At 41.4% G+C, this 72,089-nt stretch overlaps 1 pseudogene; it reads left to right on the forward strand.

Annotated features, from left to right (window-relative positions):
* Positions 1-4,220: 4,220 nt before the first annotated feature.
* Positions 4,221-55,995, forward strand: LOC147426802 (uncharacterized; annotated as a pseudogene).
* Positions 55,996-72,089: the final 16,094 nt, after the last annotated feature.

A 72,089-nucleotide genomic window follows, 5' to 3' on the forward strand; every position in this document is an offset into this window, starting at 1 on the left:
TCATTTGCAATGGTGAATTCAACATATGATCATCAATTCACTGAATTCAACTACATGGTTAGTGGCTCCCCTCCTTTAAACTCTAGTAATAGTGAAGGTATGATCAAGAGGAGGATTATCTCAGAAGAGTCTTTGGTTAGAGGAATTGAAGGGAAGAAGTTAGGCTTGATGATCACTTGCCACCATGGTGCAAGAGAACGCACACTCATTTATAAAGTGGTAGAAGAGAGGTCACTTAGAAGAAAGGAGAAATTAGTGCCGGGGATGAAAGAGGATCAAGTGATAATTGAGAAAGGCATCAACTCTCAAGCACAAGAGCCTTGCTTTACTAAGAAAGATTTGGATCAGCGAGAGCTAATTGACAACGTCAATATCAAGATGATGATGATTAAGATGATGATAATGATTGGATTTTACATGTGCTTAGCTCAAAGTTAAATACAATAATGGGAGTTTGGAGGGTCTGTTTCAGTCTACACGGTCGGAGGCTTGGCTACATGCTGGCCTATCTCATGCCTTCTTGTACAATCCTGTTTTCCTATTGATGGATCTTGAATACGGATAGGGCACACTGGACATGTTGCCAAATACTATACATGCTTTTGAGTATCACCCCTACGAGCTGCTTTTTGCTACTATACTTACATTCAACTTGTGAATGATTTTGAAGGCTAGGTGTTTGAATGTTATCGATGGCTAGCCCCAAATCATTTGCGGTTCCACCGTCAAAGGATGTCTTGGCACAATTGGATCACTTTGAGAACATGACCAGCTCTTAAAATTGGATGACAATTGGAATTTCATGGAAGCTCACGCGTTGTTGGAGAAAAATCTCCATGAACCAATAGCTCCATTTTAGGTAAACTCTAGCGACTATTATTCAGAGTTGAACCCACCATCTGCGGAAGATATGAAGCTCTAATTTATATGGCCTTGGATGAGTCTGACCATGGAGGATCTTGCAAAGCGGGTGTTGTTCACAAGCATGATGCAGATCATGGTTTTAGACATTGCCTGCTTTTAGCTGCAGACTAATTTGAGGAAAGCAGAGGTCTCATACATGCGTGCGACAAAACTGAGAAGTCTTGCTTAGCCGCTCTCCAAGATGTGGAGCAGACTGAAGATTTGGTTAATCGTTTTGTATATAACAGTGATCGCAATGAAGTAAGCTCCAATGTTTCTTTCATGGATGGACCTAGCGATGAGAACCTAATTGATAGTGGATTTTGGTCCACTAGTCCATCTTGCCAAATCAATCTTGCGAACCTCAACAATGCTTGAGCAGAAGAAGGTCATCCAAACTTTGAAGAGCTCTGCATTGGTGCACAATGCACATGTATTGCATGCAAGGCCTTCCGCCTGCTCTTGATGAGATGGAAAGATCCGATGTAGAGCTCATCAACGAATTACAAGCTTGTTGCTTGCTAACTGAAGCACGGTCCTTCTATAGTATAGCTTTCTGTTACGCGCGAATTCATTCGTCGCTTCTGCTCCTCATTACGTATCTCTTGCCCATGCACTTTTTGGTTCTATAATCCTTCATTATATAAAGGGAAAATTACCAAAATACCCCTCTAATTTGTGGAAATTCCTAAAATACCACTCAAATTTCAAAAAATTACCAAAATACCCTTGCATCTATTTTGGTTGGACTATTTAGGATTTTCTAATCTTTCTTCCTTTTTGACAATTTAGATCTGTTTTTGAGTGCTTAGAATGTAATTTGTCACAAATTACATCGCAAAAAGGGAAATTATGTTTAAAAATAATGAAGAAATTCATCTCCAAAGCCTATGTAACATACCCAAATTCTAGTTTTCGCATCTTGTATTGATAGACAATCAGTCTTCTTATGAAAATCTACAAATTTTTTTGTCTTTCAAGAAATTTAATCTCATGACCAGGGGTACTTTGGGAATTTTGGAAAAATTGAAGGGCATTTTGGGAATTTGTGACAAAAAATCGGGGGTGTTTTGGGAATTTTTGAAATTTGAGGGGTATTTTGAGAATTTCCTCAAATTAGAGGGCTATTCAGGTAATTTTCCCTTATATAAACAAGACCATCATTAACTTGCCGATGGCAGCATTGCCTGACTCCGACTCACTGGCAGGGCCTAAAATTGACAGGCACAATGTAAATTTCTTTTGACAGGCAATTTTCCAAGCCCCTTTCATATGATTTGTGTTGTTCAATCAACTTACATAATCTGCCATATATAGCGTAACTTTAAGGGTATAAACACGAAAAATGATAGGCAATTTCGAGATTCTAGCATGTCAAATGACAGGAGGTTTTGTTTTGAAGCACCTATTTTGACAGGCAAACTAATTTGACTCGAGGTTTTTTTTAAAGCATCTATTTTGATAGGCAAAATAGCCCTTGATCGGAAAAACAGGTGTCAATTTTAGGCCCTGTGCCTGAGAGAGAGAGAGAGAGAGAGAGAGAGAGAGAGAGAGAGAGAGAGAGAGAGAGAGAGAGAGAGAGAGAGAGAGAGAGAGAGAGAGAGAGAGAGAGAGAGAGAGAGAGAGAGAGAGAGAGAGAGAGAGAGAGAGAGAGAGAGAGATGCGGGGCTTGGTTGGCTAAGGGAATGGAGGGATGATCTATGTTTTGATGAAGTGAGTTGTTGTCCACCTTCCCACTGTGCACTTGATTAGCCCTCATGTGATTGTACTTGTTTTGAGTGACGTATTATGTAATGAGCATGTTGATATTGATGATGATGATAATGTTGGATAGGCTTACCTACCTACCCACTCTAGGTACTCTCATTTATTTTTATCTTTATGTTCCCCTAAAATTGTACTAGAGTCACACATGGATGTAACCTTTTGGTCTCATAGGTCATTTTGGCCTTTTGAAGACGTTAATATAACTATTCACACACACACACACACACACACACACACACACACACACACACACACACACACACACACACACACACACACACACACACACACACACACACACACACACACACGTAGTGAACTACAGTTATCGGTATCAAGCTTCTAAAAAGGATACCATCAAGAACTCTTCATGCTTTCATAAGGGCAGATCCTCATTTGCAATGATGAATTCAACATCTGATCATCAATTCACTGAAGTCAACTACATGGTTAGTGGCTCGCATCCTTTAAACTCTAGTACTAGTGGAGGTATGATCAAGAAGAGGACTATCTCAGAAGAGTCTTTGGTTAGAGGAATTGAAGGGAATAAGTAAGGCTTGATGATCAGCTGCCACCACGGCGCAGGAGGACACACACTCATTTATAATGTGGTAGAAGAGAGGTCACTTAAAAGAAAGGAGCAATTAGTGCAGGGGATGAAAGAGGATCAAGTGATAATTCAGAAAGGCATCAACTCTCAAGCATAAGAGCCTTGCTTTACTAGGAAAGATTTGGATCAGCGAGAGCTAATTAACAACGTCGATATCAATGACGATGATGATTAAGATAATGATAATGATAATGATGGGAGTTTACATGTGCTTAGCTCAAAGTTAAATACAATAATGGGAGTTTTGAGGGTCAGTTTTAGTCTACACGGTTGAAGGCTTGGCTACATGCTGCCCTATCTCATGCCTTAAACTCAAAATCAAATATAATAATGGGATTTTGGAGGGTCAGTTTCAATATACACAATTGGAGGCTTGGCTACATGCTGTCCTATCTCATGCCTTATCGTACAATCTTGTTTTCCTATTGATGGATCTTGAATACAAAGAGGGCACATTGGACATGTTGCCAAATACTATGCATGCTTTTGAGTCTCACCCTTGCGAGCTACTTTTTACATTCAAATTGTGGATGATTTTGAAGGCTATGTACTTGAATGTTATTGGTGGTCAGCCCCACATCATTTGCAGTCCACCGTCAGAAGATGTCTTGGCACAACTAGATCACTTTGAGAACATGAATAGCTATCAAAATTGGATGACAATTGGAAGTCCATGGAAGCTCGAGCGTTGTTGGATCAAAATCTTCACGAACCAATAGCTCCATTTAAGTAAACTCTAGCGACGATTATTCAGAGCTGAACCCACCATGTGCGGAAGATATGAAGCTCTAATTTATATGGCATTGGATGAGGTTGACCATCGAGGCTCTTGCAAAGAGCGTGTCGTTGATGAAACAAGCATGAATGTAGATAATGTTTTTGGACATTTTATGATTTTAGCTCCAAATTGGTTTGAGGAGAGCAAAGGTCTCACACGTTCATGCGACAAAAACACAAGAAAGTGAAGGTCAGAATAGCCTCTAGTGGAAAATTGGTGATTCGTTATAAAAGATGGCCTTCTTTTAGTAGTCATGAAGCAGAAATCTACTTCATGATGAGCTCCAAAGGAACAAAAAATTTGACAAGCTACAGACATGAGTTCGATCCCACTTTATGTGATTACACTAGTATGGATGAGAGCAAGGCATTTGAAGATCAACCGGATTTGTCAAAGAACAGCCAAAGCAGTTGTCGCGCATCCGAGCAAATTACTTTAGATGCATTACTAATACGTATGACTACGATACATCCTGTGATTTTGGTTTGACTCCAATATTGACTTTCTCCCAAACCTCCCTACGGGTCCTGTTGCCATGTAGAGCATTCAAAGCCTATTGGAAGTCAAAACTAAGAACTCTTGCTCATGGTCAGCCGCTCTCCAAGATGTGGAACAGAGTGAAGATTTGGTTTAGCTGTTAATGAATCGTTTGGTATATAATAGTGATCGCAATGAAGTAAGCTCCAATGTTTCTTTCATGGATGGACCTGGTATTGAGAACCTTATTGACAGTGGATTCTGGTCTAGTAGTCCATCTTGCCAAATCAATCTTATGAACCTCAACAATGCTCAAGCAGAAGAAGGTCAGCCAAATATGGAGAGCTCTGCATTGCATGCAAGGCCTTCCGTCTACTCTTGACGAGATGGAAAGTTCTGATGTAGAGCTCATCGACCTTCCACCTCTACTTTGCTTTGAAAATGCAAACACACTCTCCTGGCTGGCAAAAAGAATATTTGCAGCGATACAAGCTTCCTCACAACAACAAAGTTGCACCAAGCAGCTGAAATTTCGACATGATGGAAGAAAATGCAAAACCATTTGGTGGGAGCACTTTACAACATCTTGACGAGCTTTATATTGCATTGATTTTTGGCTAATGCTATATGCATGCATGTTTAGTATACACTGTGGTTTGGATTCGGACTCCACCGATAGCAATGGGATAGAGTGGGTATCTGATTCAAATTTGATCATCTAAGTTGCATTTATATGCCCGTATAATAAATTTCATACATATAAAATGGGATTAAACATTGTATTTTCGTATAACATGCATTTAATGAGTAATTGTTTTATTGACATATAGTTCAATCGAACAATATTTTGATCAAAAATATTTCGATTGAGCTGCTAATTTATATAAAAAAGAAAAAGGCGTGGATAGTTCGAATGAATTGTCAAATTTTAGCTTCTATTGACTAGTCAGAGCACTTGGAGAGTATCTGCAGAGCACTTAGAGAGCTACTTAAGGTAATCATTCTACCATTTCTTACTTATTTTTTTTATTTTTAATTAACTTTTTATTTTATGCTAATCATATTGTTGTAGAGCATAATCTCACACTTTGGGGTTGGTCTCCAGGTCAGTACATTGTTCTTGACTGTTTAGACCAAAGCATCACACTGCATGAACGGTTTATCTTAGGCACTTTTCCTAGTTGTGTAGACCTTCGCGTCACACTACAGAAGAGTTAGGAAAATTCACACGTTTTTCCTAACTGTGCAGACCATTGCGTTGCACTGCAAGAAAAATACACAGAAGGTTAGATTCCACATCTCTAGTTGTGTAGACTATCATGTCGCACTATAGAGAGGGTTTAGGGCTCAGTAATCAATCTATCTCTAGCTGTGTAGACCACCATGTCACATTGTAGAGATGGCACAAAAATTGATACACTTATTTGCAATGAAGTAATTGATCACTTCTTCAGTACAGGGCATTACAAATTCAATGAGAAATAAAACGTTGCATTGTCATCACATCTATCATATTTACGCACACACAGATTCTTAAATACTTGTTTTAAGCATGTATGATTGTGTTTAAATATGACATGTGTCACTTGTGCACTTTCCTGTTCCCTATTGAATATTTAGCTGCTCATTCTGAACAAGTGCCTTTACTATAGAGTTCAGATAACAAAACTCTTTGTCTCTAACCGTGTCGCACTGCAAGGAAACGCTATGTCTCTGGCTATGCAAACCATTATGTCGCATTGCAAAGAGGGCTTAACTAGTGATTGGCGTACAATGAAGTAAATAATCTTATTCAAAACCATTCATTACAACATCGTCTAGGAATAAAAGTTTATTTGTGCACATCTTCTATTTCTAACTTAGCTATAATCGATGGTTTTGGACAAGATTACATGCTTTACTTTATAGTCCAAATAAGTGTATGTTTGCCTTATCTTTGATTATGTAGACCATCGCATCGCACTGTAGGGAGGATTGTGGTTTAAATATACATGTTGTCCTTGACTATGCAGACCTCTATATCGCAGTGTAGGGATTTGAATTATTTACATCGATTAAGGTCCTTTTATGTTTATGTTTGATGTCATTTATTTTTATGAAATTTTCATGCATTAGCATTTAGATCTACTTATCTGATGTGCTTTTTAGAATTCTAGCCATGGTAGAAACAAAGCTGTCACGTGCTCATCGTAAAGTCGTAATTAATGATCTTATACTCTATATATATCATGTTTCAGAGGATCATCTATGACGAGCATTTAATCCACTTGCATCAAAGTTTGAGGATTTCATTACCAAGCTTGTGAGACACTGTTTCATTGAGCTTGAATTTTCAGTTTCTTTGATGCAATTTGACACAATCATGCTAACAAAGGGAGTCATGCATGTAACAATCAAGAAACTTTGGGACAAATCATCAGGACTTTCGAGAGCATCCAACATCTGAGACCAAGACTCTCCCAAGGCTTTTAGATCAAATCCAACTAATTTCACACCTGCATTTAGAGTTTGAGGGCAAAAGTAGACAAGAAGACTCCTTCAATTGTCCAAGGACTGAAGAGGAAGGTCCAGTTGCTCATGGAGCAATTTGAACCTGTCACCCAAAATCCAGGAGGAGTCACATCTTCTACATGTCCCTCTATTACAGAGGAAATTTCTTTGGATGAAAGTCCCCCCCCCCCCCCTCACTTGCTTGGCGAATTTCTTGTTTTTAACCTACAAGCTCCCCAACTCGGTGAAGGTCGCGTTGCTGTGGTGAAGGTAACGCATAAAAAGTTCAAGGATGCAGTGTACGCAGCCAAGATTTACAATCTCATGCCGCATGAAAAATCTCCCATACAGATGGCACTAGAAGAGGGCACTGCCATGACTATTTAGAATCATGGTACGATCCTTGCAAAAGCTCTTATGTTTCATAGCATTAAGCCGATGATTATCTTGAGACTGTGGAATTCTAGTCACCTAGAGCAGTGGATACAAGCATGCCACCACGATGGGAGCAAACAAGTCATAAGAGAGTTCCAATACACCTCTGGTAACTTGGAGTTGTTTATTCAGAACATCTTACCAATCACGAAGCCCTCTTGTAGATGCTAAAATTTTTGCACATCCATGACTTTCTACACAATGATCTGCATGCTCGTAAGATAATGATACACTTTGGCATCAAAGGTGTGTATGTCGGCATTGCTGATTTTGGATCAAGCAATGTCGCAAACACTAAAGAGACATTTCATGGCATATTGCACCTAAGCCCAGAAGCAAGAGCAAAGCAAGAAAAAGATTATCCATGGGTAGCTCCTGAAAATATTAGCACAAACCCCCCTCCTTTCACTAAATCCTCTGATGTGTATAGCTTATGTTGGGAAGTGAATGGGGTATAGGAGGGCCTCTTTATTTGGCGGTTTAAGGAAATGCTTAAAGCTTGAGCCAAGTTTGACCAAGCCTAAAAGACAGGGCTAAAAGGCCTATGCTGAGATTTTTAAAAATACCATTTGTATATTTTGTGTTTTGAAAATAGGCTATTTTAACCCAAAAGAGAGGTGGGTAACTGAATTTTAAAATGTCTTTTTCCCATCTCTCTCCTCTCTCTCTAGCATATATAACACACTCTCTCACTTAGTTCTCATCAAAAGAAGCACTTTTCAGCTCCCCTGCCAAAAAAGAAGATTTTGCATATTCTCTCATTGCATTCTCTCTCTAAAACGTGAGCCAACTCTTTCTCTTTCCCCCCCCCTTTTCTCTCTTGCCACTTCCACCTCCCAATCATCAAGAGGACATTCTATGCTGCCTACATCTGACAAAAAGTGCATATCCTCCAAGGTTGCAAATCTACTCTCTCTCCCACTCTCTTCCTTTAATGTCTCTCTCTCTCTCTCTCTCTCTCTCTCTCTCTCTCTCTCTCTCCCTCCCTCTCATGCTTCTCCCACCCTAGCTCCAGGTGAGAGCAATGGAGAACTCCATTAGCTCTGTGTGCAACAACATTTCTCTCTCTAAAGATCTCATGATTAACAATTAGAATTCAAAGTAGATTGAGCTACACTCCCTCTCTTTCTCCCCTCCACAATATAATCCTTTTCTACTATCTCTGAGTAGTCTCCACTTTTCTCCTCCATAGCCAGCTTTCCCTGCTTGCAGCAGTCACCATTACACATTCTCTCTTTATTTTGCTTGATTAGCTAATAAACATGTCATTCAATCACCCTCCACTGCAAGAAATTACTAATAGGCCAAAACGATATCGATTAAACGCTGATTTGGAGCAGGAGTACACTTATGTGTGACTTGGCACATCGAATCCCAATGCTGCAAATCAACTACGAAGCATTGGGTGCAAGGCAATCAACTTATGGGTTGATGGCCACATTTACCTTGGTGATCCAATGACTAATGCACCACTACCCTTTCGTAATGTCACTGAGCTTCTACGTTTTATTGGAGATAGAAGATGCGGATTGTTTGGCTACTATTAGAGATTGTATTCAGCTTTTGTCAATGAAAGGGAAGCAAGTAAATATCTCTTGGCTACCTATTCATTAGTGCAAGAGAAGTCTGCGAAAGATCTACAACAAGTTAGAGAGGAATCCAACAAGAAGATGAAGCAACTAAAGGATGAGATGTCAAATCTCAATGAAAAAGTCCAGCAACAAAAAAAAGGGTAGGAGCATTGACTAGACAATTATGTTCAACTACAACACACTTCACGCAATATGTGTCGGCAAATCGATCATCTCACACACATTCCCCTCGGCTACCACATCCGTAAGCGCAAGAGACAAGCAATGTCCTTAATATCCTCAAGTTGTGGAGCTCGAAAGAAACGTGTCCGTCAAACTCGGTAAGAATACGGATGCAAGATTCTGATTTCCTACATGTTTAGCAGGTTGGTGTAACTGTAATTCAATATGCAGAAACTTGGCTCAAATGATGATGGGAATCGATCCCAATGCTCAAACAAACGGATATGATCTGCTGCAACATATCATCAAGCCAAAGGAGTTGGTTGAGCTACTAGATGATCCATCCAATGCTGGCATTGTTAATGTTTTGAGGTAGAAGTATTTGAGCATTGTGTCGCCTCAAGAGATGATGGAGTTGTGTGACAATGCAGGAATAAGTTTCAAGGCCTATGAAGCTTTGTATAGAAGTGTCACACTCGATCATCGAACAAAAGGTTTGTTTCAGTTTCTACCAACGCCTTAAAGTGTCAGTGTTGCAAAAAAGTGGGCCAATAATGATGTTGCAAGCTTGTTGGGCGGATTTCAGTATGTGGAGGATGCAATGATAAGATTTTATGGGTTGACACAAGAAGAGTGTGATGGGAAAGTGATATTTGTTATGAAGCTTGATGAGTGCCAAGTTGTTAAGGTCAACAGATCGAAAGGGTAAGCGTTACATTGATGAGCAGGGCCTTGGTGGGTGTTGATGTGGAGCTAAATGCCAATGACAAGGGAAAGACTTGTTTAGGTGCTCAGTCTGAGAAAAATATTTGGTGGCTATCAACTTTTCATCTCCCACATGAGACACATGAGACTCTGAAATGGTATTTCAATCACACCGCAATCGTTGATGTCATTCGGCAATAGCAAGAAGGATATAGATTGCATGTTTTAGGTCTTGGAATGTTCCAAGTTGAGTGGCATTTGGTAGGAGACTTGAAAACACTCAAGTGTATGTTAGGGTGCAAGAAAGGTGCAATGACCCTCTTTCCATGCATTTATTACTGCCATAGTAAAGTCTCAATGGGAACTGAGAGCAAGGGTGCAAAGGCCAGCAAGTCGAAAGGTGGTAAGGGTAAGGAAGGCAAAGTTACAGTCAACTTTGCAAAAGGTGTACCCACTACACAAGCAGTGGGTAAAGCACTACAACAATGGTTTCAAGGTATCCTCAGTTGTGACCAGCAAGTACCCCCTAATTGAAACATGGATGATCCAAATTGGGATCCTATTCTTTCAATACCACTGATAAATGTGCATGTGTGCACCCTTCATGCATGTCTATGAATTCTTGACAAGTTGCTTATGCTCCATATTAATTACGCTTAGAATATGGAGCCTACAGAAAGAAGAGAAGAGTGTATACGATAACTCGAATATATTCTATCGAGCGTTGGTCTACATGGGGGTGCAATTGAGCTATCAAAGGACAAGAAGGCATCTGGAAGCACACAAGGTCACCCTAATAAAGTATGTATGGGTGGTAGTAAAGCTAGGCATTTGCTTTCAAACTATTCTGACTCCCAAAGTCCCAATGAGTGTCAGTTGTGAAAAAAGGTGTGTGACATTATCACCTACAAAGGTAATGAAGTAGCCCTAGGAATTAAGTGTGCTCGTGTGTGGTAATCTACTGATGATATTTTTTGTCTTCTTAAGCGTGCTCGTGTTCACAACATGGACGATACACAAGAGCATACCACCATGCACAACCATGGCACCACCGCCACTAACAACACTGAAAATCCGCAACTAGCACCTCATACAGAATCCACTGCTTAAAAAATTCATATCCTCAACCACAAGTAAATAACCCAACACAAAAACCAGCTCCCAACAACCTTCGACTACAGAGGATCAGAACACCATGCGAAAGATTTTTGGTGATCTCCAGCCACTACATCATGCGAATCGCACACCTCTCCCAGATCTCGGACCATTCGCAGCTCTAAACAGACCAACACAAGAAACAAGACATGGAGCTCAAGCAACGGCAACGCCTGACGCTCAAGCAATGGTTGCACCTGAAGCTCAAGCAACTACTACTATGCCACGAAAATTCCCCTCGCGGGTCAAACAAAGTTTGATCTCAAAGTAATACCAGGTGATCCTATTTCAATAGCACGAGATGCTATTGAGAAGGAAGAGAATGAGAGAGTTAGAAAAGAAAGAGGCAGCTAATAGAGAAGCACAGAGATTCAAGGCAGAGAGAGGAAGAAGAATGGCAGAGAGCCGAGGCTGAAAGAGCCACTTGGCTAATTTACAACCACGAGCAAAGGTAGAGAGGAGAGCGGAAGAGGATAGAGCTGAGACCGCCCAACAAGCAAAGACTGGGGGCTTGGACCTTCAAAAATTCCTCAGAGAGCAAAACAATGTGCGAAAAAGAAAAAAGACAATCTCACACCTAAAGAGCAAGAAGCCCAAGCAAAGAGGAGGAAAAAGTACAAAAATGACCCTCCTCAATGGGCCAGACAAGCGGCTCCTCCACCACTGCCAATAGCGCAGAAGAAACGGCGATGAAAGCTTGGCACAGTTGCTCTACGTGAGATCCAAAAATATCAAAAGAGCACCGGCCAATAATACCAAAGGCAGCTTTCTCTTGGGTGGTCAGAGAAATAACGGACGAATATTCAGATTCTGTTACATGTATCCAACGTTGGTGCAACCAAAGTTGGTCCGTGCTAGGAAGTGTGCAATGCAATGATTTGTATGCTGACAGGTGCATGGTAGAGGGCTAAAGCCAGTGTGAAAGACCTTAGGAGGATAGTGGTAACGGAAATGCATGCTTAAAGTTTTTTTTAGGCCAGGGGGGGGCCTCCAAAGTGAGATAATGATGACGACAGGGCAAGGTGTTTGAAATGCAAGAAATGTGTCCCGAAATGTGGTATTCAAGATGCTCTAGAAGCTCGTCCAGACGGCTCGTCAAACTGGGCTTCGGTGTGAAAGATATGTCAGTTCCAAGTTAGAAGGCTTTGTAGATTTCTTACGGACAGGGCAGGTATATACATGTGGCCATAACTGGGATCAGTGGATACATGTGAAGTGTTTGAACTGTGGAGCACATCGGTCTTTTTGGATTGCCATTCGGAGCTCAGACGGGCAAGTTATGGCCTATGGAATATTTTTCGAGGGTCGAGTATGTGCTCATCGGGCCACGTTGATAAGCATGCCGACAGAATTTTTTTTGAGCTCGCTAGAGTTCTGAAAAATCACATGCAAGGTGGGGAGTCAACCATAAAAGTTGTGGGTTGCCAATCGGAGTCATGGACATCGAAATACATCCAATCCCAATCGGCAATCGGTTACGGCAAGAAGGGATCGGATGTCTTTTTTTCGTTTCTTGAATGGGTTTTCCGAAGCCATGGTGCAGAGTTGTGGAGAAGTGCGAGGATTTCGGGGCCGGTATGTAGAGATCTTATGTGGTGTGATCGGAAAAATTATACGGCAGGGACAACCATGCACAAGCACCGACAATGTGGAGAGCCCATGTCTCAAAGCCTCCTTGGCTATAAGTGCAAAAGAAAAAGGTTGGCCCTTAACTTTGGTGGAATGAGCTTCAAAAGCAAAAAGAGGAAAAGTGAGAAACAAAACAAAAGATACCTCAAAGAGGCGGTGGCACCTGGCTTTATGGCTAAAAAAAGAAAGCTTTTTTTAACCTTGTGAAAGCTAGAAGGTGAGGTGGAAAAAAGAGGAGGGACAACATTTTCGAGCAGGAGCCTTTTTCTTGGGGAAGAAGGAGGAGGAGAATTAAGAAAAGAGAGAGACTTCATGCGCTCGGTGCTGGCACATGTTGTCCATGAAGGGGCTCGAAAGAGCGAGGGCCTTGCAGAAGAAGGAGCCAGCGAGGGCTGCCAAGAGAAAACGTTGCTATCGAAGGGAAGCCAGAGGTGAATTTTTCCATCGAGGTTTGTGGGGACGGATTCGTTTTGTCGAGGGAGGTGTGTACCCCTCTGTATGAAGCGACGATGGCCATGGTGTAGCCTTGAGCACGGTTCATGGAGTTTGTACACATTGTTTCCTTTTGAAGGAGAAGCTTTCACGTTTTGGCGTCGTCTCTCCCCCTTCCCCCCTTTTTTTCTTTGGTCGTCTCGAGGGTGTGTGGTGCCGGTGTGAGTGAGCGTGTGCATCCCCTTGGGCCCCCTGTGTGTGTGAGAGAGAAAGAGAGAGAGGTGTTTAGTTGTCGAAGAGCTGGAAGCGGGCAAGATTGGTGTGATCACTGTTTAGCAACTCTGTAGGTCGTGTGTGCGTTGGGCGAAGTGCAGGCGAGGCCCTGCTAGTGTGAGCTTGTTTTTTTGAAGGTGTTTTTGAGAGGATAGGGGTGCTGTGAATACCCTGAGCTATATAGGGTCCATTGCGTGTGTGTCCGGTGTGTTCCCCATTCCCCCTCTCCATCTTCTGGTGCCCCCACGGAGGAGCACATTGATGCTCCTGTTTGAAGACAAAGCGATGACTTTGGTGATGCCAAAGGTGCGGCCTTTGAAGAGCAGGTGCTGTTAGAGAGATAATGGCTTGGACGGGATTTCCCATTTTTACTGGGGTTGAAGATGTGAAAACCTGGCTCCAAGACTATGGGTTGTTCGTGCTGGAAAGCGGTTTGTCGAGAGAAGATGGTGCGGTACAGGTGTTCCCACTCCTGGTTCGTGTTAAAGCTAGGCTATGGTTTGATGGCCTATGCAATGAAGAAAAGGCAGATTGTGAAGCCCTAGAGGCGAATTTTTGAAGAAGATATGTTGCGGATGCGCAGCTAGACAAAGTAAAGAGAAAGCTAGACGGTTTGAAGCAAAGCTTGGAAGGTGATTTTCAAGCGTTCGAGTAGGAGTTCGAAGCCCTTTGGGGAAAATTGATCAAGGTAACTGCTGCAAAAAATGCCAGTTTTTTAAAGTTGAGGAAATTCATGGATTGCCTGCATGAGGAAGTGCTTGATAAGGTGGAGATAGATGGACCGGTGTCATACGAAGAGACCGTAGCTCTAGCAAAAGGGTGGACCAAGAAGATTCTCAAGAAGCGTGAAGCTAGACAGGGTTTGCTAGGCGTTGTGATGCCAAGACAGTGTGATGCGGTGGTAGCTAAGCCAAAGGTAGTACAAAGAGAAGTGCATGTGCGAGAAGAACCAAGGGTTCTTTGGCTACAGAGAGACAGGGTGGCTCCTATGCCGAACATGCCGGCAAGAGAGACTCCAGTTGTGGAGGATGTGCAGGTGGCTCCAAAATGGACAAAGGAGGTGCTTCCAAGTCAAGGTGCGATTGTAGAAGCTCCATTGACGTGTGGTAAGTGCCAAAGAGTGCGGTTTGCAGACAAGGTTGAAGCGATGAAGCTAGAGGAGATTCCTGAGCTCGAGACAGAGGAAGAGAATAGGCCAAGTGAAAGTAGCTCTATGGATGCTGACACGAGTTGGGAGATCGAGTCCTCTCAGTCAAGGTATGATGAGTTTGACCTCTTGCATGTAAGCGAAGAAGCAGTGAATGTGTGCGAGGAGCAGCATAGAGTGCAAACCATTATGTTCGATGGAGACCAAGTGGAGGAGCCCGAGCCTACACGTGATGATATGGAGGTTAAGGTGATTTGCAGTGCCATGTTAATGGTCATGCTGATGAAAGTGGCAGTGGAGTGTGCCATGTTGGTGCAACAGGTACAGGGTTTTGCCAAGATTGACGAGGTGACCTTGTGGTAACTCTCTCATAGGACATCTTTCTATGTATTGTTTGAAGCAAAGCAGAGCTTCCTTCACTCTTTCTTTCGCTTTTTGTTTAAATGCGTAGATTTGGGACACTGTGTTGTGTTTGATTCCCCTTTTTGAGAGCTCACCTACAAATTCCTGTAAGAGTTGTGCTATGTTCGGAAAATCATCTCTATTTAGTGTTTGGAACCAAGTCAAGGCTGTTCCTTCCCATGTCAACCCAAATCCCTCATATTGAGTATGGAATTTGCAATCTGTTCAGCTCTCAAAACTTGTTTGAAGAGTGAGACATGAGCATATGGATCCCCTGACCCACTGTACTTTGTCTTGGCACATTGAGCCACTTGATATGATCTTAAGCGTTGTGGTTCAGTCACTAGTCTAACCAATTTGTGGTCTCTTGGAAAGACGTCTCTTGTTCTCTCCTCTTGTCTTGGAGAAAATCCCAGTGGAATCCTCTCTATTGTGTACTCTGGCATCATTTTTGGATGAAAGTAAGTAGAAATTGGAGTACCCTTGTACATATATGTCTATAGGTCATTTGGATCAACAAGTTTGTACTCACATCCATACTTATCTACCATAAAAACTTGCACTCCATAAGCATTTGTATACGTGAATGCATAAAGATTCTTATGAGTGGTCAACTCTCTAGCATTGGGCTCTACACACTTGTAGAAGATATATGGATCTCCATTTGTGAACCTATACAGGCCCTCATGAGCGTAATTCGTAAAAACTCGCATGGCTTCATTGGCTTTGATGAATCTCACATTCGGTTTGTTGATTAGAGGATGCCTCTCCTCTAGGTATTCTCCCAATCCCTCTGTTGTTGATATTGCAGCAATTTTCATGTCTTTGAGTGGAGTAAAGGACCCTAGTGGTGGATGATTTGTCATGATTAAGGCTCACTCAAGATTCTCAAGATAGTCCTTGGCAAGCTCACTTTGTCTTAGTGCAACTTATCCTTTTTTACCCTTGATTAGGTTTTCCAAAAGTCAAGTACTTGGACTTTTTGGTCTCTCAAAATAGGTTTTGGGGTACCCTAAAAGTTTGGGTTTAGGAAACCTAGAAAAATTCATCCCTAAAAGTTAAATTCTATTGCCTGCAAGATTTCTTCCTGGCTTTACGTGACTCAATTTGGAGTTGTCTATCAAAAGTTAGAGCACTTTTAGAAAACTACACTTGAAACAACACTCAAAACAGTTTCAGGACCAGAACACAGGAGCTTTGTCTTGTATCTTGGCCTCTCAAAGGTATTTTTAGCTCAAACTTGAGATTTGGGAAGTTCTCAAGTATGTCTACAAGTTCACCAAGTCAAATACCCCCACTATGCTGAGGTACATGGATCGGGATCCATGTTCCCCTGTCATAGTTTTTTCTCCAAATTTTGACTGTGTGTAGACAAAATCATATGTAAGTTGTATACCAATTTTCATCAAATTTTGAGGTTAAGGTACATGGATCACAATCCATGTTCAACCACATTTGGACTTGATCTCTTGGCAGCTTGTTGCACATGGATCTGGACTTGGTTTGATAGGTCAAATTGCCAACACTAGGTCTGCACTGCGGTTTTCAGTCTATCACATGTTTTGCTCCCTTTAGACCCAAATTTGCTGATTTTTTCCAAAACTGGAGTTGGGGATATGTTTCTTGTGTTTGCACTACTGATCTGGAAAGTTCCAAATCAAGCTATCACTATGGGTACATGGATCGCGATCCATGTTTGGAGCCCAAATTGACTTCTCTTGGTACCACCATATTCGACATGATTAGTAGGTCCTATGGTATCAAATTTTGAAAATGGACCTCTAGATTGAAAGTTAGGTCAATTTTGACACTTTGTCAGAGTACTTGGCAGTTCTAGGCTTTTGGTTTGGTTTTTGATATCCAAATTTAGTTTTGAAAAGACCACTAGACTCCTTGTGATGTACTCTAGCTATGGGTCAAATTTAGTATCAGTTTGTGACAAAGGAACATGATTCGACTTGTTTAGGCTACGCAAAGGGCAATCCCCCTAAGTCTGTTTTAGTTATTTTACCTTAAGCCGTTTTTGGCACTTTTCACCCAATTTTTGAACTTTTTTGACAAAAATTCTTCAGAGACTTTTGTTCACAATGGTCTCTACTACACATTGGAAAAGTTTCTGTCCAAAAATTTCTCAGGGATACATGGATTGCGATCCATGTTCCACCACTTTTGGATCTGAATTTTTGGTGTGATGATAACTTGTAATGTTTGTAGCCTGATCCACAAAAACTTTTGAATTTGGATGAGTTTTGCCCTACCAAAACTGATTTCTACAGTTTGCTGTGACAATGTTGAGAATGAACTGTTTTTGGCTCTTTTGACCACTTTTTGCAACTTTTTTGCATTTGGTTCTTTTGGGAAAAGTGTTTGTCTATGTCTCCGCTACCTACTGCTCAAATCTCAGCCAAAAAAAATTTCAAATTTTTTTCATGAGGTACATGGATCGCGATCCATGTTCGACCTCATTTTTTACATGAAACTTGGTCAACTTGTAGTCCATGTTATGTTGACACTCTTCCTCAAATCTTTTTGAATTTGGCCAACTTTTTCCTAGTCAAAAGTGAGTTTTTTTTGTCTGCCCTGTGGTTTTTTATTAGTTTCTGTATTTGGTTATTTTGACCAACTTTTTTCAAATTTTTGATATGGTCCCATTTGGCAAAGTTGTTCCACTAGTTATCAGGGATGTACTTGTCAAATATGAGTCTCAAATGTCAAAAGGTACATGGATCTCGATCCTTGTTTGACAACATTTTTTCATGAATTTTGTTGTGCTGGTTCTGTATTCCCTGTAGAAGACAAATCTCACCCCTTTTTAAATTTGGATCCCAAAAAGTTGAAAAATCCCAAAATTTGTGTGTGAAATGTCTATTTTGTTGTTTTTGGCCCTAATAATCAATTTGGATGTGATTTTTGAGTTTTTCTTTCAAGCAAACTTGATCAAAGATATCCCATTGATGCACAACGTCACTAATCACTTTTTTTCCAGAAATGGTCTTTGGGGGGTACATGGATCGCAATCCATGTTCCTCCACAGAATCTAGCCAGACTTTCCAGATTGCTCCTAGACAATTTGCTAATACCCTTGATCCACAAATGTTTGAATTTGGATCGCTTTTGAGGTCTCTACCATCAAATTTTTAGAATTTTTCAGTTATGGTCATTTGGGCCAAAATATGGTTTTCACCCTTTTTTCCCTCAATCTTTTAGTCCAATTTTGATGGTGGTAGTTTCTACTTACCCTACTCCTAAGTACTGAAATGAAACATGAAACAAAAACAAACAAAATGGTACAAAGTAAAGTTGAAATGAAATACGGAAAAACACTCGGAAATTTGCCATGATTTTGGCAGTGAATGTATACCAAAGTGTGGCTTTTTCTATTGAGACACTAAGTGTCTGTTTTTCATGCATTTTTTGGTGAGTTTTTAGATTTTGCTCAAAATACAGGGGAAAATGGTTCGGCGTTTGACATTTCAGGTGTAGGAGATGTTTGCTTGGGATGTTTTTTTGGCGAGTATTTTTCGACGAGCAGATTCCAAAAAGATTCTCCCCCCCCCCCCCCTCTCTCTCTCTCTCTCTCTCTCTCTCTCTTCTCTCTCTCTCTCTCTCTCTCTCTCTCTCTCTCTCAGGTGTGTGTGCTTTGCCGGTGGTTGTATGCGTTTAAAAAAAAAGGAGAATGCTTATGGATGAATATCAAGATGAGACAGTAGAGGATGAATTTCTCTCCTCCTTAACGGAGCATGATGTAGCAATAGAAGACATGCTTCAAGGGCAGGTAATTGAAGTTGACAGGCAAGTGGTGTTGGTAGAACTTGAAGGGAAAATTGATGAGGGAGATCTCGATGATGCTGGAATTGAGTGCTTTGCAAGTGAGAAGGCAAACATGGAGCCAAAAGTGAAAGTGCTTCCTATGCTCCAAGTACGCTCTATGACAGGTGATAAGGATGCCCAGACTGTGCCCGAGATTTCCAAGGAGATTTGTGAGTGGTGGTTGAAAGGTATGCTCATAAGTGCAGCTTGAAGTCATTTATTGAGCAGGTACAGGATTTGCTTGAGGAGGATCTCGCTTTACATGGTTGGGAGGGTGGGTTAAGTATGTTAAGTATGTCAGGTCTGTTCAATGCGAGCGATGGTGCAGATATGTCATTGGCTGGTGAGCAAGATGGTGCTCTATTTGATGTCTTTAGGGATGCTTTGTTGCAAGTGGGCAGTATGCCATTGGGTGCATGGAGTGGTAGGAGTATACTATTGGCAGTTTGGGTGTGCGGTTGGCTATGTGCCTTGGTGTGGCACTATGCAAGGGTATTACAGGTGGGTGGAAGATACCAATGTAAGGTGTTTGATCCAGGCGGATGAGGACAGGTAAAGCGGGGGGTTGGGCAACCCGCAAGTGCAAATGTGGCGGGTGATAGATGCTAGGTTTGGTACATACGTTAGGTGCTTTTGTAATGTGCAGAGAGTTTTTTTTGGTGTGGTAGTTTTTTTTAGTGCAATAAGCCTATTTGTGGTTGAACATAAATGTTCAGCAAGGGGGTGGGAAATGATGGTGCAACCAAAGTTGGTCCATGCTAAGAAGTGTACAATGCAATGATTTGTATGCTGACAGGTGCATGGTAGAGGGCTAAATCCAGTGTGGGAGACCTCAGCAGGACAGTGGCAACGGAAATGCATGCTTAAACTTTTTTTTAGGCCGGGGGGGGATCCAAAGTGAGATAATGATGACGACGAGGCAAGGTGTTTGAAATGCGTGAAATGTGTCCCGAAATGTGGTATTCGAGATGCTCTAGAAGCTTGTCCAGACGGCTCGTCCAACTGGGCTTCGGTGTGAAAGATATGTCAGTCCGAAGTTAGAAGGCTTTGCAGATTCCCGACGGACGGGACAGGTACATATATGTGGCCATAACTAGGATCAGTGGATACACGTGAAGTGTTTGAGCTATTGAGCATGCCGATCTTTTTGGATTGCCATTCGGAGCTCAGACGGACAAGTTATGGCCTATGGAATATTTTTTGGGGGTCGTGTATGTGCTCATTGGGCCACGTTGGTAGGCGCGTCGACAGAAGTTTTTTTGAGCTCGCTAGAGTTCTGAAAAATCACATGCAAGGTGGGGAGTCAACCACAAAACTTGTGGGTCGCCGATCGAAGTCATGGACATCGAAATACATCCAATCCCAATCGGCAAGCGATTACGGTGAGAAGGGATTGGATGTCTTTTTTTCATTTCTTGAATGGGTTTTCCGAAGCCATGGTGTAGAGTTGTGGAGAAGTGCGAGGATTTGGGGCTGGTATGTAGAGATCTTATGTGGTGTGATCGGAGAGATTATACGACAGGTACAACTATGCACAAGCACCCACACTGTGGAGAGCCCATGTCTAAAAGCCTCCTTGGCTATAAGTGCAAAAGCAAAAAGTTGGCCCTTAACTTTGGTGGAATGAGCTTCAAAAGCAAAAAGAGGAGAAGTGAGAAACAAAACAAAAAATACCTCAAAGAGACAGTGGCACCTAGCGCTATGGCTAAAAAAAGAAAGCTTTTTTTCCCTTGTTAAAGCTAGGAGGTGAGGTGGAAAAAAAAAGAGGAGGGACAGCGTTTTCGAGAGGAGCCTTTTTCTTGGGGAAGGAGGAGGAGAATGGAGAATTGAGAAAAGAGAGAGACTTCGTGCGCTTGGTGTCGACACACATTGTCCGTGAAGGGGTTCGAAAGAGCGAGGGTCTTGTAGAAGAAGGAGCTAGCGAGGGCTACCAAGAGAAAACGTTGTTGCCGAAGGGAAGCCAAGGGTGAATTTTTCCGTCGAGGTTTGTGCCGACGGATTCGTTTTGTCGAGGGAGGTGTGTGACCCTCTGTATGAATCGGTGATGGCCATGGTGTAGCCTTGAGCACGGTTCATGGAGTTTGTACATGGTGGTTCCTTTTGAAGGAGAAGCTTTCACTATTGGTTTTGGCATCGTCTCTCCCCCTTCCCCCCTTTTCTTCTTTGCTCGTCTCCAAGGAGTGTGGTGCCGGCGTGAGTGAGCGTGTGTATCCCCCTGGGCCCCCTCTGTGTGAGAGAGAGAAAGAGAGAGAGGTGTTGAGTTTTGGAAGAGCTTGAAGCGGGCAATATTGGTGTGATCTCATTGTTTAGCGACTCTGTAGGTCATGTGTGCGTTGGGCGAAGTGCAGGCGAGGCCCTCCTAGTGTGAGTTGGTTTTTTTGAAGGTGTTTTTGAGAGGACAGGGGTGTTGTGAATACCCTGAGCTATATAGGGGCCATTGCGTGTGTGTCGGGTGTGTTCCCTATTCCCTCTCTCCAGCGTGAAGCTCTATTGGCCTTACAAGATGCCACCGAGGACATTTTGGTGCAGTTGTTCCAAGATGGCGTATCTTGTATGGTGCATGCTAAGCAAGTTACTCTAAAAAATACAGATCTAGCTCTAGCGATCAATCTGAGGAATGAAGGGTGTCTTCATAAGAATTAGTTTCCCTATGTACCTCTATTAATGAGATTTGTGATCTTTCCATATAATATGAACGAATCGATTTTCTACCATTCAGTGTAACTCTAATAGTTTATTGTGTACTTTTTGTTGTTTAAGTATTTGAATTACTGAAGTTGTTAGATTTCACCTCCTCGACCATCCAAGCACCCACTGGATGTGGGATGCCTATCGTGAAAAATTTTGCAAAAAGGAGTCATTTCGGGTGGGTACGGAGACTGTGGGACCGCCAGAATGCACGACGATGACCAGAAGCACCAAATGGGCCACAAAAGGCCATGTGCACTATGGTGCGCATGGGCGAGTTTTGACGCTAGTCATCGACGTGCATTTTGGCAGTCCCACGGTCTCCGTACGCACCAGAAATGGCTCCGTTTTGTAAAATTTTCACAGGTAGGTATCCCATGTCCGACGGGTGCTTGGATGGTCGAGGAGGTGTGAACGCGTTGTAAAAAAAATATTTATTGGCCAATATGTGCAATAGAAAAAAAAGCACAAGAAGTGACAAAAAAAAAAGACAAAGGACAAAATTATTGTATATTGCTTTAGATATTACATCATGGCTGGTTGGTTTTCTTGTAAATTACATCTATAGGCATAGGGTGAATGGTAGATTGACACCAAAGGTTTTGACAATATCCTCTTGGTTTGTCACCCCTTGACCTAGGCTTAAGGCACAATGGGAGAGGACTGACCCACGGTGCTTTCCTATAAAGGCATACAATGCCGTCTCTCGGTCCACCAAGATACACTTGTGAGCATTAAGGGTAAGGGAATCTTTAGCAAGGATGACACTTAATGCTTTACACTTGAGCAGCTCCGCAGAACCATGTTTGGAGAGAAACTCGAAGAACGGATGGCCCCAGATGGCCAAGGTAGTACCACAGGGAGGTATCTCTACCCATAGGAACATTGCGCGAACCTCCAGTACGCATTGCAAACTTATCAACATGGTATGCGGTCTGCAAAAAATTTTAAACAACTACAACACTTGCTATAGGGTACAGTAGACTATCAATAAGGTTAAAAAGTGGTTACCTCAGTTTCTTCATCCATCTCTTCAAGAGTTTCCCTTGTAAGGTCGATGCTAGAGTGATCTTCTCCACCCATAATGATCAACGGTTTGTGTGGATGAAAAGCACTTTTTGGGATGCTTTCATAAAATGAGGCACATGATTTGATTTCCATAAGTGTATTTGCCACGGTTTGTACCAAATTCTGTTTGTTTTCACTAGGGAGGAATGAGAGGCTCAGTGGGAGACCTTGGTCTTCAAAGTCAATTTGAAAGTGAACCTTCTCTTGCTTTCCACTGGGATCTTTCATGCCCGCATAGATAGCGATCACTGAGAGAGACTCATCTTCTCTGAGTCCTAGTGTCTTTGCAATCTCATCCACCACCACTGCATGCAAAGTGAGAATTTGAAGGTCAGAAACTTCCTTCAACACCTTGTCTCCCTCTATCATCCGATCTTCCTCCCTAGTGTAGTTGGGATCTTGCAGAAGGACGAGTGCTATAGATGCTTCATCCTGCTCATCAACCTATAAATCCATTTGATTCCTCCACAATGGTTATAGGACGTTTTTGGTTGGCATTTTCCTTTGATTTTCCCTTCTCCATGCCCTCAAGCACAAGCAAGACCAGAACCATGTCCCAAGAGATGAAATGAGTGCATATGCACCCCATGCCCAAGTCTATGAGGTCATCCTCATCCTCTGTCATATAGTCCCACTCAATAATCCCTTTTATAAACCTCAACAAGCGATAACAAAATTTTTTGTCAACCGCATAAAGGTGTTTGAGAAAATCCAATGGCAACCACGCCATGTTGGATCCCTTGAAGACTATTGCATATTCTTCCATGAGCTCCACCATGTAGTCAAGAAAGCTTTGGAATCCCTCTACATGAAGGTTAGCAATGGCATGCATGGCTATCGTCCCCTCAAACACACTGACTAGTTCATGTGCACGATATCTGCAATCCTATCTTCTGTAGTTGTGTGAGAAGTGCATCAGAAGATGTTGACATGGGTCTGTTCGCAAAGAAGATGGGAAGAGATCTGAAAGATAGTGTTTTGTGAATGTGAGAAATGAAGTTTAAAACCTAGAAAGTCACTTTTATACTCAATGTCACTTTTTAAAAGCACTTAAAATTAACGTCAAATTAACTTAAAATCATAATTATAAACAAAATCACGTGACAAGCCATTGAAAGACACCAACATTGAAAAAGTATTCACACTCCATATTTAAAAACTTGCACATTTCAAACAAAATCTTGGACAAATTAAAAATGAAAAAGAGATTCAAAACACCATATGTATTCATGGGAGCAAAATCGCTTCAATTACAAGCTTTTACATTAACACATCGTGAAAAACCAATGTTTTCACACAGAAAACTTTTCTCTTTTTTGGAACAAACAACCTTTTCATTGATTACAAAAACATATTGATTGGGCAAAGTATATCTAAGATTAAGATACTCGCAAAGGTGACTGAGATTTCAGTCGTTATTCACCGAGATGTCGTGCACTGCATTGTCGTGGAGGCATATTTGCAGATCAATTGATACTCTAGGAGCAACATCAGAGTCTAGTGCCTCCCATTCTCCCTTCGTCAGCTTCCATCTTCTATAGGGAAAGACAATTGACAAGATTTGCTTCGCAATATGGTATCTGCACGCCACATTCTTAGCAATTACAGAGCACTTGATTGTATCTCCTTGGTGGTTGACCACCTTAGTCTCCCATCAAACTGTAAGGAAGCCATTGATCGTACTTCCCCCTTTGCAAGTCCACATTGTTGGTGTCTTGTGAACACTCTGCAGTCGAAAGATAAACATAAACACATGAAGGGACATAAACCAAGTTAGGGAAGCTTTGTGGGAACCATTGGTGCACTTCATTGTTGAATGCACAACCGCCTCGATTCTCCTTTTGGTTGATGTGATCAAGGCACTATCAGGCTTAGGCCATTCCATGCTCTGCAAGGTTGGTGGATGAACCGAAGAAAGATTACCATACCCAGTTTTCCTAGGCGTTACATAAGTATGGTTATTTAAAAAAAAAAGGTCCCGTGAGACAAGCTCCGTGGATGGACAACCATCATAGAGTAGCTTGCCAAGGTCAATGTGGATGGTCTCAAAAGTTCCTATGAAGGACTCTATTGGCTCCCACTCTACCAAAATGGATGGGAATACATCTGCAAACATGAACAAGCAATGAAAACCTTATAGACATCAAAGCAATATATACAGCAAAAATAAAAAATATACAATCTAAAAACTTGACAGAGGAGTGAAATTACAGTTTGCAAGAAACCTCGATGGAGCCACTACTGTCTCTAGCTTCAGTTGTGAAGCAACATACACATGTTGCACCTTTGCAAGTTGCTTGCCGTCATGGGTTTGCTTGAACTCCATGATCCTTCCCTTCCAATGGTGTGCTCAAGAAGCTATGTTTCTCCTTGAGACCTTGTGTGCACCTTTTGAGCTGGGTTGCATTGTCACCCACATCAATCGTTTGAACTCCATCATCACCCAACATCCACTATCGTCTTCTACATTGATACATGAAATGGAGTCAATGACACTCCTAGGTCATCGAGTACCTGATGATTCCATGGGGAATAGTGGCACAACCTATAGATAAACACTTATGATTAGACATTGCACATCCATGTTCTCAGTTGTATAGAGCAAGATTCTTGATGGTACACAAAGAATCGAAGGATGCCACTTACTGCTATACTGCTCCACCTACTTGTTGGCTTAATGGGGAAGATAATGTTGCAAAGCTTGAGAGGAGACTAAATCCTCTCTAGAGAGCACAATGGAGAAGGAGCAAGAAACCTGTTGAGGAAACAAAGTGGGATGATCTAGCACAAGGATATGCTGCGGATCTTCTGCTTTAGGTAGAGCTGTTTAGTGAGACTCATGGAGAAATGGATAGCTTCATCTTGAGGAGAATCCAGCAAGCTTGAGGAGAATGCATTAAGCTTGAGGAGGGAAAGGAGGTTCAAAATTCTGTTGCAGAGCTTTTGGGAGGGAAAACTGAAAGGAAGGAAAGAGAAGCAACTCTTGCAAGGTGAAGTGAAGATAAGTGAGAGATGGTACAGGTGGGGAGAGAGGGAGACACTTTTTTGGAGGGACCCCTTTTAGGAGAGAGGGGGGAGAAGCTGACAGCCACTAGAGAGAGAAAGGATTGGTTTTTACTCAACTGTTTAGAGAAAAGTTCAATTTTTTGAATTTATAAGAGATTTTCTCTTTATATTTTATAAAAGAGTACAAGTTGGACCACTTACTTTTAGGCCTTGCCATACCCACCATTTCGGTCCACATGGCATCCACCCATTTTTCCCTTCCATAATCTCCTTTTTAATCCCATGGCAAATAAAGAGGCCCCCTTAGACCCCATTCCCTTCCCAATGCTTAGACACTTGATTTGTGTATTTCACAATCTCCTGAACGTATAGACCAAAGGCATGGGATTTATCATTGTATGAATGGAGCCCACAATGCTGGCTATAATATTGTAACTTACTCTGGCCTACGGCCAATTGATGATCAAATGATCATGGAATGACATGTTTTTTTCTATTGTTTAAAGTGTACAGTGCTTGCTCAATTTAAGTCTTAAAGTTTAAAGTCGTTTTTGAAAATTGTGCCATAGATTATTTCATAATCATTGAAAAAAAGTTGCTACAACAATTTCAGAGTTTGACAGCCAATTGATGATTAAATGATCGTGGAATCACATGTTTTTTTCCATTGTTCAAAGTGTGCAATGCTTGCTCAATTTAAGTCTTTAAGTCTTTTTCAAAAATTGTGCCATAAATTATTTCATATTCAGTTCCAAAATTGTTCTTAAAGCAATTTCAAAATTTAAGGGTCATACACATTTCATGTTGCTAACATGCGATTCTTTCTATGCGTAATTTTATGTGGTAAAAGCGCACATTTGTAAGGCCCCCATTATGAGGAGAAGCCATCGTGCGTGAAGGAAAATCACTCACTGGAAACCAAAATTTTCACGGACAAGAATCAGGGGCATTTTTTTCGCCGGAATATTCTTTTTCGCCGGAATATTATGGCCGGACGGCAACCGGAAAGTGGTCGGAAAACAACCGGTCGATTGGCCGATGGCCGGTAGTCAATGGCCGATGGCCGGTGGTCGGAAGTCAATGGCCGGTGGCCGGTGGCCGAATTCAAAAGCGGACTTGTCTTCTCAAGGGCGGCCACAAATGGGCGGATTGGAGGGTCCGATTTGGACTTATTCGCACAAGGGCGGCTACACATGGCTGTCTCTCATAAGAGAGGGCAGTCCTTTTGGCCTATAAAAGGAGGCCATTTCTACACACATTTCATAGTGTGAAGTTGATGCAACAAGGTGAGTGTGAGGTGGTGAGAGTGAAGCAAGGCAGGAGCTCCATTAAGGGTATAATCCCTTTGTAAACTACTTCTTGTTTTGAAGTACTAAAGCCATTGAGTGGGTGCTTTCCCGTGGACGTAGCCCACATTGGGTGAACCATGTATATCGTGTGTACTCTCTCTCTCTCTCTCTCTCTACTCTATAATCTCGTGTATGTAAATCTGTCTCTCTCCATTAAGTAATCTACTCAATTATCTATTTAGCTACGTCTTATATCCTAACAACTGGTATCAGAGCAAGGTTTGCTCGTAGCTAAATTATCTCAAGGAAAGGATTCCTTGAATTGAGTGGGAGTTATGGCGGAGGAAGGGAAGCTCAAGATTGAGAAGTTCAACGGCAAAAACTACCGACATTGGAAGATGCAGATTGAAGACTATCTCTACCAGAAGGACCTCTATTTGCCACTAGGCGGTCTTGCGAAGAAGCCCGCAACAATGGCAGATGAAGCATGGATTGTCCTTGATCGAAAGGCACTGGGAACAATTCGGTTAAGCTTGGCGTCAACGGTGGCCTTCAATGTTTCGGAGATGAAGACCACGGAGGACTTGATGAAGTCACTTGACGACTTCTACGAGAAACCATCGACATCCAATAAGGTATTTCTTATGAAGCGCTTGTTCAATCTAAAGATGGCAGAGAATGATTCAGTTGCAGAACACCTAAATGACTTTAACACAAACATAAGTCAACTTCGATCAGTGAAAATCAATTTCGATGACGAAGTGCGAGCTCTCCTTATACTATCATCTCTACCGGATAGTTGGGACAGCCTTGTGATGGCTGTAAGTAATTCTATCTCTGGCACAAATACTCTTAAGTTTGATGATGTTGTGGGTGTTCTCCTAAGCGAGGAAATGCGAAGGAGAAGCACAGGAGAATCATCAAGTGCTGCACTATCAGTGGAAACAAGAGGAAGGCTTAAGGAGAGGTTCAAAAACCAAAAGGGTCATGATCGCTCAAGGCGGAGCAAGTCACGCACAAAGTCAGCTCTTGAATGTTGGAACTGCGGCAAGAAGGGCCACGTCAAGAAGGATTGCTGGTCCAAGAAGAAGAAGGAGATAGAGTCTCAAGACAACAAGCCAACATCGGAGGCCAATGTGGCAGGTAAAGTAGAGCAAGATGCTCTAATTCTCTCATTAGACAATGTGTCTAATTCCTGGATAGTAGATTCCGGGGCTTCATTCCATGCGACACCACACAAGCAACATTTCCAAGACTACACCAAAGGTAATTTTGGGTATGTATACTTGGGAGATGATGAAGCTTGTGAGATTGTCGGCAAAGGTACAGTTTCTGTCAAAACTACTAACGGAAATGAATGGAAGCTTAAAGATGTTAGGCATGTTCCTTCTCTTCGCAAAAATTTGATCTCTACAGGACAATTGGACGATGAAGGTCACAACATTGCATTCGGAAACAAACGGTGGAAGATCTCAAAGGGATCTTTGGTGGTTGCCAAGGGTGAAAAAGTCGGTACACTTTACTTGTGTACTTTTAGCACGCAACCTTCAGCTTGTGCAGCAACTACAGAAGTTGACAATGCGGTGTGGCACTGCCGACTTGGGCATATGAGTGCCAAAAGAATACAAATCCGTCAAACAAAGAAGCTTCTACCAGGTTTGAAAGAAGTGGACTTAGAGTTCTGTGAAGATTGTGTTTATGGTAAACAAAAGAGGGTAAAATTTCAAAAATCAGGAAATGAAACAAAAAATAAAAAAACTTGAGTTGGTTCATTCTGATGTTTGGGGTCCTGCAAGTACACCATCACTTGGTGGCTCATTGTACTATGTAACATTCATAGACGATGCGACTAGAAAAACATGGGTTTATGTCATGAAGAATAAATCCGATGTATTTTCCATATTTCAAAGGTGGAAAGCCTTTGTGGAGAATGAAACAGGTACCAAGGTTAAATGCCTCAGATCTGACAATGGAGGCGAATATTGCAGCCAAGCTTTTGAAAGCTTTTGTGCTAGCAATGGCATTCGGAGGCAAAGGACAACCCCAAGGACACCTCAACAAAATGGGATTTCGGAAAGGATGAACAGGACAATCATGGAACGAGCACGAAGCATGCGGCTACATGCAAGCCTACCGCTTGAGCTTTGGGCGGAAGCTGTAAGTACGTCTGTGTACTTAATCAATCAGTCACCCTCAACGGCATTGGATGGGGGAGTTCCAAAAGAGGCATGGACAGGTAAACCTGTGAATTATGTATTTCTCAAAGTGTTTGGGTGTGAGGCTTTCATGCACATAGATAGAAGCCTAAGATCAAAGTTAGATGCAAAGTCCAAAAAGTGTTTCTTCATTGGCTATGGAGAAGGAGACTTTGGGTATCGCCTATGGAATCCTGAAGATGGTAAAATCTTAAGGAGTAGGGATGTAATTTTTAACGAACAAAATATGTACAAAGATTACTTGGAAAGAAAACAAACAAAAGAAACAGGTGATGAGTACATGGAGCTTGAGGACGGTGAAGACTCAAGGACTGCAAACGGTGACAATGTACAACAACGTCAACCAAATGAGGAGCCTCAACCTATTCCCCGAAGATCTACAAGAGCAAGTAGACCTCCAGAAAGGTTTGCTCCTTCCTTCAACCATCTCTTGATCTCAGATTCTGGAGAGCCGGAATCATATGAAGAAGCTATGCAACATGAATCCAAAGAAGAATGGACGAAGAGCATGCAAGTGGAGATGGACTCACTACATCGCAACCAAACATGGGAGTTAGTTGAGTTGCCTAAAGGTAAGCGGGCACTTCAAAACAAATGGGTGTACAAGCTAAAGGAAGAAGAAGGTGGGAAGAAAAGGTACAAGTCTAGGCTTGTGGTAAAAGGTTTTTCTCAAAAGAAAGGTATTGACTTCAATGAAATATTTTCTCCTGTTGTAAAAATGAACTCAATTAGGCTTGTCTTAAGCCTTGTGGCTGCTCATGATCTAAATCTCGAGCAAATGGATGTAAATACGGCATTCCCTCACGGTGACTTAGAGGAGGAAATCTACATGCTTCAACCAAAGGGGTATGAAGTAAAAGGTATGGAGAAAATGGTTTGCAGATTAAAGAAGAGCTTGTATGGTTTTAAGCAAGCATCAAGACAATGGTACTTGAAGTTTGATCGATGGATGTTGGATCATGGATTCACAAGATGCAACTCGGATCACTGCGTCTACACGAAGAATTTGGGAGATGGGAAATTCATCATCCTAATGTTGTATGTTGATGACATGTTGATTGCAAGTGCTAACATGCAGGACATCAAAGACCTAAAAGAGGAGTTGTCCAAATCTTTTTCAATGAAAGATTTAGGTGCTGCAAAGAGGATACTTTGTATGAAAATATCAAGGGACAGGACGAAGAAGACAATAAAGCTATCTCAAGAAGATTACATCAAGAAGGTACTAGAAAAGGTTTGCAATGCAAAATGCAAAACCAGTTTCTACACCTTTGGCTGGTCATTTTAAACTAACGAAGGATATGTGTCCAAAGACACAAGAGGAGATAGCCTATATGTCTAAAGTTCCATATGCTGCAGCGGTAGGTTCTCTAATGTATGCTATGGTCTGGACAAGGCCAGACATTGCACATGCAGTGGGAGTTGTGAGTAGGTTCATGGACAACCCAGGTAAAGAGCATTGGCAAGCTGTGAAGTGGATACTTAGGTATCTAAAAGGGACAACAAAAAATGCTTTGTATTTTGGAGGAACTGATATTTTTCTAGAAGGGTATGTTGATGCAGATATGGCAGGTGACAAAGAAATTCGAAGGAGCACTACTGGCTATGTGTTCACGGTTGGAGGCACAGCAGTAAGTTGGGCTTCAAAGCTGCAGAAAGTGGTTTCACTTTCTACCACGGAAGCAGAGTATGTAGCAATGACGGAGGCAAGCAAAGAAATTCTGTGGCTTCACAGATTCTTAGAAGAGATTGGATTCAAGCAAGACAATTGTGTCTTGTACAGTGATAGCCAAAGCGCTATCCATCTTGCGAAGAACTCAGCCTTTCATTCAAGGACAAAGCACATTGAGGTGAGATATCACTTCATACGCACTCTTTTGGAAGAGGGACAACTAAAGCTAGGAAAGGTGCATACAAGTGAAAATCCTGCAGACATGTTTACAAAGGTGGTCAACAAGGAGAAGTTGAGCTTTTGCTCATCTTCAATCGGCATTCAAGGATAAGAAGCCAGAATGGAAAGCAATCATAGGTTTGGTTTGGAGATCAGTCTCCAAGTGGGAGATTGTTAAGTATGGAGCCTGATTTACCCTTGAATTTTATGTGGTTAAAAGCGCACATTTGTAAGGCCCCCATTATGAGGAGAAGCCATCGTGCGTGAAGGAAAATCACTCACGGAAACAAAATTTTCACGGACAAGAATCAGGGGCAACTTTAAAGGCCTCGGGGGCAAAGGCCCCCGAGAATTTTTTTTCGCCGGAATATTCTTTTTGCCCAATATTATGGCCGGACGGCAACGGAAAGTGGTCGGAAAACAACCGGTCGATTGGCGATGGCCGGTAGTCAATGGCGATGGCCGGTGGTCGGAAGTCAATGGCGGTGGCCGGTGGCCGAATTCAAAAGCGGACTTGTCTTCTCAAGGGCGGCGGCCACATGGGCGGATTGGAGGGTCCGATTTGGACTTATTCGCACAAGGGCGCTACACATGGCTGTCTCTCATAAGAGAGGGCAGCCCTTTTGGCCTATAAAAGGAGGCCATTTCTACACATTTCATAGTGTGAAGTTGATGCAACAAGGTGAGTGTGAGGTGGTGAGAGTGAAGCAAGGCAGGAGCTCCATTAAGGGTATAATCCCTTTGTAAACTACTTCTTGTTTTGAAGTACTAAAGCCATTGAGTGGGTGCTTTCCCGTGGACGTAGCCCACATTGGGTGAACCACGTATATCGTGTGTACTCTCTCTCTCTCTCTCTCTCTCTCTCTACTCTATAATCTCGTGTATGTAAATCTATCTCTCTCCATTAAGTAATCTACTCAATTGTCTATTTAGCTACGTCTTATTTCCTAACAGATCTAAGTGATTTGGCAAGGTTGTAACAGGATGAATCAGACAATGATTGAGAGTCGTTGAGCTACAAGGAATGCAAGAAACTATGTCCAAATCTTTTGCACGGAACACACTTTTTAGGTCCTTTGGTACCACGAAGGGGTCTCCTCCTTTAAAGGTTGCAGATTTGATATTGGTGCAATACATGCATGTCAGATCCTTACAAGTGTATAGATAGAATCCAAACAACAAACAAATAGCCATTTGCACTAATGATGTTGTTATTATTCTTGGGGTGCAAAGTAGACTGGAACGATCGACCTAGCACGGGAGGAGTTGGCAAGGGACGACTAGCAGAACAAGTTCACACTCAAGAGGAAAATGAAGGAGAGCCTCCGTGCAAGAAGGGCTTCACTTATCTCCTCAAAGAGATAGCAATCCTTGAGCAATTGGCTAGCCAAGGCATCGAACTCGCCAACCAAGGAGACACTGCACAATCGTTGCTCGCTCAATGCGAAGCTGACAATATTGGATTGAAGCAGAAACTAGCAAGATATGAATCAAAGTTTGGATTCTTAGAAGAAGATATATCGCAAGCAAGCACAAGCGGATCCATGGGAATAGATGAGTTTCACTTTTTGGAGATCATGGGAGATTACACCCAAGATTACACTTTTTGGAGATCATGGGAGATTACACCCAAGATCTAAGCTAGATCTTCTCTATGCACATCCCATTCTTTTTGTAATTTCTCCTTTTGTAAAAGACCACATTTTTAGAAATAATCAAATTAATAAAATTACATCCTTTTGTAATTTCTCTTTTTGTCAGAGAGAGAGAGAGAGAGAGAGAGAGAGAGAGATCTAACACTCAAGAGATTCATTTGATTAATAATATTACTTATACATCATCTGGAGTGTCAATCACAGGCACCAAGTCATCTACTTCCTCTGCATCTAAACAATTTGGATCCACATCTTCAAGATCCCACTCAATTTCATCATCATAGTGGGATTCATTTGCAATTACTTTGTGGGTCTGAAAACATCCAAAGCTTTGCTTTGTAGCTTGTCTAGCTATCCTTGCTGGATTGTGAAGTAGTCACATATTGCAAAAGACATATACTAGATCTGCAGCCCGTTTAGGAATTAATAGATTTCTTTTCTTAGTGTGTACAAAGGCAAAAGATGACCAATTTTTCTCATGACCTCCATTAGAGGCACCCACGTACAAGACTCTTACAGCCACGTATTGTAGCTCTACTATTTCCCCACCATATTCTTTCCACCAAATATGTACACTCATTTTCTTGATTGCATCTCTGTGCCATGGATCTCCGAACATTCCTTCTTTGTTGGTGTAAGTTGTCTTCTATGTTTAAGCAACCATGCCATCTACATCACCCTCATTATTAGCATATTTATTGTGCATTTGAAACTTTGGATTGTGCACAAAGCGTGCTCCATGTAACGGGGCATGTAATTGATCCCAACGTTCTCAGCAAAAGAGACCATCATGTTTTTCTCTCTTACTACAAAGGACATACTATCTTTCAGCTTGCAAACAACTTCATGTATGTACCTGTAAACCCACCCAAATATGAATGCATCCTTGTCAACCAAGTGCACAAGATGCACGAAGGGCTTTATGACAGTGACAATTTTTTCCACATTTCTCCAGAACACAGCAGAGTTCACAAGCTAAAAGCACTAAGTGGCTGCGGACTTATAGCGGGGATACTTGTCAATCCATGTTCTGTCTGAAATTATTTCACGAAGGGCTGGCTTACCTATTGCAATGTATCAAGAACGTAATATGCTATTGCAAATCTTGTTTCACAAAATATCTGCAAATTCTTGCCAAATGATTTAGTTCTAAAAAGAGCATAAGTAAAGGCGTGCTCTCTAATGAACTTGACAAAATGATTAGTGTCTATTAAAGTCTATCTCATTGAGAACACTTTTTCAAAGTCTATGAGAAGCAAATTCAAAGTGTGGGCAGCACATGGAACCCATGTAAGCTCATGATACTTTCTTTCAATTGCACGCCCTACACCTTTATAGTTAGATGCATTGTCTATGACAATAGCAATAATATTTTTGGACCCTCCAGTTTTCAAAATTGCACGATCATAAATGTATGCTAAAAAATTGCTTTGTTTTTCTTTCAAAGATGTATCAATTGCTTCATTAAAAATGGATCCCCTATGACAAATTAAAGGATTTCTTTTGACAGTTTTTATATCCATAAAGATCAATTATACATCCGTATTGTGGTATGTACTTAAGCATTGTGCACTTCAAAATACTCTTTGATGAAGTTTTGCCTTTATCTAAATATTTTGTACGCATATTGTTGTAATTAGGTGCCACAAATTCTTTCTTCGTACTGCTCATCGAAGCATCTTTGAAGATAGGATTACAAATTACATTAAAGGGGATTCCACAAGTGACAAAGGCTCAAGTCCACTTGAGATGTAGCTCAAGCAACCATTGCTTGTCAAATGCTTGATGTAAAGTAGCAGTACTATATGCCTTTTCACCACTAACTGGTGCTTCACCGCATCCTTTTAAATGGGAAGTGGTAGGTGTGGGGTTTGAAGCACTAGATTCTTGATTATATGCAATAGTAGCATGGGAGCAACCTAAATCACTTCCAAATGTGAGTCAAACTCTACACAAGGTAAGCGATGACTATTTGGCTTGCAAAAATCACCTCCACTGCGAGCATTGCTCTACACGTGGCAGGCAATCAGTAGCTAAGTTTACTTAAGTTACTTTTAGGTGTGAGCATGGCTCTACATAAAGAAGTAACTACAAAATTAAATAAAATTAAATTACTTCCAAGTGTGAATTTTTCAACACATGGTAAGCACGGGCTAAATCTACTCTAACTAAATTATTTTTCACAAAATATATCATCTAATTTATATAATATCAAAATTAAATCCAATTTTGTATCTTTTCACTAAAATAACCTAACTTCTTTGGTTGTGGTTTTTAGAGTTCACCTTTAGGTTGAACTCAAGGCAACTAGTTCAATAAAGAAGCCTACAACGGAAAAAGGCTCGCAGTTAATATAAATATAGAACAATTTATTTTGATCGCACTATAGTTCGATTAGTTCGAGTTCGATCGGATTACTAAGTAATTAAACATATCGTAGTTTTACTGATGTGGCACCGTATTATACTTTTGTTTAATTGATGGTGTTGTATAATTCATCATTTAAAGTGTATTATACGTATGCCATATAATGTACAATGCAATTTAGCTAATCAGTGAAGGGACATTGAGGCCAGTGATGGGGGGGAGTGACCCATTGTTGGTGTTAGCAGCTAGACACACCCTACGGAGAATGATTGCTCGGTAAAATATTATTTTTTTGTAATTATTCTTTAATTGAGAAAACTCGACATTTCACCTTTGTAAATAGTGGGGCTTGCAGAAGCTTCCAGATTGTATCCCATTTTTGACATTTAGATTGAGTAGATGGTTAAATTGGAACCTTAGGGTTTGAGATTGTAAGGTATTTATACCACTTTTGACCTTAATGAAAAAACCTTTTGTCATTTAAAAAAAAAGTTATGTCTGTGTGAGTGAGCATACTGTGTACAAGAGAGAGTGAGAGTTTCATCTTGATGCTACACGCGCACCGGTGGTCGGAATCGAGTGCGGAGAAGTGTAGCATGTTGCCCTCGACGAGAACTACGCGTCGATACCTACATTGAGGGTGTACGGTCTGGTTTCACGAACTCGACCCTTGAGCTACATCTGGTGATTCAGTGAGCATACGTTGTCTATTTTCGCATTTCAGCATATCCACAGGTTCGCATTGAGTAGAGCTACACATTAAGCACTTTAGTTTTTGGAAATGACGACCTGCAAATTTTGACCAGACATCCTACATGATTTTGCACCAGGTGTTTAGGGTTGGGATTTTGGTTCATGGACCTTAGGGAGAGCGACCTATTGGTGTTAGTAGGGTCTCCTTCAAGTTCTGTGGCGTTTCAAGGACGTTTTGATGGGTATTTGGCTCTTGAAAGCGTTGTAGGAAATCTCCTCTTATGCACTCTTGAAGGCTGTAGCTTAGACATTGGGTAGAGACCTCTGTAGGAAGTAGTCGAGAGTCGGTCGAGTGTACCTATGCTTGCTTCCACGCGCCTGCGGGTCGATCTTCATCCTTAGCTGAAAAATCTTGTTAGGTAAGTTCTCGCTGTGCTGACGTGCGTCGCGACGTATCCGCCAACATTGGTGCCACTGCCGGGGACGAAAACCCTAGGTAGGTGACCGAGACTAGTCCTTGAGGATAGGGATTATCTGGCTTGCCGGAGTCTCGTTTTACATTTAGATAGGATCAAACGGTGGAGGACTCTCTAGGTCTTAGAGGGAGTCTAGGGAGCGTGTGTCTGGCCTAGATCCTTCGACTTATGTAGACTTAGGTAGTTTTAGGCATTAGTTGAGTTGTGGTGTAGAGAGTAGGAGTTGGATTGGTAGAGGTGGTGAAAGGATAGCTTGAGATTCCGGAGAGGCCAGGAAGCAACCGAGACACCAATATCACCATCTCACATGATGAGTAGGAGTAGGGTAAGTAGGACATCATGATTTATGATCTGGAGCAGTTCATGCATGTTATATTTGTTGTTAGGCTCATCACAAGGTTGTAAAAAACAGGAAAGAGTGTTTGAAAGCTGAAGTGAAGTTCAAAAGTTTCTGTGAGTGTTTCTAAGAGAGCAGCAGAGCATAAGGAGCATTTCTGTCAGGAAAAAATTAAATTTTTAGCCAGGAGACATCCTACGCGTAGGATGTCTATAGGGTGATCTGGTGAAAATTTTGAAATTCTAAGTTGACCAGTTGTTCAGAAGGTAGGTTTTACCCTATTTTCACCTGGAAAGTGGAAGTGGACCATATCTTGACAGGATAAGGCCAAGTAGAAAGGAAATTGCCAGACATCCTACCCAAATTGTGCCAAGGCATTATTTTAAGACCAAACCATAGGTGGCTACATGAGCATGATCTGCATGATTTATTGAGTGCCTGAAGAAGTTGTCACCTCAGTTGGGTGAGAAAATTGGGTTTTAAGCAAACTTTAGCATTTTTGACTGAAAAAGGCTAGGATGGCTAAAATTGGGGTCTTTTGAAATCCAAACTAAAATCTAAGCATAGCATTGGGTTGCAGACATCAAGGGGAAGCTGTGGCTCAAGTTTGGTGTTAAACAGATCATATTGACATCCTACGTGTAGGATGTGTTCTGTGTGATTTAGCACTCCAAACCCAGCTTTGAGCATACCAAAGTGATAAGCACCTTGAGGGGAGTCTGTGATTTGCATTTGAAGCTTGCTACATGTAGAATGTCTAATGCATGAAATTGAAGCCTGAAGCTAGCTGTAGCCATAGTAGGGTGTTGTATAGCCTAAGACAAGCCTCCTAGTCAATTTTGGTCCAAATTGGAGTTGATTTGACTGGTCAGACCAACATCAGGCTGCTGGAACAGATTTCTGATCAATTGACCAGCTTGTAGGTGTCCAAATCAAAAAGTAAAAACAGTTGTGGACTCAGCATCAAGGGGAATCTGTAGTGAAAAATCCAAGAAAAACAGAGTAGATAGATATCCTACGTGTAGGATGTCTACAGGGGCTTAGTGAAGAGAAAAGTTGACTGAGGACATAGAGTGATGTTCCAATTGACTTAAGAGTTCCAGAAATTCTTTCAAAAGTAAAATTGGACCTTGTTTGACCTTTTGATGGAGCAAAGACGGAATTAAGACTTTCCATGTAAATTGACCAACATCCGAGGGAAGTACAGTTCCAGATTAGCAGACCTAACCCAGAACATTAGAAGTGTATAAAATACAGTAGTGGTTGAGGTTAACCCTCCAGTTATACCAATCATTACTAAGACCACCTCTAGCGGTTAAATGCTTTGATTCGATTGCCAAAATTAAACGCTTGTGTACAGGTATATTCAGCAGCAAAGCAAGAAGTTGTGCGGAAACTGATCCTTTACCAGGTGAGTGGTTGGATTTGTTATAAATTGCATTGCTAAGTTTGATGAATTTAAGATTAGGAAGACACATTCTTAGAGAGCAAAAGGTGGAAGGTGATCGGGGTAGCTTAGTATCCACCGAGGAGAGTGTAACTCAGGCAAGGCTAGATCCACTAGCACCAATCATTGAGGAGGGTAGTGATACCAACACTTCATCAGACAAGTCCTTCTTCATGATGGGTAGTCAATAACCAGAAGGTTTCTCCGATGAAGGACCAATGCTAGGAGGAAGCACCTCCCAAAATCCTTTGAACGATTCCAAGTTCACTATAATCTTCTTAGAAGGAACAAACTCGAGGGGAGTTCTAGTTTATTCTGACTATCGAGGACGCAAGTGTATTTGTATTGAAGAAATACCTGCTCAGAGATTGGAAATAATGTGAGTCTATGATGATGGAGATAGATTCCGAGACGAAAAGGGGAACCACTATCTGATAGTTAGTAACCCTCAGGATTACAATAGATATGGAGATAAAGTGGCAAAAGGAAAAATGGTCTCAGAAACTCAGGAACCACCTCCAAACATTGATCGACCTGGAGCTCTTTTTATGTATGATAAGAAAACAACCAAGGTCAACCTATAATGAGAATGTGGAAATTTACAAGCATGAGAGCGAGGGAATAGTCTCTTACTTTCGTTGCAAAGAACCCTACCCAAACGAACGAATTAAGCAAAGACAAAGTTCTTTACTTAATTCTCTTATGAAATTGCTATGGGGAAGGATATTGTTTTTGTTGATAGGTATGGGCGAGAATACAAACGTATTCTCCCAGAAGAGGTAGAAAAGGCAACAATTCCAGAGACATCAACATATGGCCCCGAAGAAATTCCAAGGGTCACCTACACCCCTAGCAAGTCGAAAAATCCCTTTTCAGAAGAGTATGACGCGACCTCACATTCTACCCGACAACAAACATTCAACTACCAGAACCAACTTGCAACCCAACCATCATTGCAGACATGGATTTGATAGAGTGCAACATTAGAACAAGGCCAAAACCGAGATGGTTATCGAGCCGCATGAGGGCTAAGGGATTTACAAGAACCACCACTCTATTCACGGTATCAAGGAGAGAGTAAACCAAAAACTCAAGGTTCAACAGAGCCTGGAAGACAACCCATAGAACGAGTTCGAAGAGATGAACCATCTCTTGCAAAAACCATCAGAAATTATGGCTTAGGAGCACCACTAGGAGAAGAACCCACCCACTACCGAAGGCCAGAGGAGGTATATCGATTGGGACGAGGAGAACCAATGATGAGATTTGTAGACCATCTTAGAATTAGACCTTCTCAAGTGCAAAAATGGGTAAACAAGAAATACACGGGAAACAGGGATCCTAGAGATCATGTAGCAGCCTTTGTGCATGTAATTAGAGCCGAAGAGGTGTTAGACTTCCCTACGCAATTTGCAGGGTTTGGACTGACCCTAGAAGAAGATGTTGCTACTTGGTTTGACTCTGTGGAGCGTAGAGACTTTGAGTCTATGGAGGAGTTGTTTGACGAGTTTATTGAGGAATTCTCACAAAGGGGGATAGCTCATAATACATTCTCACAAATCCATAAATTCAAACAGAAAGAAGGGGAATCTGTGTGAAAGGCAGCCCTATGACTAAAAAGATATGTTAAGTTCTGCCTTGTGGAAGAACTTCCAACTCAGTCTAGACTTATGCTCATATTCATTCAAGGACTGAGAAATGCAGATCTCCGGAAGGATTTACATATGAAGAGGAGCACGACATTAAACGAGTTAACTAAGGAGGCTCTTTACCTTGTAGACAATTGTGCGGTCTACAAGGAGGGTGAATTCAAGGATCTTGATGACGATTCATCCTCACAACAAAGTGGAAGCAAGTCCGCTAAGACAGCACCAAAAGGAGAAGTAGTTGTAAGCCAGGAGCAGCTTGTAGAAGAAGTCCTAAAAAAGATTAACATGTATGCCAAACCTCAGGCTAAACAGCCAAAGTGGTGTACTATTGAACAAAAATGGACAAACCATGGGACGGAGGAATGTTATTATAACAAGGGATATGTGAGAGAGAGACCTTATGCTCCCCAGGCTCAGGTAGCAACCTACCAGGACTTGTAGTTGTAGAAAGACCACAACCAGTGTTGGGGCAGCAACCACCCCTACCAGGATTACGACCAGTCGGCATAAGATACAGCTTTGGTGCCTATGCATGAATATTACGAAGATCCCAATGGATATGCTACAAATCCTGTCTATTATCCGTCGGAAGAACCCCCAACGCCAAAACCATGGAGCATGATGGGAATTGCACGACCACCAACAGCTGCACAGGCAGCACGAGAAGGAAGATATAGCTTGGATGAACGAACATTGTTGTTCGTAGCCAACGGAGGCATGGGCGGGCAAAGACATGCATACCAACAAAGAGGAGCTCAAGGAGCACCTCAACAGCCTAAGGGACCCTGCTACAAGTGTGGTGGAGACCATTGGCTAAGAGACTGTCCTCATGATGAAATCATTAGAGTCAACGCATATTGCACCGAGTGTGGAATTACTCATTTGATTCCTGATTGCCCTAAGAACCCAAGCAAAGGAGCAAAAACTACCTTGAACATGCTGGAAGCAGTGCCTTCCAGTGGAGGGTCAGAAAACAAGACAGTAATACCTATTCAGGCAGTGACACGAGCCCAAGCTCAAAGAATGACGAATGAACCCATAATTGAAGAGCCAAAAACTGATGCCCCAAGTTCAAAAATGAAAAATCAGAGAAGCACTTGGAAAGCTAGAAAGGCGCGCATGAAAGCCAGGAGAGAACGAGAGCAAACAGCTCTATCCGAGGAGTTAAAACACACGAAGGATAGATTAGAGCGGTTAGAGGATCTAGCTAGTCTAAGCTCACACATTGTGGCAACCATAGCACCCAAGGAAATAGAAGAACCCAAAAGTGAAGGATCAGGAGGATCAGTGTTGGCAGAAAAGATAAATGAGCAGTTAGACGCACTTTTAAAAGCATATGAAGCCAAACTCAAAAACAACCAAATCCAAGAGCAAAGATGGATGACTTATCCATATGCCGAAATAGAAAAACAGAGGTTGGAAATGTGTCAAAAGATGATTGAAACAACTCCATCCTTGATAGAAAACCCGCTTGGTAAACCTACAAGTTGGCATGAAGTACCAGCTCCAACCCCTATCAAACCAACTTTAGAGAAACAAGTAGACACAAAGGAGAGACTCCCGACTGCCTCTAAGTCTGTGGGAGAGCCTGTCATAGTGCCAAATACAACAAATGGTACAATTGATGGTTTCTAGCCTAAAACATTGGTAGAAATGGGTAAGGATTGTAACGGTCTAGATGACCTGTGGAAGAAAATCCGTGATGCCAACGAAGCTAACAGGGTGAGTTACCACATGACTAGCACGAGAAAAGAGAAAAATGAGATCTTACCTCCTATTGAAGAATTTGAGGCAAGATCACAAATGAACTTTGATATGCATTCACAAGGGGGAGACCAGGGATCAATTAGTTCGGGGCACAACCAACCAGACTCGCTAAAAACTCTACCTTCGTACCTAGGGGATTATGAAGCCAAGTATGAGGTGAGAGAAATCCCATCTCAAAGACTTTCTTCCAATAGAGTGATGGATTCACGAGGGTTGATTGAGTTATTGTCCACCCCTGTGGCATGCACAATCACATTAGCCAAACTCCTGAGGTTACAACCAAACATGTGGACCACCGTAGGCAAATGCTTAGAGAAATTTGGAGTAAAAGACCCCACCTCAAAGCTTCAAGAAGGAATCAGATAATTGGACAAGCCTCAACTAAACACTAGGCCAGTACCTTTAAACAAGGTTGGAGAATATTGCGAGGGAGAAGATGGAATTACCACACTACCATTAGAATTCCAAGGAGTAAAAGACCCCACCTCGAAGCTTCAAGAAGGAATCAGAGAATTGGACAAACCTCAACTAAACACTAGGCCAGTACCTTTAAACAAGGTTGGAGAATATTGCGAGGGAGAAGATGGAAATACCACACTACCATGAATTACAAGGAGTGGTTTCCAAAGCTATTCTTGACAGTGGAGCAGGAGTCGTTATCGCCAACAAGGAAATCTGGAATAAATGGGGAAAACCGGCTTTGAGATCTACCAAAATGAAATTGCAATTGGCAGATGGGTTCATGGAAAATCCTCTAGGACTTTTAGAAAAATTAAATGTCACCTCGTACGGAATTGAGTATGAGCATACATTTGCAATAGTCGATTTCGACAAAAAGAAGAATTACGAGATCATCTTGGGAAGACCATTCATGAGACAATTAAAGATGGTCTAGGATTGGGGTTATGACCACATATACCTCAGACATGGCGAGACAACAATCAAAATACACCTAAAAGACCATAGTTACAAAGATGTGAACCAGACACCAGTGGAAGAGTTTGATTCACCTACAGTGGCAGGGTCCGAACTCCCAGCATGGTTAGGGCAAAAAAAAGAGTTATGAGCTTAAAAAGAGAGGAATGCGTCTTAGAAAGATCTATTGAGGACAAGGATTATATTTCGGAACCTTTTCCTAAAGATGCCTTAGAACCTCTGGAATGGGAACACATACTAGCAACATTGGATGTCTTACCATTACAGATAGCCCAACAACAAAATTTTGCAATAAGGATAGCTATGATGTGCTACCCTATTACATGGTGAGCCTTATACCACCAAAAGATGAGAATGTAGAACCACCAAAACAAGAAGATTTTTGTAACTCCTCTGAGCATTTGGAGGTAAATAACGATGCAGATAACAAGTGTTCAGACAGCTCAAGCAAGCGTGGAGAGAAAACAGTGAATATCAAGTTTTATAATTTTGCCAATCAACGCCCTAGACACCAGGAACGCTATAGGAAAAAACGAGCAGAAAACAAATTAGAGAGAACATGATGCCCAAGATAAAAGATAAAACTCACTATCTAATGCTTGTCAAAGCAAAGGATTGTGTAAAAGACCAAATATCAAGAAGATTCTTGAGAGTGCGAAGGGAACAGATGCAAGAGGGAAAAAAACAAATACGAAACGCTAAAACAGAAACAAAATCAAAAAAATATCAACAATCAAAACAAGAAAAATCAAAAGACCCAGAGTGGACCAAATTGGAGCGTAAAACGAAATACCAAGAACTAAAACGGTCATTACGAGAGGTATGGACTACTGAGGAAGAAAGTGATGGTAAGGATGAGTCAGAAAAAGGAAACATGAATGTACCATCCCACTATCGAAAATTCACCATCCAGGACAGAAAAATCATAATGACACCACCAGTCAGAGAAAGAATAAACCAGGAATCTTACGATGGGCCGGAAAATGCAAAACGGATGGACCTCGCTGAGCCACGTGAAAAGCCTCAGCTGGTCTATATCGTAACTGATTTAGAGCCTGAAGAAGAAGAACTACTAACACAACTTCTCAAGAAATATAAAGATGTGTTTGCATGGTCCTACAAAGACCTCAAAGGAGTTGATCCATCGATATGCCAATATACAATACCGTTGAAATCAGATGCCAAACCTAGCAAACAGTGTCCTTACAAATATAATGACACATTTGCTAAACGAATCAAAGAGGAGATTGACAAACTAATGGATGCTGAATTCATCTATGAAATCGAACATACAGATTGGGTGTCACCCATTGTGGTTTCCCCCAAAAAGAATGAAAAGTTGGGTGTGTGTGTGAACCTCAAAAAAGTAAATGCAGCCACCATAAGGGATAATTATCTCTTGCCGATCACAGAACATGTACTTGAGAGGGTGGCTGGGAAATGGACTTATTCCTTTCTAGATGAGTTTTCAAGGTATAACCAGCTGGCAATTGCAATAGAGGATCAACACAAAACAGCGTTTGCCACAGAATGGGAAATATATGCTTATAGAGTTATGCCTTTTGGCTTAACCAATGCCCCATCTACCTTTCAAAGGTTAATGACTCATGCATTCAAAGAATACGTGAGACTATTCTTAGAAATATATATGGATGATCTCTGTGTACACTCTCTTCTACGAGAAGAACATATTGACCATTTACAAAAGGTATTTGAGAAGTACAGAACATATCGAATCTATCTTAACCCAGAAAAGTGCATTTTTATGGTTAGGCAAGGCCGCATCTTAGGACATATTGTCTCAAGAAATGGCATAACCACGGACCTAGACAAAATCAAAGTCAGAGTAGACTTACCCAGGCCTACTAATGCCAAACAAGTGCAATCCTTCATGGGACACTGTGGATATTATCGAAAATTCATATATATGTATGCAGTCATTGCACAACCTCTGTATCATTTTTTAGTCATTTTCGACTGGACTGAGGAGTGTGAAACCTCATTCCAAAAGCTTAAGTAAAACCTTGTATTAGCACCTATACTTAAAACACCAGATTGGGAAAAGATATTCCATGTTCACATTGATGCATCTGCATATGAAATTGGTAGTATTCTGGCTCACGGAACAATGGATTTACTAGTTTGTTATGCAAGCCAACAGTTAAATAGTGCAGAAAAGAACTACACAACCACTAAAAGAGCGGGGTTAGGAATGATTTATGCCGTAAAGAAATTTCGGCATTATTTGCTCGCAAACAAATTTGTGTTCTTCACAGATCATCAAGCTCTTTTGTATTTGGTAAATAAACCATGCAATACTGGGAGAATTGTACGCTAGTTTATTATATTGCTAGAGTTTGATTTCACAGTGGTAGTCAAAAAGGGTAAAACTCACCTACGGGCTGATCACCTTTCAAGGCTGCAAAACGGGGAAGATCCTAAAGGAGTAGATAATGACATACCTGATGCTTATCTTTTCAATATTGAAATGATACCCAAATGGTCTCAGGAAATTGTTAGCATTCTTTCCTTTGGAGGTAGATTGGATAACAAGGAAGATAGATCCAAACATCAAACAATTGGACAAACAAAAAACTTCCAGTTGATTGCAGGACAACTGTATCATCTAGGCTCGGACCAAATTCTACGGTTATGTATAAATCCTGAGGAATTCGAGTGTTATCTTGAAGAAGCACATGTCCAGGATTGTGCATTTCATTGTTCAACAATGAAAACACACCAACGACTGAAACAATTAGGGGTTTATTGGCCAACTATGTATGCTGACACACATGCTTATGTTAACATTGTACTATATGTAGTGCCAAACGACCGGTGGATCACGCGACATTGTTTCAGGTAAACATTGCACCTGCATGGAGTCAATATATCATTAATTTCTTAACCACAAGGACATTTCCTGAAAACATAACAAAAGCACGGAAAAGGGCTATAGAGCTAGAGGCTCGCGACTTTAATTTAATTGGGAATCAACTCTATAAGCGAGGAAAGGACAATCAACTTAGAATCTGTGCAAGTGAAAGTGAATACCTACTGATTCTAGAACATGCACATGGAGGTATAAGTGGAGGCCATTTTTCAGGTGATAAGACGGAAAAATTGTCTTAACCGCCGCAGGAATATGGTGGCCTACATTGCATATGGATGCTGAGGAGTTTGTAAAGCGTTGTGATGCATGTCAGCGCACCAAGGTGCCGATAAAGAGAGATGAGATGCCACTACGGCCAATGATGGAAGCAAGGGCATTTGCAAAATGGGGCATTGATTTTGTGGGGCCTATTTCACCCCCGGCATATCGCACCCATACCCAATATATCATTGTGGCTACGGACTATCTCACAAAATGGGCGGAAGCCGAGGCAACACGAAAAGTAGACGCACGAACCACTACACAATTTTTGTATGAGAATGTCTTTGTAAGATACGGATTACCAATAGAAATTGTCAGTGATCGAGAAACACATTTTCTTAATGAAGTCATTGAGTATCTGTTAGAGGAATTCATGGTCATACATAGAAAATCTGCTCCATATCATCCCCAGGCAAATGGACAAGCTGAGGCCACAAATAAAACACTATGCACTGTTCTAACTAAAATTGTATCAAAGTCAAGAACAGGCTGGGATCAGCAGTTACACTCAACACTATGGGCATATAGGGTAGCTTACAAAACATCAATAGGAACAACACCGTACAACATGGTGTTTGGTCTAAATGCTATATTACCCATAGAGTTTTTAATTCCAACTCTACTAGTAGCCAAACGCTTAGAATGGACAGGGCATGAGCTCTCTTCAAGAATAGATGATCTTGAAAAGCTAGATGAACTTCACTTGAGGCCTATAGCTTCGATCTATGCTAAAAAGAGAAGACAAAAAGAGGTTTTTTGACAAGCATGTGCGCACGAAAGAGTTCAAAATAGGTGATTATGTACTTGTTTATACCTTGAAGTAACATGCCAAGAAACTTAAAAAGCGAGAGATGGGACCCTTTGTGATTAGTGACTTATCACAAAGTGGGCCTGTCAAACTTGCTACATTAGCAGGTAAAGAAATGCCAAATTGGATTAGTGGGTGTGTCGATTAAAAAAATATCATTTACCACTAACACAGGATATGCTTCAACAAATCCATCAAGAAAAACAACGGACGAAGGAGAAACAGAGGATACGAGAAGAGGCCCAAGCAGAAGCAAAGGAACGCATTGCAAAAAGACGGCTTCTACGACAACAACAACAATGTGGATCACCGTTGCGAATAACTGCTATTCGACTAACGAATTTTGATGAAGACACGGTGGAGCCAATAATTGCAGTCAAAGTGGATAGCAATCAAGTTGAATCGACGGCATTGCTTGATTCTGGAGCTCAAGCAAATCTGATCTCTTACAAATTATACAAACAACTCAAACCTGAAGATCAACTACATCCTACTCCACAAGTGCTGGAAAGTAGTACATCACATTCGCTGAAAACATTGGGATGGACTATATTGCATGTACAAATACATCAATATATTTACCCACACAAGTTTTATGTGGTCGAGGATGAAAGCACACAACACCCCATGTTGTTGGGACAACCTTGGCAAAAAGAGTATAATGTGCAAATAGATTGGAATGCGGATGCAGTCAAAATTCAGTATGCACAAGAACAACAGGTGGTAGCCTTTGCTCAGCAACCCCGGAAGAACCAGATGGTAGCAACATAGTCATTGGATAAAGAGCCAAAAGGATGGCTGCCACTAAAGAACAACACGATACCCATGGCGAACAAACAGGGAACTGCCAACCATGTTCACTACAAGCATAAAACAACATAGACCATAGTAAAAGGATCAAGGTTAGCAACACGCGAAAAAGAAGTATGGGTGTGAAAGTATAGAGGTGACATGGCAGACAAACCACAATACAACAGAAGCACACAATTCAACCAAAAATCAAGGAAATAAAAAAGATATGGATCCCAAAGAGAATGCTCAGTAACAACTTTAGTGCGACTCGCATTTGGATCCCGAAATCCAAGCATCAGGAATTCCCTTCAGTACAAGCAACATCGGCATGCAGACACACACTACATATGAAACCGGCAAACCGATCTAGGTGGGCGCCAATCAGCAGCACAACAATGACAATCGTGGGCGTAGCAATAAACCTACAAAAACCTCCAAAGCAAAGCTAAAAATGGAAAGCAAAAGAGACAAAGAATATGGCCAATTACGCCACGACAATTCTCTCCAAGGAGATAACCATGACCATATCGACTGTAGCGGCAAACCAAGCGACTTGTGCAAGAAAGACGATCAAACAGAGAGCGGTAGAGTTACAACTTTTACTTGCAAAGAAAATCTGCCGACCAAATCAACAACAAACAGGAAACCTCGACGGCGAATGCCAATAACCATCTTGCTTATACCCTCCTCTTGCACAGCATTGATTTTTTCATGCATTGACTGAGTATGCATCATATAGGGCCACATTACACGGCCGAGCATTAGCACAATTTGTTTACTCCATGCACGGCACATATACCGAGGCGATACCTTGTCGTCCGGGAGGACTCCGGCTAGAAGGGGAGGAGGCATTCTCAAATGCGGACCCAATGGTAAAAAAGAGCAAAAAAAGGGCATGTTTTTCGACTATTTTAAAGGGTTGTCGTTTGATTGCGAGATTTTATGGACTAACCTAAGCACCTATGCCCTTATACAGCATGAATCTGCAAGTATATGGGGCCAAACGCCAAATCAAGCCCCTAGGTGTGTGTATATAGGCAAAAATAGCCATTTTTCGAGCAAAATATTGGTAAAACGGAGAAATTAGGCCATAAAAAATGCATGGGAATGTATATAGTGTTTTGCGGTGATTTTTTTGAGTTATTATGATTTTTGGGAATTTTTTGGGTTTAATTTGCTATTTTCTTTTTAATTTTACTAATTACCGCCAAAAAAACTTCAAAAATACAAAAAGCAGGTGAAAAACGGTCGTAATGAAAAACAAAAAATATGGGGATAATCAGTGACTATAGGACAACATATGGTGCAATGAGGGTGCAATTATGTGAATGGAGCGGAAAGCGTGTTTTGGCCAGATTTGGACCGAAACGTCAAATTTCTCGAAAACTGGGCAAATGGAGTCCAAATCAAGAATTTTTCGAGCCTAAACCACATCTCGCAGGAAGTTGGGAGCACATGTCAAATTTCATGGAAAGTGGTTCGGGGACCCCCATTATAAGATTTTTTCACTTCATTTAAGCTCATTTCTACTATTGCCTTCTTGAGATAGAGTTCTTGCCACCTAGAGCTAACCGGACTTCCAGCGGCTTCTACAACGCGCACGACCACCCGACAGGCTCTAGACATGAGAGGTAGGCTCACCACCTTGAGCTCTTCGCGTATGTTTGATATTTTGTCGCAAAAACTAGCGTAGGGTTCACACGGGAAGAGGGCAGTAGAGACCTACAGGTAGAAGTGGCCACCTAACGGCTAACCCAAAAGCAATGAAACTTCATCGGTAGCTTACCCTAGCATAGGAGACCACTCTTGGATGCCCAAAGGCGGCGGAAAACCATTGGGAAAAACCCTAACTTGTAGAGCCCTGCAAGAGGCCACCAAATGGTAAATCGTGGAAAGGCGCCCAAATGCTACCAAAACTCATGGGTAGGAGCATCTCGACATTCTCGACAAGTCTATATAGCCCACATGGCCATAAGGCAACCCGAAGTGGCACTAAACTTCAGAAACGGCATCAGACACACAAAGCTTTAAATAGCTCTCACGGCCAAACCGCATGTCCGTTTGCCACCAAACTTCACGAGCGGCTTTCCTAGACCATCAACAACCAATTCCTATGGTGGTAGACCACCACATGTCATCAATGACATGTAAACGCAACCACAGGTGCTTTTAGAGCGACAAATTTCCAAACGGAGCTCCGATGAAGCCAAAGTCAACAAAAACTATATAGCAAGGATCCCCAAGGAACCGTGAAGCTATGGAGACTAACATCAAGAGATCTCATCGTCAGCACTCCAAGAGTCAGAAAACGGCTCAGAGGCTCTGAAAGCCACACAGGGAGTTTCTTTCTATCTATTTGACTTTTTTTGTTGAGATAATGCTTAAAAGGGACTCGGGGGGGCTCAGGGCAGGCACCAGTAGCACCTCCAATACAAATTTCATCAGGAGACATCCTACGCGTAGGATGTCTCAAGGCCATATCTGGGCACCAAAATCAACATCTCTTATCACACACGGCTTCTGAATAGCCTGTACATGCTAGCCACCAAGTTTCATCACATTTGGACAAAAATTGACCTCATATGCATCAAAAAACGCAAAGTCAAATCATACAGGCAATAATGGGTCATACAGCTACCAAAACTAGTCCAAATCACATGACACTTGCACAATATACTCATGAGCACATTGCCAAGCTAACTGTGGGGTCAAATGTAAAAAATGATGAAATAGACATCCTACGCGTACGATGTCTAAATGACCAATTTGACCTCCAGCTGGTATTTTTCAGTTCCATATCTCTTTATAGCACCTTCATAAGCCCATGCATCAAATTTCAAGCCATTCCCATCACATTTGGCCCCCAACACCTCCAAGATGTACTTTTTGAGCCTAAAACACTACACATGCTCTTAACAGCACCAATGCTTATCCAAATCAAAATCTAAGAGCAGGGCCATGTTCCACTTGCTAAGAGCTAACCCGAAAACCAACTTCAAGTCATTTTGACGAAATAGACATCCTACACGTAGGATGTCTCCAGTATGATTTTGACCTTCTGTGCAAGAACTGACTTCATGGGAGCCATTAACATGGTGCAAGAAGCCTGTATATCAACTTTCAACCCATTTGAATATCATTTTCCACTTGTTGAGGACATCTTACCCAATTTGTGAGCCAAAAGCCTGAATCTATCCAAAAATGCACTTTTTGGTGCCCAAACCCAATTCCAATCACATAGCCATGTTGCACAGGTCAAGGGCCACGAGCCTGCCAAGTTTCACAAAAAACAGACAAGTTAGACATCCTACGCGTAGGATGTCTAAATGATAATTTTTAGCCAGAAAGCTACTGTGAGCACATGCAGAGTTTCCCTAGTTCCTTTTAAGTTTTATTTTCAATTTTCAAGTCATTTGGATAGTTAGAAATCAGTTTATCAGCTAATATGGAAAAAAAGCTAACTTCGGACTACTGAGTGCAACAGGATCCATGGCAGCCGCAAAATCACCTGCAAAGAAGAAGAGGATGACTATAAAAGACTACTTGGAAGAAGTGGAGCCATTTTTGATCCCAGAAGGAACTCTGAAGCCCACAAGCACATGGATTCAAGCTGATTTGCTAGAGTCCAATGATTTGAGAATATACCAAGGCGTATTCAAAGATCCTGAAGGGAATGCAGTGGAGCTACCCATGATACCTCGAGAGTTCAATGAATGTCAGGAGTAATATGGGGGATTACCTGGAGAAGCTCGATCTACACAACTACTTTGAAGCTTTGCCAGCGGGGATTGACATCAAAAGAGTATGGGAATTTGTAACCACAATCAAAGAAGATGGGGTCGCCCGAGTCTACAAGGCAAGCCAGATACCATGATTGTCATCACAGAGAGGGTGGTGGCATCCGCACTTGACATCTCAAACAAAGGATATAGTGTGACAAAGAGGAGAGATGAAGTCAAGGTCTACTCGGAAAAGAAGAACAACTACACATTTGAAGATATTGCAAACCCAAAAGTGGCTATCATGAGCCAACTCTACAACCAATACTTCCACATGTGTACAAAGCGGCCACAAAAGTACAGGATGCCAGTTGGATCCATTGCCACAACTTTCACCTGGGCAATGCAGAAGAGCAAACCAAAAGTGATCAATTACGATGCTTACATCCATGACAACCTCGTGAAGATGGGGAACAGAAATCCCACCTACATTGTACTTGGTGAGCTAATAACAAAAGTGGTCTATGGAGCATTGCATGCCAAAGGAAACTGGCATGAACCTCCCTCACAGAATGATTGGTTAAAGCTAAAGGAATACAAGGAAGAAGAACCACCCAAAGCACCCAAGGTAGCCACAAGGATGAAGCGCAGGTTAGAGACCGTGCCAGAAGAGCCGCCAAGGTCGAAAAAAGGAAAGAAAGAAAGTCTACAAGTGTCGATCAAAGAAACCAAGTCACAAAAAGCGGCGCGGCTCGAAAGACTGATGGAAAGATTCAGAGCCGAAAGAGCACTCAAGGGAGATCTAAGTGAGTTGTGTAAGCCATCCTAGGAAGCCATGTCAGGATCATCTCGAAGGGTTCACCGGGATAGGTTCGCAAACTACATCAAAAACTTTGAGATCCTAGATGCTACGGCAGAAAATATCCCGAATATCCCTTTTACAGAAAAAGAAGTGGACGAAGTGAGACAGCAACTTCTAGAAGAGTAGGAAAGCCAAGAAAGAGAGAGAAAGACCAAGGCGGACCGGGATTTCAAGAAGAAGCCATCAACTCCTCTGTCAAGCCCGGAATCCAGCCCACCACCATCACCACCTCCCCTTAGCCCTCCACTAACCCAACAACAAGAGGAGCTGGACAGACCTGACGAGCAAGAAGATTCCAAGCAAGAGAAGACCAAAGAGGAAGAGCAGAAAGAAGAAGTTGAACCAAAAGAGGAGAAGCCCGATCCAGAGGAAAGAAATTTTAGAATATTTCTTGATCTACTAGTTGTTGGGTATTCTCGAGAAGAGGCAGCTACTGTAGCCTTTGAGTTGGCAAGCACAAGGCCCAAGGAACAGATGCAGAGCCTTCGGTTAGTAGAGTTGAAAGAGATGGCCACAGATACAGTGGACCTACAGGCACCGACCAATGATTGGGATGTGGTAATGCAAAAGCTAACCGGGCTCAGAGCAAGATCAATGGCCACTGAGAGTGAGATTGATACTCTCAAAACAAACGAAGTGCATATCAAAGCTGAAGTGGACTCACTGCAAAAACAGGGCCAAGAGCATATAGAGAAACAAACAGAGCTGCAAGCCAGTCTAGACACGGCATTACAAAGATGCCAGGAAATGGAACGACAGAATCAGACAACCGAACACAAGCTTCATAGAGCAGAAGAGGAATACAAGAAAATCAGCAAGTCACTGACAGATGCGAAAAAAGAGAGGGACAACCTGACTCTACAACTTGCTGAAGAGTCCAAAGAGGTTGAAGCCTTGAGGAATGCCAAGGAGAAGGTCGAGATAGAACATGAGGCAAGCCAGGATGAGGTAATAGAGCTAAAAGATCATATTAAAGTAAAAGATCAAACCATCCAAAGGCTACGAGCATCTCCGGCCAGAGTCAGAGCTACTAGCTCGAGTGGCACAACTTCAGAGATATGAAGAACAAATGAAGGAACTCCAAAAGGAGTTGACCCTAGAGAAACGACAAATACTGATGCTGGCCGAGGGATCTCTTGTAATGCAAAACCACCTAGAAGAAGAGAATCAGGCCATGAAAAATGAGCTAGAAGCCATGAAAAGAAAGATGAATGAGGACTTTCAGAGATGGCAAGCAGAAAGCGAAGACATCAAGAGGAAGCTCGAGGAGGCGGAAAAAATAAATGCAGATCTGAACAACCTCCTAGTGAGTATGGGAGATCAAGCGGAAGAAGAAAAGAAGGGATTTCAACAGCAGATAGATGAGCTGAAGGGCCAGTAGCAAACTGAAGAGCAACAGTTTAGCACCGGGCCAGTAGTAAAAACGGAAGGAATCAACATAGAGAATTTGTCAGATCCAGTGGACACCACCATGCAAGAGGACATCCTCGTGGGACCCTCATAAGAACCCCAAGATCTAACACAAGAAGAAGAAGAAAAGTTGCAGAAGACCATAGAAGCGGCAGTAAGAGACATGGCCAAAGAAGCATTGGAGTGGGAGCAGAGAGTGTTTAAATCAATGACCATCAGAAGATAGATGCCAATGTCCTTCGGCGTGAATGGCTACAGCCTTCTCTCCCATATCCTCTGCTAAAGTATGAAGCTGCTACGATCAACAAACGGATAAAAGAGGAGCCAACAGTGCCATTGTACAAAGCAGATATCTCCAAACCTGAAGGAGTCAAGCTGATAGTGGATTCTCAACCCAGGTGGAGAAAGGCATGGCTCACAAAATATCCACAATATTTAATCCATCTGGTAGAGGCGCCCAAAATAATCAGAGACAACCTCAGTTTTTGCCCTCTACCAAGGATGCGGACATGGACAACACACGAACTGTTGCAAAGAAGCCAACCCACTTGGCTCAATTACGCGAAGCTGCCAGGCTTGAAGGCAAGCAAGAGAATGAGTGAGCAATACATGGTGAAAACCCTAACGGGCGCCATGAAATTGTTCACTGGCTCGCCTAACCTATCTTGATCATGCTGAGAAAAATATGTAAAACCCTGCTGGCGGTCTTCGAAACCTTCAAACCTGGCCAGGCGACGGACAATATCTTTTTCTTCCAAGATACATACAGATGTGCCTACGATCTGTCTGCTCAGCCTTCTCATGAGGTGATACATGCACTATATCATAGAATTATGTTTTTGCCTTCTTATCACCTCCAGGCCTTTGAAGAAGCCTTCTACACCGGCTTCTTCACCATCAACACAGATATATTTGGCCCAACGTTACTCACCCAGCATGCGCGATATGAGTCCCTTCTAAAGATGCGTGAAAGTCTACATTAAATAAGCAGCTCTACTGCCATGTCGGGGATGACATGAACTAGGAGGGGGGGAGTGTTAGCAGCTCGACACACCCTATGGAGAATGATTGCTCGGCGGAATATTATTTTTTTGTAATTATTCTTTAATTGAGAAAACCCGACATTTCACCTTTGTAAATAGTAGGGCTTGCAGAATCTTCCAGATTGTATCCCATTTTTGACATTTAGATTGAGTAGATGGTTAAATTGGAACCTTAGGGTTTGAGATTCTACTGTATTTATACCACTTTTGACCTTAATGAAAAAACCTTTTGTCATTTTTTTAAAAAGTTGTCTGTGTGAGTGAGCATACTCTGTACGAGAGAGAGTGAGAGTTTCATCTTGACGCTACGCGCGCACTGATGGTCGGAATCAAGTGCAGCGTGTTGCCCCCGACAAGAGCTACACGCCGATACCTACATTGAGGGTGTACGGTCTGGTTTCGCGAACTCGACCCACGAGCTACAGCTGGTGATTCGGTGAGCATACGTTGTCTGTTTTTGCATTTCAGCATATCCACGAATTCGCATCGAGTAGAGATACACATTAAGCACTTTAGTTTTCGAAAACAACGACGTGCAAATTTTGACCAGACATCCTACATGATTTTGCACCAGGTGTTTAGGGTTGGGATTTTGGTTCATGGACCTTAGGGAGAGCGACCTATTGGTGTTAGTAGGGTCTCCTTCAAATTCTGTGGCGTTTCGAGGACGTTTTGATGGGTATTTGGCTCTTGGAAGCGTTGTAGGATATCCTTCAAGTTCTGTGGCGTTTTGAGGACGTTTTGATGGGTATTTGGCTCTTGAAAGCGTTGTAGGAAATCTCCTCATGCACTCCTGAAGGCTGTAGCTTAGACATTGGGTAGAGACCTCTGTAGGAAGTAATCGAGAGTCGGTCAAGTGTAGGTTGACACCCTATGCTTGCTTCCACGCGCCTGCGGGTCGAGCTTCGTCCTTAGCTGACAAATCTTGTTAGGTGAGTTCTCGCTGTGCTGACATCCGTTGCAGCGTATCCGCCAACAGTTGGCTTCCATGCACTTATTTGATGGAAATCAAAGTAAATACTGCTACAACTTGACCTATAGCCTTGTGGAAGCAAGATCCTTCTTCCTTGTTTGAGTTGGAATAGACCCAAAGACTTAGATGGAGACATTCAATTCAAAATAATCGTGGATGCAACTGAATGGTAAGATGTAAGTGTCGGCCCATATGGAACGACAAAATGGTGGTCATCCCCATTGGGGATAATGCAAGCCAAGAAAAAATCGATGATTCTACGCTGAGTGCATGTATACATATCTGAAAAGTCCCTTTTCTCAATGTGTTGGAGCTTCGGCCTCTACCATCAACTCTTACCATTTTCATGGATGCCAGCAACACCATCACCAATTATCATCGCATAATGATTACGAGGTGCCGAAAGACTCTGATGTTTGCCTTACGAGGCACGGGCTAGCTTTTTAATCTTAATTAGCTTATACATTATAATTAGCTTTTTGATCTTGATTAGCTTGTACATAATTATAATTCGTCAAGAATTAGCAACAAAACAAGGAAAATTTTTGTAACTAGGTACAAGTTTAATACATTGGATCGGATTTGGATCTCAAGGAATTCAAGCCTGAGAACCTGAACATGTCAAGTTATGCTTGCATATCGTAGCAGAGGCCAAATTGGGGTGCTATTGTGATGGAGAGCACTTTGCAGCATGTAGTAAGAGTTGAGGTTGAAGATCCACTAAATCATGTGCTATGTCTAGAAGAATCTTGCTATAGGTTAGTAAATCATGTGCTATGTCTAGAAGAATCTTGCTATAGGTTGAAGATCCACTAAATCATGTGCTATGTCTAGAATAATCTTGCTATAGGTTAGTAAGGAAATATCACAAGATTCAAGTATGGCATGTGAACCAGCTGGTTCAATTGGTTAGGCCGACAGTTTCTTGTTTTGTTTGTCGTAATCTTTTAAAGCCAGAGGCAAGAGCATGATGAGAAAGAAATAACTACTCCTTAATTCCTTGCAATATTGGAGCCTTCCATTGGCTGGATTTTTGACATGGAAGAAAAGAATACAACTAATTATGAATAGGCTCCTCTCATCGTTTCAAGATCGGAGCTCTCTAGGTATAGTTACATAGAAAGGAGTGAGCATTACTAACAAAGGAAAATTATGCGACTAGATCTGCAGGTTTGTAACAATAGTTGTAGTGCGCCCCAAGAAGTTCATAATGCAACTCGGGCTTCCTCCTGTAAAGTATACACATCTACCATTTAAGAAAGCTAAGCATTAAATGTTTCACAACCTCCAACAAAGGTCTCCACAACTCGTCGGGCTCATCTCTTGTGCAAGTAAGAGTTTGACCTCTATGGTGATATAGTACTTAGGTATGTGAGCTTCTTCAATGAGGTCAATGGTCCTTTCTTACCTAAGTACCACCTCTTGTTTCCTACAGGTTGGCATGACTAGATCATGCAGTGGGGAATGTTTGTAATGGAAATGGCCTATGAACTTTGAGAATAGCGGAATTAGAAAAATTAAAGAGAGCATTTTTGTGTGACTACTTTGAGAACATAGAGGGTGAACTTAATTGATGGTAGCAACATAATCATAGTACTTAATTAACTTGGCATGAACAATACTTTTGCAAGAGAGAGAGTTTAGAGAACTTGACAATAGTTGAGGACCGGATTTATGCGGAGTCGGTCCCCCCTCCAATAGGCTTTTGTATTATAGATTCTCGCATCAAGAGAGACTTTGTATGATACAATCTTTGTGTTCCTTGTGACCTAGGTGATGCAATGAAGATGGAAAACTTCATGCATCACAAGCATAGCATAAACTTTGCAAAAAGCATTAACTATCCCCAGCCTCAGTCCCAAGGCCTCAAACAACTTCAAAGGTGGAGAGAGCTAGCGGGGAATGAGGGTGAGGAAGAGGAAGAAGAATCATTCATAGGACAAAGAAGTAGTTCCTCACTTATCATCACTCTTCTTGCTAGCATACATAATAGCATAGTAATGAAGATAGAGAAGATGGTAAGCTTAAGCATTGAAGCATGGCTCTTGGTTGGATTTTCATTCCATATCCAAGAATGTTGATGTAGGCTCTCAACTTATCTACTAGTTTGGAGAAGGAGATGGAGCTCTTGCACTTTGCACTTCACACAACGAGTGTGTGTGTGTGTGTGGGGGGGGGGGGGGGGGGGGGGGGGAGAATACCCCCCAAGCTAGCCCCTTTCTTGCTTTGGTCAACCCCCTCTTCTAGCACTCTCTAGCATTTGATTGGAACTCCTTAAGCTTGGACAATCACAAGCTTATGCATATCAAGCAACAAGAGTAGCCCTGGGACAAGTGTCCCCCTTTCCCCTTTGAGAGAGAGGACTTGATAAATGCAAAAACAATTAATTAAATCAACTAAATTATCATTGGACCCCTTGGGAGGCCAACCAATAGGCTTTAGACACACCATGAGGGGAAAATGAAGGGGACCTTGACAAGTGTCCTATTTTCTTTCTTTGTACCAAGCTTGACTTGTGTGAGGGTGTGTGTGTTCTCTCTCTAGCTCCTACAAAGAGGGATCGCCCCCTCATGAGTATGGATGATATTGACTTTGTGGAACACCTTACCCTCAAGCACCTTAAACATGGAGCACCTTAGCCATTAAGCACCTCAAACACCTTAGTTAGCAAGCACCTCAAGTACCTTAGTCAGCAAGCATGACAAGCACCTCAAGCACCTTAGTCAGCAAGCATGACAAGCACATCAAACACCTTAGTCAGCAAGCACAACAAGCACCTCAAGCTTGGGAAGTGTTCCCACCTCAAGCACAACCCTAGCTTACCTAAGGTCAAAGGAATTTTAAGACTAACCATTGGAGTTCTTTAATGAAGCTAACCCTAAGGTCTTTAAGCTCCATTAGCTAGCTTTGCTCTTTGAGAGATCATCTCTTATTTGGATCCCTTTACCATTGGCCCCATGTTGAGATAGACCCAAAAGCACATGTTTATATTCTAACCCTTGTTCATGTCTATTCTCCCACATTAAATGATCATTTTAATATGAGAAAATCATTTGGGTTGGTTAGATATTAGATTTTATGACATTACCTCTCTCTTGATATCATAGTCGTGCTCGACTATGAGGTAGAAGAGATAAATCCTTAGTCACTAGTCAATGTTTCTTAACGGGTAGAGGATCCCTTTTTACCCTACCACATCATTCCAAGATGGATGACTAATCCATTTGGTGCTTGGGAGACGTAGCTGCCGCAAGCATGTTTGCACTTTAGTCCATTTCATTCTCCCAAAGTAGAGTGACAAATTCTACTTGGTGTTTGAGAGACGTTGTCACAAACATGATTGAAAGCATACATACTATTTAAATTTTTACACAATACAAAGAGAATTAGTCTTACAAGACAAAAATATTGATCATTTAAAAGAAACATGTACATTTGCTTACTCTAATGTAGCACTGTAAGCATTACAAGGCTCATACTATCCTTAAGCTGTGTTCCTTGCATCCATCTAGCATCTTCAAAAGGATAATTTTTTAACTTAATAAGATACCGTTGGTTAATTTGACCATGTCTTATGTCTTTTATTCATGCCGAAGGATAGCTTCGGGTTGTAGCACCTCTTCTTGGTCTTTGATTTTGGGAGGGTCTTCAATAATTGGTTCACTTGTTGGCTCTCCTTTGTAGGGCTTAAGTAGGCTGACATGAAAAGCATTGTGTATGAGCCAATGGTTGGGCAACTTGAGGCCATCTCATTGATTGGCTTCAAAATTTGAAAAGGACCATAGTATCTTTTTGCAAGTTTAGCATAATACTTTTGATGGCCCGTAGGATTTTTGTTCGTCTTTTGCCTCAATCGAGCCTTGGGAAACTTAAGTAAGACCCAATCATTTTCTTTGAATGTTAAGGCCCTTTTGTGCTTGTCAGCAACAAATTTTTTCCTTTGTTGAGAGATGGATATAACCTCCTTAATCTTTTGAAAAGATTCTTGTAGGTCACGGCTATACTCATTGACAATGAAAATCTTCCCATGTACTTTAAGTAGCAAGGGACTTTTAGGTCTTCACTCTATGATTTCAAAAGGAAATCACCACAAGCATCACATTGAACCTCAAATGGCTTTGAAAGATCCGGAAGCATAAAAACTAGTTGGGAGGTAAGCTTCACTTTGAGCTTGTCAAAAGCATTTTGCTCCTTAGTAGTCCATGAATACTTAACGTTCTTCTTTGTTAAGTCATGTAATGGTCTTGCTATTTCTTAGCTCATGTAGATTCTTTGGATTAGGCCATGCTTTTATTACCTCCAAATTTGATGGATCCATACGGATACCATCTTGAGAGATAATATGACCTAAGTATTGAATCTCTTGAAGGAAAAATTCGCTTTTCTATTGGTTGATAAAAAGCTTGTTTTCCCTCAAAGCTTGAAAATTCACTTGGAGATGTTGCTTGTGTTCCTCCAAGGACTTCAGTAGATGATGATATCATCAAAGAACACTCCAATGAATTTGCACTAGGGTCTAAATATTTTCTCCATCAAACAATTGAACGTGGCTGGTGCATTAGTCATGCCAAAAAGGCATGACTAGATATTCATAAAGGCCAAACGTTGTACAAAACGCGGTCTTTAGGATATCTTCATCCACTATCCTTATTTGATGATAGCCCCTTTTAAGGTCAATCCCACTGAAGTAGGTAGACCCTTGTAGCTTATCAAATAGATCTTCTACCCGAGGCACGAGAAATCTATTTTTTATAGTGATATGGTTTAGTGCTCGATAGTCCACACACATGTGGTATGTACCATCTTTCTTTTGCACTAAAAGAACTGGAGAACAAAAGGGAGAGGATCTAGGCCTCACCATCGCTTTGTCTACCAATTCTTGTCCTTGCCTCATGATCTCCTCTTGTTGAGATTGGGAAACTTGATAAGGAGGCTTGTTAGGCGGTGAGCTTCCTGATTGGAGCTCAAGTCGATGGTCTCATCATCTCCTCATTTTAGAGGTAAGTCCATAGGGATATCATCGATAAGAACATCTTGGAATCCTTTTAGAAAGTTAGACAAGTCTAACTCTTCTTGATTCCTACCATTTACATTTGGTGAAATATTAGCGTCATTAGCGGATTCTTTGACAAATATCATGTACGCAAAAATCAAGCTTTTCATTGACTTATCAAAAGCCGATGAATTACAAGTGGTATAGTATGACTAGACTCACTAGCATCTATATACATGCTCTTTTCCATGTGGGTGAAGTAGATTCTCCTTTCAAGGAACTTCATGTTGATAGCCATGTAGTTGAACCATGGTGCCCCTAGGATAGCATCCTCATGTTGGAGAGGAAAGATGAAAAAGTCTTCTTTGTTGACGTATCTTTGGACATGAACCCTCAACTTCCCAATCAAGGGAGTAACAGAGGCTTGATGTCCCTTGAAAGCTATATCCACAGTAACAGTATCGCCCATCTCAAAAGCTTGAAAGCTCAACTTGGTGGCCAACTTCGTTGATATGAAGTTGTGAGTAGAGCCAAGGTCAAACAAGATGAAGGCATCATGCTCCCTTACCTTTCCCCAACCATAGGAGAGAGGTGATCCCTTTGCAATGAGCATCCTCTTTTGGAGCTTCGATAGTGGAAGTTCTAGGAGTCTCATTGCGGGCATTTCTCTTGGCGCAAGAACGGTAGCCGTGTCCTTGCTCCTCAAACTTAAAACATTTGTGGTCTTTACGAAAATATTCAAGCTCTTCAGGAGAGTTTATTTGTAGGGAAGAGGAAGAAGGAACATTCATACGAGAAAGAAGTAGTTTCTCACTTATCATCACTCTTCTTGCTAGCATACATAATAGCATGGTAATGAAGATGGAGAAGATGGCAAGCTTAAGCATTGAAGCATGTCTCTTGGCTGGATTTGCATTCCATAGCCAAGAGTGTTGGTGTAGGCTCTCAACTTCTCTACTAGCTTGGAGAAGGAGATGGAGCTCTTGCACTTTGCACTTCACACAATGAGAGTGTGTGTGTGTGTGTGTGTGTGTGTGTGTGGGGGGGGGGGGGGGGGGGGGGGGGGGGGGGGGGGGGGGGGGGGCCAAGAGTATACCCCCCAAGTTAGCCCCCTTCTTGCTTTGGTCGACCCCCTCTTCTAGCACTCTCTAGCATTTGATTGGACCTCCTCAAGCTTGGCCAATCACAGGCTTGGTGCATATCAAACAACAAGGGTAGCCCTGGGACAAGTGTCCCCCTTTCCCTTTTGAGAGAGAGGACTTGATAAATGCAAAAACAATTAACTAAATCATTTAAATTATCATTGGACCCCTTGGGAGGCCAACCAATAGGCTTTAGACACACCATGAGGGCAAAATGAAGAGGATCTTGACAAGTGTCCTATTTGCTTTCTTTGTACCAAGCTTGCCTTGTGTGAGGGTGTGTGTGTTCTCTCTCTAGCTCCTACAAAGAGGGCTCACCCCCTCATGAGTAGGGATGTTGTTGTCTTTGTGGAACACCTTACCCTCAAGAACCTTAGTCATGGAGCACCTTAGCACCTTAGTCATTAAGCACCTCAAGCACCTTAGTCAACAAGCATGACAAGCACATCAAACACCTTAGTCAGCAAGCACGACAAGCACCTCAAACTTGGGCCGGGTTCCCACCTCAAGCATAGCCCTAACATACCTAAGGTCAAAGGACTTTTAACACTAACCATTGGAGGTCTTTAATGAAGCTAACCCTAAGGTCTTTAAGCTCCATTAGCTAGCTTTGCTCTTTGAGAGATCATCTCTCATTTGGACCCCTTTACCATTGGCCTCGTGTTGAGATAGACCCGAAAGCACATGTCTATATTCTAACCCTTGTTCCCGTCTATTCCCCCACATTAAATGATCAGTTTAATATGGGAAAATCATTTGGGTTGGTCAAAATTATGTTTTATGACAATGTACCTAACCGATCATAGAATGTGCAATATATAGCCAATTTTACAGGCTTTCATGAATTTGTTGAGTTTATTGCAAATGATGTGGGTAATATTGAGAGTGGGCCGAATTCCATGGTTCTTGGAAACAATAAAAGATGGTGTTACTTCCTCCCAATGACCCTAATTCACAATAGACACATACTAAGTACTGCCCTGGATAGACATACCTATACCATGCCCCTCTCCCCATGAGGAAATTACGTTGCGGAAAACCACTTGAGCACACATAACGCATGCACCATCAAATCCAGCCCACAAGATTTCTACAACAATCCATCTCACTTACAAGAGATAAACTCTCCAATACATCATCCAACAAGACTTCATGTACTAGGCAGATGCAACAAGTCAAGCTTGGTTGACCAAAGCACTCACGTGACCAAGGGAAACTGAGAAGCTGCACTTACAGAGTTTGACAAGCCATGATGATTTCTTGATGCTTAATTAACACTAGTCCTATAATTGGACACTGAAGTGTCATGCACTACAAGAGGCTATTCATATTAGCGACGCTCACACAGCGACGCTCAAAAAAAAAATTCCCGGCGTCGCTATGAGCGTCGCAAATTTACAAGTAAATTTGCGACGCCCATAGCGACGCTCATAGCGACGCCGGCTGGGCTAAAAAAAATAACAGAGAGCGCCCAAAAACTCAGATCTCAGATCTGAGTTTTTCGGTGCCCTCAAGCAAGGAGCAGGTAACGCTCTCCCTCTCTCTCTCTCTCTCTCTTTCTCTCTTTCTTCTCCACACACACACACACACACACACACACGAGGAGAGGAAGGAGAGCCAGGTATGCTCCTTCCCTCTCCTCACTCTCATGTTCCCTTCCCCTCTTTCTCTCTCCCTCTCTTTCACACACACACACACACACACACACACATAGTGTTTTTGAGAGAGAGAGAGAGAGAGAGAGAGAGAGAGTACAAACATAAACAAAAACGCACACACACATACATAAACAAAGAATGCACACACACATTGAAAGAGGAAAAGAGAGAGAGAGAGCATGCATAAACAAAACACGCACACATTGAGAGAGGAAAAGAGAGAGAGAACATGCATAAACAAAAAACACACACATTGAGAGAGAAAAAGAGAGAGAAAACATGCATAAACAAAAAAACGCACACACATTGAGAGAGAAAGAGAGAGAAACTAATTTAACGTCGTAGGAAACTAATTAAAATTAAAAGACCTAAAGATCTAGCCGACGAGGAGTTGAACTCAAGACCTATTATTCAAGAGGATGCTCAATCAGAAGCCGCTGCGGTGGTGGCAGACGAGCATCAAGATGCTACTACTCTATATGGGGTGCATGCAGAGGATCTACAAAATGAAACAGAGGATATGTGTTTAAACGGAGAGCTCTATATAGATATAGGAAGTTATGCTGAGTTATGCGAGGATGAGAGAGAGATCTCTTAAAGCCACAAATATTGTATTTGAACAATTTTGCTCCGTGTTGTAAAAGCTCTAGCTCTCTAAGTACCTTCCATGGTGTATAACGCTCTTTTCTACTCGCGCTCACATCTTTTGATTGAAAATTTTAAGTTTTCGACTTGCCTCTTCTATCACTCAATTCATTGCGTCATTGTATTTATATGCGTCATTACGTCATTGTATTTAATGGTCTTTGCGTCATTGTCTACTCTATTCATTCAATATTAAGTTTAAATATTCGTGTGTTTAATGCAGGTATGGATGATGAGGAGTTTCTTTCTTCTTTGTCACCGCAGCAGAGACAGTGGTACGTGGAGCGTCATCGCTCTGGCGCATCATCGTGCGTTCCTACTCCATCCGCATCTCCCTCTCTTTCGGAGCATTCGGCGCGCTTCGAAGCTTCGGTGTCGACGAGACGATCTTCACACTCTTCTAGACACCGGCGCTCTAGTGGTGGCGGTGGCGGTTGTTGTGGGGATTCCGCCGCCGATGCCTCCACACCGCCTTGTGTTCGACGAGGCTCTTTACCCTCCCCTTCTTTGCCCGCCCCCACACTAGCCACAGCATCGCCATCTACACCAGGTTTTGCGCGGCTGACTGTTCCTAGCAGCTACACACCTCTACCTACTCCGCAAGGAGCCACCCCACTCGACACTCCTCGCTTCGGGGCCCAGACGCCGGTGGAGACACTTGACGTCCATACCCCCATCGACACACCGCTAGAGACCCCTGCCAGGACACCCAGGTTCACGCGTCACCGGCCAGAGGACTTGCCTTACTCCGTCGACTTCAGCGGCGGCATCATCATGGATGATGACGGCAAGGAGGTGATCTCGCGCATGCGTGGTCTTTGCTCTCAGCTGTTTAGACACTACATACTAAACAAATGGAGTGAAGTACCAAGTGATTTAAAAGACAGAGTCATCAGCATACTTCATGATGAGTTTCCCGTTCCAACACGGGATCAGCGCTTCAATAAATACCTGATGAAGATTCGAATGCGCGAATACTGCAAACACAAGCGTTCCGAAGTGCAAAAAGCAATCAAGCATGGGTGGAACAGGCCAGATTGGCTGGCCAAAGAAGATTGGAAGAGTGCGAAGAAAGCAGCGCGCGAGAATCCCGACAAGTGGAAGCAACAAAAGGATGCAGCCAGAGTGCGAGTAGAGGCAGGGAGCTCGCACCACTTGGGGAGCGGTGGATGGGCATCATTTGAGGCCGATTTTGTAAGTGTTTTCGCATTGCTCTTTATGTTCGATAGTTTAGGGTTTATGAGTTTTTTAATTCTAACATAATGAAATCTTTGTATGTTTTGACAGTGGTCGATGACAGGACGTGATCCCACACCGTACGAGCGCGAGTACACAGGCAGGAAGGGCTTAAATGCCCTGATGGACATTCTCAGTTCTCACGGCGGCATGGATAGTATTAGGGTTTACTCTTTTCTATTTTTTGTATTGTTTTATAAATGTCGTTATATGTTTATACTTACTGAAAGCTGTCTTATTGTCTTTTTTTGCAGAATCCGACAGATACGCCGCTTGGACGCGATGAGACGTCTGACTAGATGACGTCAGTTTAGCCGTAGCTAGATAGCATTAGTTTAGGGTTTCTCATAGCTTATGTATCATGAGACGGATTTTATACGTCTTTTTGAACCATGTATATTATTACATTTGTCACCGCAGTTCATTTTGCCAATCAATTCTTTATGCCTATGATGTTGTACAATTGTCATTATTACATTTGCCAATCAATTCATTTTGCCTATGATGTGTACAATTGTCAATTTTACGCTTGTCAATTTTGCAAACAATGCGTCTTGTGGGTGACTATTTTGGGTCTATTATCTACCCTTGCACTTTTTTTAAAAAGTGAATCAAGTACAATATGGTTGATGGGTGGCAGGGCATTCAATGCCCTGTCACCCAAAAAAAATTATCTCGGGCGTCGCTATAATCGTCGCTATTTATGGCTCTGTAGCGTCGCTATGAGCGTCGATATAGACTTCTGTGTAAACGTCGCTATAACCGTCGCTATGACCGTCGCTATGAGCGTCTCTATATAGCGACGCTTATAGCGACGCCTATAGCGACGTTATTAGCGACGGTTTTAGCGACACCGGGGGTTATAAAAACCCAGTGTATTTCCGTCGCTAACAGCGTCACAAGAGCACACAACCTCTTGTAGTGATGTTTTCCTACCAAGTTTTGGCAATTTATTTGTCAAACTAGAAAGAAGTTTTTTACACCTTGCTTCTACCATAGGTTGGTTATGAGGAAAAGAAAACACTGGATTTTTCTCCATGTCATTTTCTCCATGTCATAATACATGCCCTATGGAGAGAATTATGGTAAGTTCTAAGTCATAAATTTTAGTAAAATTTAAGTTGTTTTGCCCCAAAAATCATAAAATTCTTATAGCTTTTTATAGAGATAGCTTTTTTTATGTTTGTAAAAGCCAAGTGTTAGTACTTAGTGTTACAAAACAATGGAATTCCCTTCAAAGACTATCTTCCAAGTCACATGCAAGTTATAGACATGATTTCATACGTGAGAATGTGTTGAATAAGAGCATAATTTTGGTCTTCCAAAGATCCCCTCATGGAATTGGGGCTATTCTAATGTAGTTTAACAACCAAAAATGAGTTAATATGTTAGAACCAAGAAACTATGTATTTCTTTAGCTCCCTAACTCGGTTGCCCAATTGTGTTCGTACCACCTACTTTGATAAATTTAGTTGATCTACATGGAAAATTTGATATAAGTTGAGGTTTTGAATGTTTATGCCTCACGAATTGAAATAGAAAAGTTTTCTCTTGCACAGTTTTGAATATTTGAAATGATCCAACAATTTTCACATACCAAAGCTTTCTACTTGCCATCTTGAGTCCTCGATGGAAAGAGTAAGCAATATATCACTTTTTAAAACTCACAAATACATCAAAAACATATGTTTCTTTGAATACAATGATATGCTTGAAATGGCCTTATCAAACACGTAGAACTTTCCATTATTTAATATACTGTCAAGTGAGTTTTTGCACATGAAACTTTCAATTATCTATAGCACAACTATGAAAAAGTTGTGTAAAATTTTTTACAAGGTCGCTTCATTTTTTCTTTAGATTATAAAGTTGATTTCTTCAAAGCATTAATTGTAGTCTCATAGTCTTATGAGGGTCAACTTGATGAGTATAGTTCTTTATCATGGTAGCTTCTAAAATGCAAGGTTATATTTTCAAAAGACCAACTAGCTAACATATTTAAGCACGTCAAGAGGGTTTTCTTAAATACATTATTTAGTGCAAGTAGCATTTAATTTAAATTTGTAAAAAAAGGACACTTAAGTGTTTTGTTTTGGTACCAAACTAGTGTTAAAGATAAGAACAACATGACACCAGACTCTCTCTCTCTCTCTCTCTCTCTCTCTCTCTCTCTCTCTCTCCCCTGCTTGCTTGCGCTCATCTTTGCACAAATCTCTTTGCGTTGCTACTATCGACAAAGCCTTTACGCAATCGCTATTTTTGTTACAAAGTATCGCTTCTAGAAAGTAGAATCTTAAAATAGCTTTAAAATGCCTAAAAATGTGAACAACATTTCATAGACACCATGCCTATATCACTACATGCTACCTGCAAGGTGGCAGTGCTAAAAAAATTCATCGCTAGCTTTTGTAGTTGTCCTCTATAAATAAAAATCATCGTCAGCTTTTATCATTGTCCTCTGTGTTTTTTGCTCAGTGCCACCTTGCTCTGTGTATGGTGTTGTTGTTTCCTTGGAGTTTGAGGATTTTTATGTCTTATCTTCTTCCAGATTTGGACAAGGTCTACAAGTGCAGAAAAAATATGGCACATGAGCTTCTTGAGGATTTGTAGATTTTGCATGAATGTTTGATAGAGAATTTCTCAAGTGCCTTGAACTACGGAAATATGTTCAATGTGTCATGATACTCTTTTTCCTTGAAAATTTTCCTTTTGCACATGATGTGGTGCAGTGTGTCAATTATTGTTTGCAAAGGCAAGCACTTCAAGGTGTTTTCTTGGGTGAAAGAGGATTTTATGAGATCCTCCTTTCTGATATAAATGCTAAACACCTATTGTTGGAAATGTTTATTTTCTTCTATGGCACATAGGTGATTCATGTCTTGCCTTGGTCTTTAACTAAAGACTATCACAACTTAATAAGGCATCAATGTCTAGTGTGGGTGGAATTGTGGACTTTCCCAACACTTGGAAGCATCTTTTGTTTGTTATTGTTGCGACATTGGAAAAGGTTATATGTTCTTTCAAATTAGATGCGAACATTAATGAGTTTTGTGTACTTTAAGACACTAATAAGCCAACCCCTGAAGGCATGATGTTGAACTCTTATTGGTAAACGCCCATTCAAGCTCAAATGAGGGAAGTTTGTAGGGGCATGTTTCAAATGTGAAAAATTTGGGCATGTGCAATCCAAGTGCTCTAATCTTGATTTGCAAACTCCGCCGTCTGCTATTCCTTCTACTGTTTTGACCAACAATGAGGCTTAATGTGTTCCCTCTCATGAGTTGGTTGCAATATAAATAAAAAGCAAGGTAAGCTTCTACGTATCTTAAGCCTCAAGTTGAGAAATGAAAAGGCAAGAAATCTCAAGCTCCTCAATCTAATAAAAATGTACAGTTCAAAGGAAAATCACTTCAAGTGGAATCTTCTGAAGCTTGGCAACAACCCAAGAAGCCTTTTAGAAGTCGAGGCCTTGTATTTTTAAGAAACTTTTTACGTGTTGCTTGTGAAGGGAAGTCTTGAGCTCTCTTAGATGCAATTGTCCATGAAAATAAGACTTTTGTTGAAGCTTGGAGTGAAGTGATTGCAATTTCATATAAAGATGCTCTTGTTAATGATGTGTCTACATTTTCAATGTTAGATGCTCCTCTTCTTTGAGAAATGTTGTGCTTGATAGTGATGGGCATGGCTTGATAGCTTTTTGTGATCTCTATCCATATACATATCCTCGTGTACATATGCATCATTCTCTAAAGTGCTTGGCATACAATGTGCGAGGTTTATGTAACCATAACAAATGGAATCTCACCTCGCATTATGCACATACATGCAAAACAGATATAGCTACTTTCCAAGAGCATAACCAACATGGAATTGCTTGTCAATCATCTCATTTTGTGGGGTCTAAAATCATGTGTTTTTGTGGGGTTTAAAAACAGGGTATTCTAGGGTTCTGATATTAGTGCGACAAGACTTGAATCTTGTTGCTACTTTTTAATGATCCATGGGTCAAATACACTACTGTAATCTTCATACTTTGCCCTTGCATGTGAGAGTGTGAACTATTCAATCCATTTTGATTTCATGTATACATTATATCTTGCATATAAACGTTATTTCTTGTGTCTCATCATAAAATCTCTCTTTTCATGTCTGAGATTTTGGCAACAAAAAAAAGGCTTGAGATTACAATCTATGGAGAAGCTATGTACTCCATGAAAATATGAGGTATTAAACATTCTTGATATTTATACATGTACTATCTTTGAAAGCAAATGTATTGCTCAATTTATTCAACAAAAACAACTTTGGACACAAATGTTGGCATCGATGTGCATGCAAATGAGGTCACATAGCTTTAGAAACTGGAAAACTTCTGCTTGGGAAGTTGTTTTTGCGCAATTTCGGTGCCATATCCAAAGATGTCCCTTTGCTTCTTATCTTCTGGAAAGAGGTTACAAAGTTCATTACTTGGCACATGCAAGATGCTCAACCAGGTAACTCTTTGAAACTCAAAAGTTTACATTGAACCGTCGTCTTTTCTGAAGCCCTAGTTGAACAACCTCGTAGTGCATACTTCATTTCTCACAAGAATATAAGGACAATTAAGGATGTGGTAAATGATCAAGACTAGATGATTTCTTTCCCACATTTTGTGTGTCAATATGGCCTTGGCTTGTATTATAGGCCTTAATGACACTTATTCTGAAGGTGTTATCTCCTTTAACATCTCTATCTAGAGCTGCAGCTTAATCCTTGGATTGTTGAGCACTGCAATGCATTATGGAACATCCATAAACCCATGTTGGTGGCGGAAAAGACTTCAAGTTATTTGGAAATACAGTCTTCCTTTAAAAGAGTGACTTTTTTGGTGGAGATGCTTGGTAGGGGCCAACTTCTTGGATGTTACCTAGCATCTGTCACATTACATCGGCTTGATGTGTGCATTGTTCTCATGGTGCTGAGAGTCTTGCTCATTTGCTTTGGTATTGTCAGCATACTAGGGATTTTGTTTGCCAAGTTACTCAATCCCTAAGTTTACGTTTTCTCTCGCATCATTTTGGGAAACATTTTTGGTTGTTTGGAGTTATTCCTACTCCCCTAAGATCTCATAAGGTCTTCTTCTCTTGGTGTGCTTTTGGCTATTCAGGGGTATTTAGAACTTCATAAAGCAATTGATGTTTTGCAATCTCACTCAAATATCTTTGTTGCATTCAAGGTCTCCTTGCGACAAACATTATAGCTCTACTTTGGTAGTGGCAACATATCTTTGGATACTTTTGAGCTCTTTTTCATCTGTTTCTAGAGCTTTGTTTAGACTTTCATCCTTTTGATGCATAGACATCCGTGTTTGTATACTCTTTTCTTTGTGTGGGTTTTCCTCTTGTTGAGGTTTCCCATCAATAAACATTGATTTGTAAAAAAATTGTGTGTAGCTGTTTTTACTTTAAATAATAAGACATAAATGAACTTTATCATTTAAAGGACTGGAAGAGAAAGGGTAAAGATTAGTACAAAAACAACTCAGTTTTAGAATTATCTTTGTACATGGTATATACAAATGAGGCCTCATTCCAGTATGCAATGATAGTAACCCATTAGAGAAGTACTTCGCAAGTGATATGAACCAATGTACTCAAGGACAGACAATTGCTTCAAGCTAAAAAATTCCAAGAAAGGATAGAGTCCTCATCTGCATCCATTCAATCAAGACAATAGATATGTTGGAATGCGTTTTACAGGTGTCAATGGACTATATCAGTTGTTATCCATGTCTATCTCACAACTTTTTATCTTTGAGCAAAAGTCCAAAGTGTAAAATGCTCTTCATTTTTGTCCAGCTTTGAATAGAACTTGTAAAGAAACCATAAGCCCAATGAATTATGTGTATAACCCAGTATTTTAATAGTTTATTTAGTCTATGTGTTTTTTTTATTTGAAGTCCACCTTTCTTTTCTGAATAAATGACCTAGTACCATCTTTAGTTCAAAGTTTATTTTCCAGTTTTACAAATCTTTTTATTAAGCCAGATACCTATCCCAAAACTAATCAGGTAAATGGTACATTTACCTTTAGAACCATTAGTCAAAATATAATATCTTTTAAATACTTCTTTCAAAGCTTTTAGTTGCTTGGTTTTAGGCAAAAAAAAATTTATCAAAAAACGTTTTTCCAAAATTTGATCTGACTAGTGTAAGTAAACAATGCCTTAAGTCATGATATCCATACTTTTGTCATGTCATCCCCATCCTCGATTGCAATGTAACTTCATCATATTTTATCGTTAAAGTGACATCAAGATCAAACTAGCAGTTTCACTCCTTTTATAAAACAAAAAAACCCTTTTTTGAGGCAATCTCAAGCCACTCGGGTTCAGCCCTTTTAACCAGAGGTTACATTTTAGAACAAAATATATATCTTTGAATGTTCATTGCCTTAGCGGCCTGTCCTTGTAGTACAAAAAACCTATAAACGTTATGAACCAGTACGTGGGAAACCGAGCCCAGAACAATAGTCATGTGTATAATGCCAAGTATGTACAAGATGTAATCATGTACTATCTAATGCTAGTCATCCCAAACCAATAGAGACAGTAAGCGAAAAAATTGTTAGTGTAAGCCTTAGTGTAAGGCAACCCATTCCAATAGTTCAATATGCTAGGTATTCAAAACCTGCTCTCTTTTTTTAAGCTTAACGAAGTTAGTTTACTATGATTTTGCATGAAAAAACCAGAGGGCAAAAAGGACAAGTTTTCTTTTCAAAAAATTACTAGTATGGTTGCTAAGCCAAATCATTTAGATGGGTGTATATAAAAAATTAGAGCACCCATTTAAAAAATATACAAAGTGCGGACTTGAGAAACGCCTTCCTTGTTCCACAAGCTCCATGGTTATGCACTAGGCAAACTTCAAAAAACCCTCAATCTCTCTTTATACCAACACTATCAAAATGCAAAAAACACTAAGTGAGGGGCTCATGGCCAACCCTCACCTTTTATAGAGTTTTTTGAAAATGATGCAGACCAGCAGCCGGTTCTTCCCGAAGGTATAATGCATTAAGCAACAACCGCCTCGGCCCCATAGGGAGATTGAGAGGAGAAGAAGATCATCACTACATATTAAGGGGGTACAGGGTACCTGTGTGTGAGCTATACAGTAAGCGACAAGCCTGCGCCTTTTTTAAGGTATAAGTCCAGTTTATGCTCTAAGGAGCCAAGCCCACGAGGCAAAGGAAAGGGGGGGGGGGGGGGGGGGGGGGGGGGGGGGGGTCCTTTTTGTGTTTAAAAAAGAGGTCCTTTTATCGTAAAAAAATTCGGGGGATGTTTTTATAACAATAGAAGAAAATACAATAAACAAATGGATAAGGATAAATGCTAGGCAAAAGTGGTTCCTTTTGTTGTTGTTGTGAG

Source organism: Adiantum capillus-veneris, chromosome 24 (genome assembly GCF_014529385.1).
Source record: "Adiantum capillus-veneris isolate H3 chromosome 24, ASM1452938v2, whole genome shotgun sequence".
NCBI lineage: Eukaryota > Viridiplantae > Streptophyta > Polypodiopsida > Polypodiales > Pteridaceae > Adiantum > Adiantum capillus-veneris.